Consider the following 72,089-nt stretch of genomic DNA (forward strand, 5'->3'; position numbering starts at 1 on the left):
GGAAGGGGAATTAGGATCGAAAGACCTGACTTAGACATCTTGACCCAAGTGTCACTGTCTCATCTAGTTTTCTACCTCACCCAGGCCAGTCGTTCAATAAATGTGTTTAAGCACCATCTGTGCCTCAGTGTCTTCGCTTCTGGAACTAGACAAGTAACAGTGAGGAACTTAGAGATGGCAGGTCTCCCTTCTCATTCACAGTGGCCTGAGGTCATAGAAGGGATTTGTGACTTGTGAGGTGTTCATAATTTGCATTTATCATCTGTATCTCAGGTAACTTCTGAATCTAGATGCTGACTTCTGTTTCCAGTGCCCTAGAAACACCATACAACCATCTCTCTGTTGCCTGTAAGAGAAGTCATTGCAAATACAGAAGTGCCAAGTATGCTTGACAATATATTACCTGGTATTTGTTTTCATTTTGTATAAATAATGTGTATTAAATGTAAAAACCAGATAATATAGTTGAGAAAAAGGGAAAAATTGAAGTAGAAAAAAACCTCACATCCAGATGTAGCCATTGTTAACATTTTGTGATGAGGCCCAAAAATGTGAGTAATCTGTTCAAGATGATAACATTTTTGTTAGAGCTACAATTGGGATCAAATGGTCCTTATGTAACATGAAACTCCAGGCTTACAGTTATTATTAACATGATAATGATGAAAATAGCAAAATAGTGACTATTTTTTGTACATCTGCTACATATCAGGCGGAGTAGTAAGCTGTTCACCCATCTAAACTCCACAAAGAGCTTTTAAGGTAAATGTTAGTCTCCCCATTTTATAAATATAAAAACTTAGCTTTATTTTCAAATACAGCTTTTGAGAAGAGAGTTTGTTTATACACAAATATACATAATTCTTCTAAATTCATAATGGCTTCCAAAGGTCACAGGATGCTTGGAAAGAAATTCAGAGATAAGTTTAGAGTAAAAACCCAAAAGGAGTGTAAAACAAATAAATAATCTTTGATGACCAGGACAATTTTTCATGTCAGAAAATCCCAGGTTGGGACAAATTACAGCTAGGGTGCTTTGACATTGGAATTGGAAGGGATAGATTGTTGTTCTGTTGTAATGTTTTTATTTAGAGAATGAATTGGATTTCTGGGAATGTACAGTATATACTGCAATTTAAAATTATTGAAGTTTCTTTGTATTTTTAAGAACTGGGCTTTCCTACAAATACCAGGCAAATTGCTCAGCCAGACGTGCTGGTTGATCACGTCTGAATGGAAGTGCTCACAGAAGTGCTGAAGTGTCCTTGTAATTTTACAGGCTTTCTGAATTGTGTTCCTAGAACCCCAATCATTTTCAAATTGAAGCACTCTCAAAATTTTGCAATTTTATGAGCAATGTAAAATGATTTCAGTATTTTATAACTTCATATTTTCATATCATTCTTAAAGAAAACCCATGGTCATTCTGTTTCCTAGTGTGATGGTATGCAATTAAAACTGTGTAAATCACATAGAATTAAATTTGAAAGACAAATAGAGGCATTCTAATTTGTAATAGACCTTACAGAAATATAAAACCTTTGGTTAAAAGACTATCTTGATTTTTGCAAGATAAAATGGACAAAACAAGAAATTAACAGATGATTGTATAAATGATCCTCAGGAAGTAGTGTAACAGTGCCAGATATAACAATGTGACAAAAGAGAGACATAGATCTTTCAGAGCTGGCCCCAAGAGGTTGAAAGGGAGAAAAGCTAGTATATCTACAATTTCCGCAGCTTCTCTCTTAGCCACGGAATTATTCAGAAAAACAATGTTGGGCTCATTTATATCCAGTGACCTTACTGTATGTCTCAGAGATATCATAGTTATCTTGTGCTATTAAGCTTTCTTTAGAAAATGTAGGATTAATATTAGTTTAATTGAAAGATTGAACAGAAACACTGACGTCCATTCAACCAAATCATTAAATTCAACACTCCATATGGACACAAAGAATGTCTAATTTATCCAATTAAAATAATTTCTGTGCCCTTCAGAGGTGTATCACCGTAACAAGCGATGAACTACTTTTTAATAATGTTACACTCTCTCCTCTTATGAAGACTCTAACGAAAAGAAGTATTTTATTTAATGGACTAGGTAACTTGGATCCTAAGCCTTTGCTTAATGAAAAGGAAAATAATAGAGTCTCCTTTAATAATGCTCCTGCTAGAAAATTTGGCAAATAAGTGTATTTACTTTGTTTTTGGTTCCACATGAGTTATTTTATTGGCAGGTTTATTTATTAATTATCCAGAGCAATGGTTTTGAGAAGCTCAAGCAAGCCTACTGAATAATAGATAATGTAGTCTTCCTGGTAAGTCCATCAGGGATATTCAAGTTATTCCTGACAATAATAAAAACTGTTCTGAAACAGAGCATTGTAGGGAAAAATATCTAAAACTTGAATTCAAGTGCATACAAATGTAAAATGATTTCTATTTTTCTAAATGGATTGTAGAAAAAAAAGCCTCAACCTCACAATAAAGATGGAATGGACTTCTGGGGAACTCTAATAAGTTACAAGGCAGAGAGAAGATGGAGAGACTTTCAAGTTCATTCCTCTTTTTTAAAAAAATAACCTGGAGGTAGCATAGTTAGAGAAAATTTAAGCCTAAGAAAATTAAACATATTTTTATAAATAGATAGGATTATTGTAGAAATCAGAAAGGATGGAAGATTAGAGTTCCAATTTTGCTTTTACCATTTTTCAAAGTGAGAGAGACAACTGTATAAACTATAGACCTTGACCTACATTTTTGACCTTAAGGCAATATATACTACATTATTTAAAACAATTAATAAATAGACAAAAAATAAAGTGAACTAGTGTGAGTCAAGTCCTACTAAAATATCATGGTTGTCACAATTTTTTTCTGTGTTCACTAAACTGATCCATCAAAGAAACATAGATAGCGTTAGTGTAACTAAATGAATGCCTAGCAAAGCATTTGAGAATGTCTGATGTTACACTGTTGGACAGTCTGGAGCTATGTAAACTGTGTGATAGCATAGGCAGAGAGGTTAGTAACTCGGTCATTGATCATATCCTAAATATGCTTCTTAATGACTAGATGTCTATAAAAAGGGTGATCCTTGATAGTGTGCTATCAGTTCCATCCTTGGTCATCCCTCGGTCAATATATTCATAAATAATTTGGATTAAAACAGCAAATGACATGCTAATCACTTTCAGAGGTAATTTGAAAGTAAGATGAAAAGTACAGTCCACACAAAAAATTCACCATTGTCTAGCATAGTAAAAAGCACTATGCATTTGTTAAATACATAGGTTATTTCTCCAAAGAGGTCTTAAGTTAAACAATGTGTTGAATCTGTAATAAAAATATTTAATTGGGAACAAAGTGAAAACTTAGAAGGGTCCTAGAAAAGGAGGGTCTATGTGTAACAGAGGTAGCCAATAACAAGGTAATAAGCTCCAGTAAGATAGGACTACCCATGCAGCATCTCTCTTTGCCACAAAAGTTAATCAGAGTTCTGAGCGTGTCGATGTCTGATAAAATACAATTACAGATCAAGGAAGTGATGGGCCCACCATATTCCATGCAGATAAGATTATAACTGGAGTCCTGTTCAGCTTAGGCGCCATTCTTTGTGCTGTATATGGACAAGCTGGAGCACACCGGGGGTGGAAGGCAGTCATGGAAACAACCATGACGTTAAAATGTTTGTGTCACATATTTTCCTCCGACATTTTAAGTTCATAATATTTGATATTAATTTACAAAATATAAGGCAAAACATACTACTTCTTGTCCACTGAAATGTCATGTGGAAGCTGTTTACCACACAGTCACAGTGGCTTATGTTCCAATACATCTAATATTGTAGAAAATTCTCACTTTTGACTTCTCAGATGCATTTGACATTGCTAAAGACACTGTCCTTTTCAAAACGCTCTTTCCTTGGCTTCTAGGACACCACAGTCTCCTAACTTTGTATTTCTGGCCATGACTTCTCATCTTTCTTTAAAGGCTGCTTCTCGGCCCTCCTTTAGACACTGGCACTCCTCACTCCTGTGCCTCGTTTCCTCTCCTTGTGTCACTGTGCCCCTTCTTCCTAGAAACATCTTTGGTGGCTGGCCATGTGCTGTGGGCCCCCTAGTCTGTGTATCAGTCCCAAACCTCCCTCCTGGATTGCAGGCTCGCGTACCAGTGATCTGTTTGACATCTCCACTTAAATGGAAACATATTTTGGTAAAAGGTGTGAGGGAAGGAACTATTTATTCCTCCAGGGGAAAGCTAGTCATTCCTACCTAGTTATTTTGTTAGACGACAGACAAGTGAAGGCAGGCATGTCTTGTCTGAGGCCACACCCACAGCAACAGCCCCTTGCCTGACCAAGTAGGATATTAATCATCCCCAGCTAAATGAATGGCTGAATGAATCAGTGAGGGGACCACCAAGCTCAGACACTTCACCATAAATAAGTTTTCCACAGCAATTACCCCTGTCAAATCCATCATCCTTTCCTACCTGGGTACAGCAGTAGAATCCCAGGTGATCTCCTTGAAAACTCTCTTGCTTTTAGAGAGATTTCATAAACTGATTCAAACCAAAGATAGCTTCCTGAAACACAAATCTGATCAGGCCATGCTCTTGCTTAATATATTTCAATGGGTTTTCATTGTTCCTGGTCCTGTTCTACGGGAACTCTACAATGTGTTTTGTATTTTGCTATTTCTGACGTGTCCCCATCACTTTTTATGTGATCAATATCCTGGACATTTTACTTCTTTAAATGTGCCACGCTCTTCCACATAATCTCTATTTCACCCTGGCTTAAGTCCTCAGGCGTTGGCATAAAGTTACTTCCTCTGGAGACTTTCCTGGATTTTTTTTTTAGCCCAAGTTATCTTTCTTTTGGCTTCCAGGGGTGCCCTGTACTGCCTTAACATAGCATTACTGTTACAGATTCTCGTAATATCATGCTTTATTATAAATCTTTACTAGATTGCACTCTGCATAGGGCAGGGCCCCGATGTGCATGCTTATGGTTAGGTTCCCGGCTCCTAGTACAGTACCTGACACTTCATAAGTGTGTAATAGCTGGATGCATGAGCAGAGCTACGATATCGTGTTCACAGTGTCCTTCCTGTTTCTAGTGGATTGTGCTATCCATCAAAAGTTGATACAATTTAATGCATGACAAAGAAAATCAAACACCACGGAAATCATTCTGTTTTGAAGTGCAGTAATATGTTTGCAGACCAGAGGTTTAATTAAAAATGAATGACTTATGCAAAGAAATATAACAATTGGATTCACAGAAATGTAGTCTATAGTCTATTACCTCTAGTATTTATAATGTAGTGTGGCAAATAACATGTCTAAAGAGTGTTAGGAACAATATTTAAATAGGTTTGGTATTGTTTCAGGATTAGATAGGGAATCAATTAAATAGGTGAGTTGAAAGAAAAAGACCGGTATACTTTATATAAAGTATTCAGAATTTAGTATATAGGACTAAATTTTTGGTTTATAAATGTTTTAACTGAATTATTTTATTTACTCCCATAGGAAACTTGTGAGGTTTGTGGCATATTGATACATGAAAAAAATGATACCCAGAAAAGTTACCTGTGCAGAATAAACAAGTTACTAAGTGTCAGGGTTGGGCCTCAAACCTAAATCTTTTAACTCCTTACCCCATGTTTTATGCACCAGGCTAAATAGAGTATCTTGTAACACTTTACATAATTTTCTGGTCCATTTGCTCACTTGCTTCAGTAAATGGGCTCCTCCATTAGTGCACTTACCACTACATTTTGCCTTCTTTGTATCTCCATTTTAGCCCAGAGCAAACAATTCATTTCAAAAAATGTGGTTTCCATAAAACGTTAGAAAAGTGAGAGAACAGTGACCTCTAAAGACCCCAACCATCTTTCTCCAGAAATGTCAGGGAAATGAGTTGTATAGAAGAATCAGTCTTTTTTTTTTCTTTTTTTTTTTAAATTAAGAGAAGATTGAGAACACCATTAAAAAATAAGATAATATATGATGCTTAACCAAGTTCTAAATGTTCTACATGTATTAGTTTATGTAACCTACAAAACAGCCCTAAATAGTAAGTACCATTGCCACCCCAATTTTACAGGTGCAGAAACTAAGGCACCGAAAGGTTTAGAAACTTGCTTTAGGTAGTAAGTGGTGTGTAGATGAGACTAGGACCCAGAGTCTGCTTTTAACCACTAGGCAACCTGTTTTTCAATAACTATTTTCTCTTGACTTATTTAGATTTATTTTAAATTCATTTATTCAACAAATATTTATCAAATCCCTAACATTGGTTGGGCACTGGAGGGGAAAATCAGATATGGTTCTTGTCCTTTTGGAACTTTATTAGCTTATTTCTGATAATACTGAATATTCTGGGTAATATATTTTTTCTCTTCCTCAACACATGTCTAATGGAGGTCCAACTATATAATAAGATGAAAAATTGAAAAGCTGTTGTAGTATAGCAGGCAAACTCATAGAAAAGTTCCCTTTTCTTGAAAAAAAAAAAGGCTGCGTAGATTTGGATGTGCATTTTCTTTGCAAATATGGGCATGAAAACAGACTGCAGCAGTAGGAGTGATGAGGGGATTGGGGCAAACATGGGAAGTGTGTGAGTATATATGTGTGCACACGTGTGTGTACTTGTGTGGTGCTGGTACAGGACTAACATGGAAGAAAGAAAAAATGAAATGCTTGTTACAAAAATACCAGTATTGTAAGGAAAGGCTGACAATTGGGGAAGAGATAACAGTCCAAAATACATGAAGGGAAACAGAAAAAACACACCAAAAACCCCAACTTTGAATAGCTATGGACAAAGGACCACGTAATACTATTTGCAAGTTATAAAAATCCTGTGAATAAATTTTTATTCAGAGTGCTAGTGATTAGGAAGGAAAAAAAACAACCCAAAACTAGGGAACATTTATTACTAAATTATTCTTTAAATAGCTAAAGCAGTAGTCATGAGTAATTTTTGCTTTCCTTACTTTCTGTTTTTCCATGTCCTGGACACTCTTACTGGTTTCTATCTCCGCTACTCCTTCGCCCCAAACCCCTGACTGCAGTTAGTCCCTTTAGGGGAAGTTGGATCTGCTGGAACAGGGCCGCAGGGTGTACAGCAGGACCTTTGTCCAAGTTACCTTTCCCACCTGACATTTTGTGGGTCTGATTGCCTTTGTGTAAACTCTGCCGCTTGTGGCTGTACCCAGCATGAAAATCACATAAATTTCTGGATAGTTCAGTATTAGAAAGATGTCAGAAAATTGGAGCCAGTTCAGAAAAGAATACCAACTGAGAAGGAACTGGGGGAGGGCAATAACGTATGAGGCCATAAGAGGATAAATATATAGTGTGCATTATCCTAGACACATACAAAATTCTTCCATGAGAATATGTTAAATAATAAACCTCATAATGTCAATGAAATCTTTAAATGCATTCTAGCTTATATAATATTTAACTTACTTAAAATTTCATTGTTGATTAAAAATTGGATATTAATGATTGTTGATCACCTTTTATAACTGATAATAAGTAATACTCATTTAAATTTTCTAGTAATTTCATAGAAATAGTATAGTTTTTAGATGCTAACTATGACTCAGCTTATTGTGTCTTTTGTATTGAGCAAATGTTTATTTTCAGTGTTAATTAACCAAGCTCAACAGTTAATGAAAAATAGCCCAAATTATACAATGTTTGTGAAATTCCTTTATGCAATGTCTGGCTAATATTAGGCTCTTATTAACGTGTTTTTTTAACAAACAAATAAATGCCAGAAAATCATATTGGCAAAACTGCTATATGTTTATAATCTGAAGGTGGTAATAGCATGATGAAAACTAAAAATGTATAATTTCCACATTCATTCATTTCATGGAGCACTCAAAGGATAGATGCAGAGATCCAATGAAATTTTGAGCAACAACCATTGCTCCTTTAATATAAATATTGGAGGAATAATTAAATTAAATGGAAAGGTATCTGATTCTAATGATATCTGTATTGATATTAGAATAACGTGCCATCGAATTCTGTAATTCATTGTCAAATCAGGAATTTCAGAAGTCATAACTGACAATTTCAAATACAGTATATTACCAATTCCTATGGAAGATGTGATAAAACACCTTATCTTAAAAATGTCTTTATAGCATTTGTTACAAGCTAGATTTTGATCAGGAATCTACTTCATACTTTTGGAATTACAGTTTGGCTTCAGAGACCACCAATGTTTGATTAACAAAGATTTTGCAGATGCAAGTTATACTTTATTATAATTAATCAATTGCTAACATGGTTATATTTAAGTACATTTATTAGTTTGTTGTACACAATTGTTGAGCTCATGTTATATGCAAAGCTCAGTATAGAGAGAATCTGTTTCTCTTAAATTGTCACTTTCTCAGCCCTTAATAGGAGACCAAATTTTTAGCAATCGCTGTTTGTTTTTACTCTTAATTCTTCAGTCCATCTGGACTTTGTTTTGATTTATGTTGTAAGATGGTTCTCTTAACATAGTTTTTGTCTAACTCACAATAGTCATTGATTAATCCCGTTTCTATTGCATCTTTTATCATTTGATAGTTTCTTATATATAATAGAGTCTTTTTCTAAGATTGCTTATTTGTCCATTAATTGGTTTGTTGATTTATCACCAGTTTTAATTATTGTAGTTTTATTATATGGTTTAATATTTGATAGAACAACAGCTTTTTAAAAAATGTTTTATTGATTTTTAGAGGGAGAGGGAGGGAGAGGAATAGAGAGATAAAAACAGCGACGAGAGAGAGACATCTATCAGCTGCCTCCTGCATGCCCTCTATGGGGGATCGAGCCCTCAACCCCGGTCTGTGCCCTGACTTGGGATAGAATGGGTGACCTCTCGGTTCCTGGGTTGACACTCAACCACTGAGCCACACCGGCCAGGCAGGACAACAGCTTTTGTTCATTCTTTTTTTCATAAACATTTGTTAGCGTTCAAACATGTTCATTTGTCCAGATACAATTTAAATTCTTTTGTCAGGTAATAAATGGTTGTTTTATAAAAAAACATTTTTTAAAATCTCTGAAATTGTTTTCAGTCTTTATGTGTTCTTAGACAGAATTGCTGTATTGGCGATATTAAGTATTTCAGAATCCAAAGCTTGGTGTATGACTCTATTCATTTTGAAGTTCTAGTTGTAAAGAAACTACACGTCCTTAGTATTTTTCTTAGATAGCCCATGTGTTTATGGCTATTAAAAGGAGATTTTCCCCATTTTCATCTTTTAACTGGTTGAAGGTTAAGTAGAGGAAAGCTATGGTTTTGTTTATGTTAATATTCTACTCAGTGACTGATATCTTACTAACTCTACATTTTTCTTGTCTTCTTTTGTTTTGCTATTTGATGCAAACAATAGTTATGTTCTCCTCTTCAACAGTTATATTCCTTATTTATCTCTCATATATAATTGTTGAACAATATGAAATAATACTCAGATCAATGTTAATAAAAATAATAATGGTGAGGGTCGTGAGGGTCGTGATGGAGTTTAGTACAAATGTTGTCAGTGTTTCACATCTAGGAGGAGTTAAGACCAATCACGCTTGGTTCATATATTTGGGGCACTGCTGGCAGTACAGTGTCTGTGGCAACTTCTCGGCTCTGGTGTCATAGTGTGAAAACAAGCATCGACAGTGCATAAATGAATGTGCGTGGTTGTATTCCAATAAAATTTTATTTATAAAAACAGGGTGCGAGTCAGATTTGGCCCCTAGGCCATAGTTTGTTGATTCTTATTTTAAGTAGTTAATACTGGTCTTCTGCTTAATTTAAAGCCTCATGTTTTCATGCTATTTTTCCTTTATTGACTACATTTACTTCAATTTTTATCTTTTTATATAATTACATTTATATCTACAAATTTTTAGTCATATAAGTAGGAATAAAATTGTCTATTGACTACCCACTGCGTGATTAAGAAAATTTGATTAAGTAATTCACAAAGGAAGAACTGCAAATGTTCAATCCACAGGAACATATGCTTAGACTCACTAGAAGTGAAATAAAGAAACACTTCAAAAGAAGATATATATTTATATTTATATTTAAATGTATGTTTATATGCCTATCAACCTGCCAAAAATGAAAAATCATTACACAGTTTTATATGTGAATGTTTGTGTACCTAGAATGGGAAAGGGAGCTGGGGGGGGGGAATGACTTGCAGATGAAGAACTAAAGGAAGACTGAATGTAGGCTCTTTCTGAAGGGTAAGTTGGTGATACATGTCAAGCCCTTAAAGTTCATACTATTTAAACACAACAATTTATTTGTAGGAATATAAGGAAATACCCAGAAGAATACAAAAGTATATTTAAAGTAATGTTCATGATGCATCATTTGTGATAGTAAAACAACCACCACCACAACCAGGAATAAAATTAATTTCAAAGGAATTGGAATTACTTGTGGGGAGATTTCTGTTTCTTATAATGATGAATTGGTAATGCAGACCATATCACCATAAAACCACAATGGAAAAAAGTCTGGAAGAAATGCAAAACTTCATCTTAAATAGATCACATAGTTAATAAGATAATAAGGCAATATCTGACCAAGGACAGAAAAAGCATTAGAGTTGAAAGCGGTATGTCCTAGTCAATCTTTGGGTATGGTAAGCAAGAATGTTGGTAGAGTGTGAAGCAGAGATTGAAGTTCAATCTCTATTGAACGTCATTCAACAGAAGCAGAGCTCTGGCTCTCCAGATATGAGAAATATAAAACACTTATTTTTTCCATATCAATGGAGGTAAAGTCCAAGCTTAAAATTTTCAATAAAATCTGAAAACTATAAAAAGTGATATAATCATGCAGAAGAGCTAACCTGAAATTATAGCAACTAAAATTTAGTCAACATTAAGAACTCAAGAGGTGGGTTTACAAGTAAATTATTTATGTCTGACATATTCTGAATTGCAGGATAGGTCATTAGGAACTATCCAGAATGAAAAAGAGAACAAGAAAAATATGGAAAACTCAGAAAATACTAAGAGACCCAGAGGATCCAATAGATTAGCATGTTCAAATTGAGTCCCAGAAAAAGAAAAGAAAGAAAACTGTGCAGAGACCATTTGAAGCAACGATGGATGAAAATTTCAAAGAACCACTGAAACACATTGATCTACTGATTTAAGAACTTCACAAAGCCAGCAGCAAGATGGAGTCTTAAAAATCTGCACTTAGATACATAATAGTGAATCTGCACAAAAATTAATATGAAATTGGCTAAACATACTGTAGTCTAACAGTGGGCTCCTGTTCAGCACATGAAGCTGATAATGTAAGTTCACAGTGATTACTCTAGAAAATTATAATATATTAAGTGGAAAATAACCATAATACAAGGCCAATAATACTTTTTAAATGTGTATATGTACCTAGAGGAATATCTTGAATATACAATAAAATGTTCAAAATAGTAATTTCTAGAGGGTGGAAATTTGGGAGCTCCAAACTCATTAATGATTTTAAAATATTTATACTTTTTTATGATTTTTCAATAATTATATCCTCAGTGTAATTTAAAAATCAATGTCAGACACAATACTCATTTTGGTGAGAGGGCAGTAAAATAGATACTTTTATACTTTGCTGGTGGGATTATATCTTGAAATAAATTGTGCTGCGAAATTAGATGTATGCATCAAAAACTGTAAAAGTGGTCATGCCTATTGACCTGGTGATTTAAGTTCTAGCTATTTCTCCTCAGAAATGAGAGATTTGAAGGAAGATTTTAAATAATGCACATCAGTACGAGGTACACAAATCCTTTGCTTAGAACACTCTCCTTTGTTTGGTTCTTTTCAGGTCTCAGTTGAAATATCTCTTCTTTTAATTTTTTGATTAAATTTATTGGATAAAGGAATGAAATGTCTCTTCTTCAGAACAATGTCCTCTCCTGTGATATACACTGCATCACAGTTGTAATTGCGTGGGTTTTTCATCATTATTTCCACAATTGCTGTCTTCAACTACACATATATTATAAGCTTTTGGAGACAGGAACTTTGTTCTTGCCTCTCCCCCTGTGCTGAAGCTATAATGTGTTCATAGCACATTATAAGTAATCACTAAGTTTTTAATTAATAAAAATGTTTCTTTTAGATTTCAGAAAAATAGAAAGCTAATAAAAGTTCAGAACTGGTTAATTTTTAAGTGTATTTATGTTATAGCCATCTACTGAATACCACACATTAAAAAATTAGTATTTTCCAAAAATGTTTAGCAACTTCTAAAGGTTTTTATAATATTGAAAAAGAGCAGGTATGAAAGTGTATTTACCTGATAAACTCACCATTAAAAATATCACAGATTCAAAAGAAATCTACATATCAAATATATTTTCTACTTACCTACATGAAAGTGTATGTATATATACATTATATCTATCTATCTATCTATCTATCTATCTATCTATCTATCTATCTATCTATCTATCATCTATCTATCTATCTATCTATCTATCTATCTATCTATCTATCTATCTATCATCTATATATTATAGATATTAAAATAGGGCAGTCAGGGAAAGCCTTATTGAAAGGTGACATTGAATAAAGACCTATAGTTCTAGGGGGTGAATTATGCAGGTGTCCAAGGAAAGAATATTAGGTAGGAGGAGATAAAGTGTGAATGAGAGTGTTACTGGCATTGTGAGGAAGAGCAGGGAGCCAGTGCGGATAGACTGGGTAAAGAGGAGACAGGAGAGATGAATCCAAAGATCCATCTCTAGAGATTGTACTTTCTTTGCCTGTTTCTCCTTCCTAGTTTTATTTGCACTTTCACTATTTTTCTGGATTATATTTATTAGTGATGTTTCAAAACATACCTTAGATTTTTAAAAACAGTTAAATGGCTTTTAAATTTCTTTATGTATGCTAGATTATTTCCTTATCTCTATTTTGTTTACTTCTTTCTCAGAGCTTTTATCTTGTTCTCTCATTTGGAGCATACTCCTCTGTGTCCTCACTTTGCATAATTCTCTGTGTTTTTTCTATAGAGCAGGTGGATAAGCTTTGTCCTTTAGTCTTGAAGGAATGGGCTTATGTTGGACATGTCCCTTGGTCACTAGAGCCAGGTGTTTCTGGGGGTCTCTGTGTGGGTAGCATGTTGTGGTGAGTTGGCAACTGTTGTGGGCGTGCAGGGTGGGTGTGGCTGGCCCCCGCCCTGGCTCACTGCCTGGCCAAGCTGACCTCCTCTGTGGACATGCCGGGTAGGTGGGCTCTCAGTGGGGCCTTCCCCTGGCTCTAGTAGGCTAGACGAAGGGCTCCAAAGTGGTGTTCACCAGCACTGGCCTTAGCTCAGCCTACATGGGCTCAGAGGATGACTGCTACAGCGTCTCAGTTGCCAGAGTCCCAGCTGCCTCCTGCCTTTCTTGCTGAAACGTGAGGTTTAGTAAGTGGGTCGCCGCCTTCTATGGTCTATGTGCTTCTTCATCAGGTGTTTCTGTGCTGGTTTCTGGATTGGGTTTGTGTGAGCCCTTTAAGAGCAAGTTTTCCTTTTCTTGCAATTCTGTAGTTTCCCTGAATGTATACTCCATTGGTTTTCAAAGCCTGGTATTTTGGGGGCACTTCTCTCCTGTGCAGGACCTAATGGCTGAGGCTCCTGATGTGGAGCTCCTCGGGAAAGGTTTTGTACTTTTGAGATCCCTCCCCTCTCTGCAACACCATGGTTGGGGTGTGATTTTTTTCCCTTAGTGAGGCTGTATCTCTGCCTCTTCTACCCTTCTCAGTGCTGTCCCTTGTTGTGGACACACTGTTCATACAGTTTCCAGGTCCCTTTCAGATAAAATGTTTTATATGTAGTTTTATGTTTGTTGTGTCTGTGGGAGGAAGCAAATTAAGAATTTTCCTCTGCTGCCATCTTAAACTCTCTAAAAGCTTACAGTCTTCTTTATTTTTATTTTTATTTTTAATTTTTTATTGTTCAAAATATTACAGATGAAAAGCTTACAGTCTTTATCTTGGGGTTGTAGATAGTTAAACCTAAGGTATTTAAGCTTATGGCACCTGATAGTACAAAGCACTTTTCTTATAACAAGTTATCCTGATGATTTTTGCTTAAAAATTGCATTGCTACACCTGTCTTGTCAGCCACTGATGCGTCATTTCTGGGAAAGAACATTGAACCCAGCGGCATGCCAAGGTCATTTGCCTGGGGCTTGCCGTGGAACTTGCTGTGGGTGTTGTGCTAAAATGGTTGGGGGAGCATCAGACTCTGATTCATCTTCACAATGAAAGAGTTGGCCTAAAACATCACTAAGCTTAGTTGCAACCATTGCATCCTCTCAAAACCATGTTTACCCAGTAAAACTAAACAAAAGCAAAACTTAAATTCTTTATTAAGATCAACAAGCACACAGGTTAACTGGCCTAATTGATTAGGCCTGACACTTAATACCCATTGGGTTACCAACCCCTGTATGTTTTAAAACAGTTATTCCTATATGTATTAAAGTTCTAAATCCTTTGATTTATCTGTTGTATTTTTATAAGCTTCAGTGTAGTCTGAAAGCTTGCTAAGATTCATGAGCAGGGAGAGGTGATTAGGACAATATGTATGAAAAATTAGAAAATAGGGTGTTATTGGTGCTGTTCTGAGGAAATGTGTATTTTGATGGACTGGGAACTCCTGTCTGGCAGGGAAGCTTTGGCATGTAGGCTGTGCTTATATATGTTTGCTGCTAGGAGACTGCCTCTGCCTCCTGTGATTGGTATGGTGTCAGAGTGGACGGTCACTCAGGTTTCCTTGGGACTGACTGGCTTTACTGAGGGCAGCATAAAACCCTCCTTTTCTCCTCTGCTTCCCTACTGTCCTGCTGCCACCAAACACATGTTAAGAGCACTATAAAATACATCCCTCTGTATTAAATTTCCAAAGAAAGTTACAGAATATAAAGAAATATCAGTGAAGGAGTTACAAACCAGTTATAAAACTAGCAAATTTAATTTTTAACTATGGCTCAGCCTACCTGAATATGTATGTATAATGCACATATATAGAGAGCATGGTATATATATTTTACATGTTTATTATATGTACAAAAAATACCAAGTATTTTGGGAATCTTAATAGCTGCTGGATTAACAAATTTCTCTAATGTTCTAAACCATTTTTACTTGGTTTTATATATAACATATGAAAATATTAAACCAAGTAAATATATATACATGTGTATACACGGCTTTATTGAGGGTAGCATATATTTTGCACTATGATTCTATATTAATATATCATGTATAAATATATATATATATCTATGTATATAATAACAAGTAAAAGTGTTCTAGAACATCAAAGGAATTGGCAACCCAGAGGTTTATAATTCTTAATATGTATATTATATGGAGTCTGGTTCCAGTCATTCACAATGAAAGCACTACAGTCAGGTGACATATTTAATGGATTTATAGAGCAAAAAAATCCTTATATTCTGAAAGCTTGGATATACTTTCTAGTATTTTGTTTGTTTTTGATATGCTACATTTTCAAATTAGTAAGTTGCTTGAGCATTGAAAGGATTGGTAAAATCTGATTTTGTTAACAAAGTTAAGTATAATTGACAGAAATTCTGGCTGTACTCTGCTTTGTATGTGGAACTGATACTACAATGACATGTACTGTGTAGTCCACAGTATTTTTTAAAAAATTTTTTTAGAGAGAGTGGGAGGAAGGAGAGTAGGGAGAGAGAGAAACATTGACATGAGAGAGACATGCCTATTGGTTGGTTGGCGTGGGGCTGGGGATGAAGCCTACAACCAGGTACTTGCTTTTGACTGTGACTGGAACCCGAGACCCTTTGGTCCGCGGACTGAGGCTTTTACCAGTGAGCCAAACTGGCCAGGGCTAGTCCACAGTATTTTCATAGATCTTACTGAGACCCATGATGAGACCTAGAAACCAGTCTTTATTTTTAGCTGAAAGTCCTTTTTAAGGACATTGTACAATCTGTTTTTGCTAACATTTAGTAGTTAAAAAGAAGTGATTCTCATTAATAAGTAAAAGCATTTAGAAAGAAATTATTGCATTTAAAACTAGGCTTCCTATTGCTGGTTTCTCTTTTTTTCTATATAAAGTTTTTGTACAAGGCTTTTTTTCTGTAGATCTTGCATTTTATCTATTTATAACTACCAAAAGTAAACTCTGTAAGTTGTCTAACATTGTCATAGCTTTTTAGTAGTAAAAAAAAATTTATAGAAATGTATAATAAACTAATTAGTAAAAAAATATTTGTAGATTTTAGCAAAGCTAATAATTAATGTGATTTTATTTCACCCTCGTTTCTATATGTGTCAACATGTTCAGCAATATCTTACAATTATTTAATTAGTATTTTTATTTTACTAATTTGTATATATTGCTAGACCTTCAATCATACAAGTTAATAACAATATCTGGCAAAACGAACTTAGTTTGTGGAGGACATGTGTGTCCTGGAACAAAGTTCCAAGGACTGAGTCCCTTTGTGGGCCTACAGTGGGCAACTGATAGTGTATTTCCTTCTCTACAGAATTTAGCAGATACATTAGTCAGAGCTCAAGATTGTGAGAAAAATTTGAGGAAATATTGCCCTGAAGTAAATTTTAATTTATGCTGAAAAAATTTTAATGCATGCTGCTTTGCTTAAAGTGCAAGTGTGAGTTATATATGGTGGTTTCTTCTTGATTAAAGACTCTCTTAAAAGAAGAATATTTTTGTTGCCAACACTTGGTTAGTTACGTTTACTCCTGTTTGCCACAGGTAAACTGGATGGGACATCCTACAGCTCATTATAAAGCAAGTATACTCCATTCCTGAGGTTGGATGACAGAACTAGTCATGGTGCGCATTATAATTTTAGTGCAGCCATACATCTTCACGCTGTCTGGGGTAAAATGCTTACTAAGCACTGTTTGGGCTGTCAGATGCATCATGGAAAGGTAATTAAATAAAGTCAGTTCTATAGTTGTGTGGAGTTAAGCCAATATTTGATGCATTCTAGAAGTCTCTTCTAGAAAGCTTTTACTTTGAACCTTAAGTTTTGGAAGAAGTACATTTTGCTATTTTTTCATTTATTGACTAATCTTTCATTAAAAATGCACTTTCTAGGGTGATCTCTTATCGCTTTTCTTTTCTTGTGATAAGCCGATGTCCAATTCACTTAGCAGAGAAACAGTGCTGTCGTATGAAATGTTAGTTTTCCCTTTCTCAAGTTCTATGGTCACTTTTGTTTTTAAATTTTTTGTTGTTGATAGTATTATAGACATCCTTCATTCCCTGCTCCTCCACTTCCACCCAGCTTCTGCCCCACCCCAGGCCTTCACCACACTATTATCTGTGTCCATGGGCTATGCATATATGCATATAAGTTCTTCGGTTAATCTCTTCCTGTCCCTGCCCCCCAGCCCCTCTGAGATCTGTCAGTCTTTTCCATGCATGCATGCCTCTGGACCTATTTTGTTCTTCAGCTTATTTTGTTCATTAGATACTATTTTTGAAACACAACAAAAAGCTTTGAACAGTAAATAGAAAGACTCAAAACAGAAGTATTAGGAAGAAGTGTGTATAATTCTTGCCATTTTTCACTTTTCCTCTGGAATTTAATGCCCTAGTTTAAGAGTGATTGCACATATACTGCAGTAGGGAATGGATAATGTTTTCTTTTATACTTATTTAGAGATATTCATTTTAATAGTTATAAGCTGTGTCATTGATAAGACATGCTATAGACCAGCACTGAGGGAGAAACCTATGTCCCAAAGGCCAAGTGCCACACCCTGGCTGCACCTATTTTTGGAGATAAACTTTTAATGGAATTGAGGTCATTTGTTTATGTATTGTCTATAGCTGCTTTCTTGCTACTAGGTCATAGTTGAATAGTTGTGACAGAGACTATAAAGGTCCACAAAGTTGAAATTATTTACAATCTGGTCCCTTACAGAAAAAGTTTATTGACTCATGAACTAGCAAATAGATTTGCATATTTTTAAAGGAATACACAAATTTTTATTTTAGTGTTTGTGGTATGTATAAATGAGAAAAGAATAAAAAATATTATTTCAGATGATTTTATTTTCTTTGACAGTGAAGAATATTTGTATTGTTGCTTTAGTTTTTTTAATGTGTCCCAGGCGTGAAACAGCTCTGGTATCAAGCTACAGTGAACTAAGGACTGTACGTTACTTTGCCTTGACTGATATAAGAGCAACACCCATTGCTGGGGGGGGAGGGGGGTTGCTTTAAATTTTTAAAAGTCTTGGTATCCTGTAGAAGGAGCTCATGCTTGGATGGAAGTCTGTATATATTGTCAGGTGGATAGTTAACAAGTTAATGTGTCTTCAAAGAAATATTTTCTAATCTATACTGTAAGATTGGCATAGAAGGGAAACTGGGAATGTAGGGTTCAGGTGAGTCAGTGAAGTGGTTTCTAGCCATGCAGCTATTATATATATGCCTGAAAACTGCACAAATTGAGATTAGTCTGCCAGCTCCTATTGGCTTGTTCTTGGTGAGGCTCCCAAACCTCTAACTGCATCATGGCTATGGCTTCATTCTCTGTATCAGACTATTCCCCATGGCTCTCTCAAAGATATTTTTTAAAAATATGTAACATTTACTTTCCTAAAAAAAGTAAAGAACCAAAAACCAAAACCCCCAAAAAACCCTGTTAGGAAATAAAAAGAATATATGTGCTAAGTTATTTGTAATGTTTTTGTATCTATAGTTGTTAAATAGTTGTGTTTGTATGTGCATATATATACATGTATGATTAAAGAGAGCTATTAGGATTGTGAGGAATGTACTTTCCAAAATATAGCTTTTCTATGAAACATCTGGCAGAAGCATAATAGATAATGATGCAATGGTTAACATTACTATTTTCAAAAATTGAAAAGGAATCATCACTTGAAGCCAGTTTGGCATTTTCCTATATGACATCCTATTAAGGGCTCTGAATCTCAGTTATGCAGTTCTATGAATTTAAATCCAACAGAGATGATGTAGCTTTCACACAATTTTCTTCAGTTATAAGAACCATAATCATTGCAATGGGATGCCTTAAGCCTGGGTCACTTAAATCATTTCTGAATATAGCAGGTGCTCTTCGGGGACATGCAAGACGGGAAGGCACCTGTTGCTCACTGCATCTTAGCGTCACTCCCATAGACTTAGTGCAGTCAGTGTGTTCAAGAATCAGTTACAGAGAAGAATATGAAAATGTTGAACTTCGCAAATACACTCAAATACACATACAGAGAATATATTTTTAAACTGCTAAGCAGTTTAGATTCATAAAATATTTAGATATTCTTGCACTGTTAGTCTTGAGAAAGTAACTGAATCAGATATAAAAATGAAGATGTAAGTATTTACACTGACATGTAAGTGTCTGAGAGAAGTACTCCCTTTATTGCGATTTAAACAAAATGGGGATTTTCCTATTCAGTGCATTATAAAGTTAACTTACGTCAAATCTTGGAAAGAAGTAACCTGTTTTATTCTTACTGTTTGTAGTCTCAAGAGATAGGATTTCTACACTTCTGAATTCCAACGATATGTAGTAAAACTTTAAGACTATAGAACAGAGGTCAAAGTTTGCAACATTGGGAAAAATATAACCTGCTGACATTATAGTAGACATACATAGCTTTTTAAAAACTGGAAATTTTATTTACAAATCCAGATTTAAAAGTTCCATTGAAAATCTGGGAGATTTTGACAATTTTTTTCTTTAAAAATTTTTAACACAACTATTGTACACGCATTTATGGTACAGAGGGTCATAAAGAAATTATCTTGATCCCTGCCCTATTTTTGCATTTTCTTAAGTACCCTTCCATAAATATTTATGCTCATATGAACATATGAGTAAAATAAACAATGAGATCATGATAAACATATTTTTCTATGCATAAGTATTTTTAATTCCTAATTTTTATAATTAATAACTTGTTTTATAATTTATATTAATTTATTGCTTTATGCTTCTTTTATTCTACTTTTATTGGCATTGCTTTAATATTTTTAAATTAAATTATTACATTTGATGAAACTTCCTTTCTTCCTCTTGACTACTGAAATTTTTTATATAATAAGTTTTAAATGCTGTCACTTTGATGCTTGTCAGGAATTGTGGTCATTTCAGTGGTATAGTGAGGAAGGCTTCATAGTGCAAGCAGACAGGCTGGCTGGTGGGATCCCAGTCACCTCTGTGAACACCATGCTGCTTTCTTCTTGGGTGATCTATCAGTCCTTTAAATGGTCATCCAAATGTTTCTGGTATTTTTCTGAAAATTCACAGCTAACAGTCATTCTTGGAGAGATAATGACCCTCTTCTTGACAAAAGACTGGAGATGTTTAGCTAGATTAACATCATTTGAACCCTTCTGATCCCTGAAAGAACCAAAGTGGAGAATCTAGAATCCTGGTCTCCAGACCTCTATTTTGATATCTCATCCAATTCTTTTCACTGGTGTATTGAGTTCAAGGGCTTTGGGGCTAATCAAGGAACCAAATATGACCATGTGGTGGCAGCAGCACACAATGAGTTTTATTTGGTTGGTGCTTTGGCTGGTTTGCAGGAGGGGAAGTCTCACAGCAAGAGACCTTCTAGGGGCAGTGGGGGGGGGGGGCACTACCTAGAGGGTAGGGGAGTAAGAGGGAGGTCATGAGAAAGAGGAGGACTGGAGAGGATGTTATGAATCTAGGTGATGTTGCTCAGCAACAATTGCAGTCTTTGGGTCAGAGAGCCAGTTTATTTTATCTGTGGCTAGCAGATATGGGGTGCTGCATTGTGGGGCATGCAAAGCAGGAGGGCTCTAAGTGACTAAAATTGTGCTTAAAATTGTGTTTTATATTTAAAACAACTGGACATGTAAAAATTTGGGGGGTTTTGGTGCCAGTGGGGTTTGGAGCTAATAGGTCTCACCTGCTGTGAAGAATTAAACAACATAGGGCCATGTCCAGAAGCCATCTTTGCGTCATCGCCCCATCCATAAAGGACTAGGCCGCACTAGTTTTGTTTGTGTATGTGTTTTTTGTCATTATAACATGTTTCAAGTATATATATGCACTAATATTATGTGTAACATATACATACCATCTATATTTGTTACCCTCATCATTGGTTAACCTTAATGGATTTTGTCACAATTGCTCCAGTTTTTTAAAGGAATACATTGCTAGAGTTGAACTCCTCTGGGTATCACTACCTAAAACTATTCCCCTCCTTACCTTCTTTAGAGGGTTCTTCTATATATGTTTAGATTCCTATGCTACATATATATAATTTTAAAATAATTTATAAACTTGTTTTGGGATGATTTGAAACTTTATATAGGTGATAACATAATGCACATAACCTTCTGCCCTCTTCTTACAGTTTATGAGGTTTATCCAAATGGATCCAGTTGATACTTGTAGATCAAGTTTATTGTTTTTACTGCTAAATAGTATTTCATTATGTGAATATAACGATATATTTTTAAAAATTGTATACTGATGGATATTTAAATTGTTTCCAGCTTTTCATTTTTGCAAATACCTTAGAGAATGTTTCTGGACATATCTTCATGTATAAATGTTGCTACATGGCTATTCCATTGGCAAATAATTCCCAAACACCCTATGTGCACAGATTTGGGACTATATTGAAATTAGATATAATTCCTATTTGTAATACATTTGTAATCTTAGTTTCATTATATATATGTATATATATATGTGTGTGTATGAATGAATGACTAATATTTTATAGTTTAATTTCATCTGTCATTTTAATAAATTTAAATTTATTCCTGAGTCAGAGATATTATCAATGGCACTGCTTATTTCTCTCAATCTCTGGTTTTGGTTATCCTCCAAGGTGCTCAGGCAGATGTGTATGACCGAGTTACAGTTGTGTCTTTAGGAGAACATTGTGTTAAAGAGTCTGAATTTCTGGCACTGTCACCTGCTCGATTAATGATTTATTAAATACATCAGAGCAATTAGAAAAATGGGGTTTAAAAAATGTCATCCACTGCAGCTCAAGTAACTCAAATTACTTTTCTAAGAGTTGCATTTTGGGAAAAGTCAAAGCAGCTCATGGCATAGTAAGGATACTGGTCAATGTAAGCCAAAAACTTCTAATGGGAAATAGACACAGAACTTTGGAATTGCATTCCAAATCACTTCTTTTCCAGCATTTATTGTATGCAACACACATAGGAAGTGGTTAGCTAAAACAGGTAGTTTGAAAATATTTTAACATTTTTATCTAAACAAATGTCAGAATTTTTTTTTGAAAATGAAAAATGCTAAGTATAATAAAAGTATATATTTATGCTCTTGGCAGCCAAATGTGCTTTTTAATGGAATTTAAATAAATGGAATTTTTATGACAAAAAAAGCAACAGTAAAAGCAGTGATTATGTTTTTCATAGTTCATTTGCCTTCTGTGCCCTGCAGACCTTGTGTGGAGGAAAATGAGATCCTGAGTGAAGTCTACAATGTCATTGACTCTGAAGAAGGACTCAGAGACCCATTGGTGTTTAATGACCCTTGCTGGCCTATGCAATGGAAACTGGTATGATCTTCAGAAATAGATGGTTTTTTGGCAATGCTAAGAAATATTATTTTCATCATATTTTAATGCAGTAGACGGACACTTTTATGCACTGCCTGCTTTTATCTATTGGTTTTGCAGAGAGGGATTTAGTAAACTTTTGATGAAATATCACTGTCAACTTATTAATGAGCACTAATCCTTTTAATTTGATTGCATCCTTAAGGTTTGATTTAGTCTATAAAAGATACCAGTGGAAAAAACCTAAGGCATTTAAATTTGGTGTGTGTGAACAGACTCATTACATAGGAATGTTGTTGCCATTCAGGCTTGAAGTTCTTGTTTTTGCAGAACCAGAATATATTCTAATTTTATCAATAATGAAAGCACGCCTCTTTGTCTTTACGTATTAAGTGGATGGTAGAACATTGCACAACAAACTTTTTTTCATAATGCTTATAGGACTACATTGCCCTGTCACTTATACAAGATTGTGATAATGGAAAAGTCTGAAAAAAGCGCACATATATATATTTTTTAATCTTTATTGTTGAAAGTATTACAGATGTCCCCCTTTTTCCCCCCATTGGTCCCCTCCACCCTGCATCTGCCCCACCCCCAGGCCTTTCCCACACTATTGTCTGTGTCCATGGGTTATGCATATATGCATATAAGTTCTTTTGAGTGTACAAAAGTTGAAGTAGATACCACTGAAGATTTTAAAAGGAAATATTTACAATGTGAGGATTACTTGGTGATGTATTGGAGAGAAATTGAACACCATGTTAAATCCATTCTTAGGTCTGCAACACTAGAGTCATAAGATGAGGAAAAGGTTATGTGTGTTTCATCATTTTCATGGAGATGATGAAACTGTTGTGGTAAACTGTTGTGGTAGCTCTTTTTTATGTTGATCATTGGCAGTTACCAAACCTACTATATGAAAAGAACAGAAAATCCATGTTGGAAAATGTCCAGTTCACTTTTCTGAGCTTCAATTCATCTTTAAAAAGTGAAACATAGTTTAGAAAACTCTAAGACATGTGTAGGACTATATTTGACATTTCAGACAACATAAAACTCAAGCAGAAAAAAAAACTGTGGATGGCTTCAAGTACCTGGAAGTGAGATAATCAGCAATAAGTGAGTGGACCAGAGCTAATTAGGATCATGAAAGTCAAATAAAAAAAGAGTAAATTAGGAAAAAGGAGTGAGGGAAGGTGACTAGATAAAGAAGGAGGGCATGAAATAAGAGTAAAATTTTTTAACTTTCTGGTGTTTGTTTTTTGACCTGAAGAAGCAACAATAATTAAGATGAATACTTGATGTTTACATATATGACACTTTGTAGTTACTCACCCAGCACAAAATCCTTTTTTGTGTTGGTTAGTAAATGCCAAGATCTTCTATATTGAGATCATGAATTTCAGAATAGGGAAAGGAGATGGAATGAAAATGAGATAGGAAAGGCAACAAGAATTGAGTAGTAGTCAATAAAGTAACAGGGATTAGAAATGAAGACAAGCCTTGGAGACTCTTAAACAACAAGTCTTCTTAAAAGCAGAGAACAGAGATCATGTAAGAAAAAGGCAGAAGTCAGAATTGTAGGATAATTCCATTCCATTTTCTAGGTCATGAGTTGGTAGACTTTTTCTGCAGATGACCAGATAGTAAATATTTCAAACTTCATGGGCTGTATAAATCTCTGTGGAATATTTTTGTTGTTGTTGTCCCAGTCCTTTAAAAATGTAAAAACCTTTCTTAGCTTAGAGCCATATAAAAACACACTGTAGACTGGATTTTATTTGCAGGCCATAGTTTACTGACAACTGTAGAGAGTAAGGGGAAGAGAGGAGTCAAATGTGAAGTAGCCATTCAGATTTAACTGTCTCAAGCATCCAGCTGTTGTGCTGTGCTATACAGTAGCACAACTCAGCAGGGAAAGGCGAAACAAGGTCACATTAATGTCAATAGCATTCTGGATTATTACTATATTTCAGTAGCACCTTTCTACATGCCTGTCCACCAGGGTGGAAGAGATTCCTTGTAGTACCAAGGCAAGCCTTAATACAAAATTGCAAAGAAAGATTTGGCGTTTCCAATTGAATGTCCTGTCTAAAACATACTCATAACAGCAGACTACGCTGTGTAAAAGAATCCACCCACTGATGAAAGTACCAAATTTATTTCAATGAAAGATTGAGTGGCACAGATGGATTGTGCTGCCCTACCAGAGAAATTTGTAACCTTATGCTGATTCCCATACCTTAGGTGGTCTTTCTTTCTCAGTTACCAATTTCTCCACAACTAAGCATCCCCCAAAAATGAGTCTATTCTTATTTTCATTTTTGTGCCCATTTGTTCCTCAATCTACAGCTTTTGGCCACCGGATTTTGTGACGTCCTCACATTTACTCTTGCTATTTTCCCCCACCCCAACACACTTTACTTAATTTCTCAATGTAATAGAGACTTTTCAGTTCTTATCTTACTTGAATCATAAATTATGAGCTTGTAACTATCCAGATAAAAACCTTCAATAGTTAATGTCAAATTCTCTAACATGACATGTGAAGTCATTCATAATTTTCCTTAATTGACTTTTCCAGTTTTATTTCTGGCTGTTTAAAATTTAACAAAATGCCGTTGGAAGAATATAGGCTTTAGGGCCAAACAAATGTGAATTCAAATGCTGGACCTACACTGTGCTTTCTAGACTGTGACTGTCATAAGCATTTTAATCTTTTAGAGAAATCTGTTTCCTTATCTGTTAAGATGAACGTAATAATAACATACTTCACAGGATTATTCTAAAAATTAAATGAGATTATGAACACAAAGAATGTAAAAATTCCTGATGTACCGTGGGCATTCAATGAACAACTTGGCAGCTGGCCAGATTCATTTTGTACCTGCAATGGGTTAAACTTCCATTACATAGGAATATACTATGCTGAATGCTCATTTATCAACAACACTAGATGACTAAGACAGTACTAGTACAGGTTATTAATAGTGTTATAACAATGGGAATGTCTATGGGAGTGGTCACCAAAAAAGTGCTTCCCACACAAAAAGTACAGGAGCATATCATGAGATTCATGGGGGAGAGAAAAAAAAGGACTTCCATTTAATCTTTAAAAATTTTAGGTTTTTCTGAGTGTAGTAAAAGCCACACAATATATTAATATATTATTACATTTTTTGTTTAGAAATAATTAAATATGCAAATAGTACAGTTGTATGCACAAAACTTTTTAAATGAGAAGGCTAATGAACAAAATGTTTGGAATCAGCTGATATACTCAACAAGTACTCATAAAGTGATGTCATCATATTTTTATTAAGTGTGCTATGTAAATAGGACTAGGCATTAAATATTTGAAGATAAATCAGATATAGATTTTTACTTTAAAAAATTCTTAAGCTCTAAAAGAGATGATAGCATACACTAATAAGTAACTCTATTACTATATGAGGGGAAAGCCGTTCTATTAAGAAGGCAAAATTAAAAGAAGTTATTCCTGACCTGAGAAAGGTAAAAATATTCAAACTGGAAATAAACCTGGGAATGCTGTAAACAGAGGCATGAAGACAGAAAAATATTGTGTTTTTTCCAGAGAAAAGTGTCTTGAATACTTGAATGAGAAGTCCAAACTTTGTCCTATACAAGTAGAATTTTATAAAAGACTTTTGAGGTGAAGATTGAGTTATGCTTGAATACTATTAATTTATTATTTCATCCATTCATTTATGAAACATTTGTTTGTCAAATACCATAATCATGTCCAATGCTAAGTATGTAAATATGAATATAAATCGCATGCTGTTTGTGTTCTCAAAAGATTCATAGTTCGGTGAGATAGTCATGTAAATGTACTCAACTGCATTTTATTAATTATAACAAAGGTTTGTGTTGTCACAGTGGTTATAGTACAGAGGGGGAAACAGCTTCTCAGGTCCAAGTATGTTAGAAAGGCTTCACTGATTCAAGGGACAAATAAGCCAACATTATATTCCAAGGTGGGAAGGCTGGGTAGGCTATGGCTTTTTTCATGTGGATGGAACCTGGAAAAACAGTGATGGAAAAAGCCTGCACAGTTAGTTGGGCCCAACCCCAAAGGACCACATATGTCAAAATAAGGTATTTGTTCTTTGTCCTGTTGCTTGTGGAGATTGTAGGCTTATGAGGGGAAAGTTACTCCATCCCCTTTGCCTTGTAAAAATATGATTTAAGTAGCAGGTTGAGTGCAGAATAAAGGAGACCAAGACTGGAGGCAAAGGAGTACAGTTAGGAGACACCTACAGTTCAGTACGATGAAGAAAATTTGACCTAGATAGATGAAGTGAAGATAAAGACATAAATGCAAAATGAAGCCATATTTAGGAGGGTGATATTGATGAAAATGTTTGATAAGTCTGGACTTGAGAGTTAATGGAAAAGGACCTGTCCAGGATCATTTGAGATTGTTTGGTTTGGTGACATGGAGAGTGAATGTATTAGTCTGCTAGGGCTGCTGTAACAAAATAACACAGGAAATAAACAAAAGAAATTTATTTCCTCACAGTTCTGGAGGCTGCAAGTCCAAGATCAGGCTGCCAGCAGGGTTGGTTTCTCCTGAGGCCTCTCTCCTTGGCTTGCAGACAGCTGTGGCTTCTCACTGTGTCTTCACAAGGCCTTTCCTCTGTGCACATGCATCCCTGGGTCTCTTCCTCTTCTTACAAGGACTTCAGTCCTATTGGATAGGTCCCCACCCTTATGTCCTTACTTAACCCTAATTATCTCTTTAAAGGCCCTGTTTCCAAATATGTCACAATGGGGAATTAGGGCTTTAACAAACAAATTTTAGAGGAACACAATTCAGTCCATAACAATGATGCAATTTATAAAAAATGGGTAAAGTTTGGTGGTGTGGTTCAGTTAATTATATGTATGACAGTGACTAAGATCTGTCTGTGAAATATTTTAATTGAGAGGAAAGAAAGGGACTAAAATATTTCATAATTATAACATAGTATCATTACCCATGTTTTAATAATGAGGAAATTGAGACTCATAGGGCTGAAAATAATAGGTAAGCAATTAGAAATATGGAAGATAATGAATTATGTTGTGGGCATTATGTTATAATTACAGATTTGCTTATGTAACAAATGTTGCAAATATAACAAATGCACATTTATCTGACAAATATGAAACTATAACATTGTGCCCACATTTAACTCATCCATATTTCTAAGTAACTTGTCTTTGAACCTCTGAATCTCCAAATATAATAAATATGTAACTATAACATATATCATTTGAAGAAATACACACATACACACACATGCACAAATGTATGTATGTATTTGGAGGTACATTAGTAAATGTATAGGTGGTTATTGAATGAGACTGCATAGGAATATGCGTTTGGTGGAAAAGGGAGGGGGAATAATAATATTTAATACTATTTAAAGTCCAAATAGGCTGCATTAACCTGAAAGCAGTGTGTAGGTTAAGATGTAAGAGAGACAGTAGAGAGATGGACATATATTTGAAAGCTACTGCAGAAATTCAGTAATGAAAGCTAAATAGGGAGACTGCCTTGGTGCATGGAGAGAAGGAGAGACTAGGACAGATTTATACACTTGATAAATATTTACTGAGTGCCTAGTAGAGGCTAGACAATGTGCTGGACTTTTGAGACTCAATAGTGAGCAAGCAACCTTGTTAGAGTTTTTATCCTAGCAGGAAATATAATTAATGGTAAAATATAGCTGCTACAACCATGTGGTTGATAGCAAAAAATGGGAGCTTCTTAAGTAGCTGGAGGTACAGGAAAATTTTTCCAGAGGAAATGGCATTTAAATTGAGAACCAAAATGACTATAATTTAACTTGACAAAGAAGTTGCCAGCATAGGAGGAATATCTGTTTTAGGCAAAGACACCTTAGCACAAAGAGCAAAGAAGATTGTGTGGCATTGAAGAACCAAAATACTTGTCAATATGTCCAAAGTATAGGCTACAAAGGGAAGAAGAGTTTGAAAAATTGAGAAAAAAGGAATATCCAGACAGAGGAGAGGAAAACCAAGAGAGAGCATGCTTGTAGGAAAACCTAGCATAAAGAGAAATGTTACTGATTATGGGCAATGCTTCTGCAGAAACAATAAAATAATATTATTGTATATCATTTGAGTCAGTAACAAAGATACTATTTATGTTAATGGGGAAAATTCCCAAATATTGTTGGGGAAAGAAACCATACATCAGGGGACTGATGAGTGAGTGAATGTTGAGGAAGTCAAGAGACCTTATAGGAGTCTATTTAACCCATTTAGTATGGACTTCCTGAGATAATGAGGATGTCTTCTGGAGCTCCAGGTACCTGGAAATTTGAGCATTGGTGATACTACAGTGTAAACAATGGAGACCAGATGACAATGAAATTACATTTTTCAGATGCTGAAAAAAATTACTGACAGCCTAAAATTGTATTCCAAAGAAAAAATATCCTCAGGAGTGAAGGTGAAATGAAGTTATTTTTAATCAAGCAAAAATGGAGAGCCTTCATCAGCAGCAGATTCCTACTATAAGAAATACCAAAGTATGCCCTTCAGGCAAAAAGAAAATGATCTTAGATAAAAAATTTATAAAGGTATCTGTAGCACAAGATGAGACTATCTTTCTCCAGAGAGGATTTACTTTTGCTTTTGTCAGGCAGTCAGAGAAATTAACAATCTTGGATCACCTCAACCCAGGCTCAAGGATCAAGGTGATTTAAGTTGGGCATCAGTCCCTGAGAGAGCTACTTGTAGTTCATCCTGACTCTTAAAACAAGAGATGCTCATCTCCTTGGACTTTGAGCCAAATTTTTAGGAATTACAGACATCTCTGGGAGAAAAGTGGCCTCAGTTGCCAAGGTTACCTGTCCAGGTTTCAGCTTCTCCAGATCTTGGCCTTCAATTCCTTGTTAGCTTTTTAATACATTCAAATGTATGGATATTCACCCAGGTTTTCTAGTATCTTTAGCAGAAGTGTTAGAAAGAATTATTTAATCCATTATTATCAGAAATAGATGCCTGAAGTTTATGTTATGGAAATAACTAAATAACACATCTTCAAAGATATAAATTGCTTTAACACATTCATGTAAAAGAAGTAGGACCATCACACTAAAGTTGTCCTTGGATGTTCTACTTTTGTCACAATTAAGACAATATACAGCCTGAATGAGGAGCCATTTCTTTCAAGGCTGAAGCAAAATTTTGTCTCGCCTAATGGTCAGAATTCTTTCTCTTAGCATCTCAACTTCATGTAAGGCATTGTTAAGATAACAGAAAAAGAACACATATTGAAGAGAGGATACACATTCACAGCCATGGAACATCAACATTTTTTTATTAGTTACATAATACACTATCATAATAAATGGGAACATTGCTGTTGATTTTTTTCTGATTAAAATTAAATATTTAGTTAATAAAATATATAAAGAGTAAAAAAAAATGGCCCATAATCTTAACACTCATATAATCACTATGTACATATTGTTACTTATTATTTCAGATATTGTTCTCTGAAACGATATACTTTGTCCATATTATACTTTATATCTTCTTAAACATGATTTAAAAAAATTTTTTTAATATATCTTTATTGATTTCAGAGAGAGGAAGGGAGAGGGAAAGAGATGGAAATATCAGTGATTAGAGAGTCATTGATCAGCTACCTCCTGCACACCCCTAACTGGGGATCGAGCCCTCAACCCGGGCATGTGCCCTGACCGGGAAACAAACCACGATCTCTTGGATCCTAGGTCGATGCCCAACCGCTGAGCCATGCCCGGCTGGGCCATGATTAAAATTTTTAAATAAAAATGTACCCATGCTGTAAAGACTCTTCCATACCTATTTTTTCTCTTGATATATCTTGGAAATTTTTTTGCCTTAGTTAATTTCGATCTAACTCATTTCTTTGAACAATTGTTCAGTATTCCTTATTTGAAAAATTATTTATTGATAATCTTCAAGTAGTTTCTATTTTACAAACATTGTTCTGATGTCAGGAGGACTCTGTCCTGGTTTGGTGAGTAGACTTTGATAATGAGTTCACTGTAGAAGACAGCCCAGTAGATGAGATCTATCAATGGGCAGCTCAAGAATCCAATTATGTAACTTTTATTCTGATATCTTGGAAGAATTTCTGGTCCACAGAAGCCTGGGGTGGAAATCTGGGGCTCGCTGTCTTATCAGGGTTCCCAAAGCCTTTTTATTTTTGCCCCACCAGCACACTCTTTTCTCCAATTCCTGCTGGTAGGAATTTAGGATTGTCTAATACAGTTCAAAGTTCCAGTTGCCAGTAGGAAGGGAGGAAAGAGAGCAATAATGGTGGTCAGTGTGTTGGAGTAATTCACAGTTCCACCTAGCCTTTCTCCCACCCCTTCCTTTTGGATCTGTTGAGATGGACTAAATTTAGCTGAGATGTTGCAAACCCCTCCCCCTTTTTACTCACCCAACTGCTTTTGTTCAAGAACACCATGGTAAAAGAGAAACTTCACTTACTATATACTGTCTCCCAGATATAATACAAAAATAAGCAGTGGGCAGCCCTTCTGGGAGATGAACATAGTCTAAGAGTTGTCTTTGCTGTATGTCCCTCTCTACAGAACTTGGGGATTTTCTGAGTCCTGCTGGGGAAAACTAACCACTCAGTTTATAGGCTGAGCTCTTCTTTGGTAATATTGATCAATAAGCTAATCAACACCCATTGGCTTTTTGTTTGATTTCACAACTTCCATAAAAAATTTAATGTTTCCTCACTGTTGACGGCTACTGTATTTTAGCAATGCTAGGTTTTTTAAAAATTGCTTTTCTATGTTTTATCATGTTAGTAGGATTTTATAGGGTACGTGTAGATTCAAATTTTTATTGAAATGGGGCATTGCTCCTCTAAGGTTTAATGGGAAGAAAGATGAAAATATCTAATGTCCTTGTTAGAAATGGACTGGCTTAGAAGGGTATTGCTAATGGAAGTTATTGACCTTTTGCTTATGCTAAAGGAATGCCAGGCTGCTGGGTTAGCGTGAGGAATGGGGATGCTAGGCAGAGAGGCAAACATGCATAAATAAAAGGTCATACTATATCGGAGACACACTTTCTTGACTTCAGTTTTGTGTACAGCAGATTCAGTAGTTGAGTTACCCTGTGAATAGAATTGTGATATTATAAGATGTTTTGCTCTTTTAGATACTGCCAATTTATTGATGGATTCAAAAGAAGATCTTTATCTGTCATCCAAGATGATGTAAATTATGTTATAATTAATTTTTTAAGAGCTGACTTTCTGAATCTGTTACCTTATAAATTCCTTACCTATTTTTTGAATAGAATTTGAGTTGCTAATGCTGGCAGCCACTCCCGAGACAAGAAGGCAGCCAAATGAATTTGTCCTGCATGTCCTCTCCAGCTGGGTGCTGTGTGGTGCCAACTCACCCTCAGTTTGATGTCATGTTATGAGTTTCTTCACACAAGTATTCTAATTCCTCCTTGTGATCTTATGAAACTTCATAAATCATTGATTATGTGGACATTTGTAATTAATTAATTAATAATCTGAGATGATGACTAATTAGAAGTTGTTCCTAATGCCAGGGTCAGTAACTTTTCTAGCTTAGTAGAAGCTGTGGTGCCCTGCCTAGGTCCCCTTTCCCGAGTCATTGCACCCCCACACCAGCTTCTGGCAGTTTTGGCCACAAATGTATCACAGCTCCCACAACCCTCCCACCTCCTAGCCCTTCACAACCTCACCCCTGGCACCCTGAGAAATGCCCATGGCTGACGGGAGCAGTCTAAGCAGAGAGTCTGTGACACATCTTCCTCCACTTCAGGGGTGGCATGTAAATTATGTCTGATACAAGCACAGAAGTCTAGCTTTCGTATCTCAAGAGGGGACTACACTGTGGTGACATTTATAACACTAGACTCCCTGGAATCATCATAGATCAAGCCAAAGCTAAACTTTACCTGACACTAAATTTTTGATCAACTCTTTCTCCTTCCTTACTCTGCTTCACTCCTATCCTTCCTTATAGGTATTCTTGAAGAGATCTTTCTAAAGCATCTGAAATCCTGGAATGAGCTCTGTTTCTAAGATAGCTGTCCTAATATGGTACCAAAAGTGGTCTTAGGAAACAAACTCCAAGAAAGGGGTCCTAGAGTTAGGAATTTGAGGCCGGGTTTGCAGCAAATACCTCATCACTGGTGGAAGGCAGAGTTTGCATAGTTCTGGCAGGCAGCCACAGTGCACTTGCTAAGGCTTTCACTGAGGTCAACTGAAATAGGATATGTGCAGAAGGAGCTGCACTGGCTTGTGCAGTATCTCTGGCACTTGAGAGGTTCAAGAGAAATATAAATTATAAAGATTGTGGAATTGAAAGACTATTTCTGAATGCCACTGTTGCTTTAAAGAGATGAAATAGCAGGCCCAGGGCAATCAACCACCAATTTAAAACCAAGTATGAGAGTCAGAGGGCCTCTTTGGCAGCTGTTAAAGAGACCTTCAGCTCCTGCAGCTGGAGGGCAGATAGAACTGAAGACCAGGCATAAGACTTCATTATAAAAGTCACAGAACTCAGGAGAAAGCTTAATTCTTGGCCTAAGAAAGTTTTATATGCTCAGGCTAGAGCCCTGAAAGGTAAAGAAAGTGACACTGAAACTTGGAATAGGAGTATCTGGGTATATACACCTGTAAACCTTGGACTTCTTTATTCCCCTGAAACTTCTAGGATTATGCAAGTCATCCAGTACCCTTTGTTAAAAGTCTCTCCTACCTCTTGATTGAAGACTATGAGGCTTCAAATGAGGCAGGTGCTTTACAAAATAATGTTAACCCTCCCAAATTTTCCCTGTTCTGGAGCAAGTAATGCCACATGTAGCAAAGAACTATATACTATTCTACAGATCCTGGCATGTTAATTGGCCCTGCTATACATGAAGCATCTGACAATGGGATATCAGGTGATGGTGCAGCCAGAATTTCTCATCATGAGCTGGGTAATGTCAGACTACCAAGTCATAAGATTGGGTAGGATGAGCCTAGCATCAATCCATTATAAAATGGAAGTGAAACATCCAGAATATGTAAGCTCGAGCAGGTCCAAAGGGCTCATGAAAGCTGCACAGATAAGGCAGCTAAGAATTCCCTGTTACTTATCACTTTTGCCCTGGCAGCCTCCCCTCAGCTTATACCAATGGCCTTTTGATGGGCACTGTGATGAACTTCTCAGCTATTTAATGGAGGGCTCAATGCCTCATCTGCTAAAGGTGCTGTGAAAAGATACTCTTTAGCTCTCAGATCTTTCAAGGATTGCCTCAGGTGCAGAGAGCTGCCTCACCAAAGGCCATGTCCCTTACTTGTTCATGCAGGTATAAAGGCCTGGTCACTTGGGGCCAGCCAAGGCCAACTCTAAAGGGACATTTTAGCTATCTATGAGAGATATTTACCTAGAGATCCTTAAGGAATAGGAGGAATCTACATTAGAGCTTGACTTCTCTCTAATCTTGCTTCCTTCTTTTTGCTTACATTGGTGTTGATCCCAAGGGGACTCCCTAATAAATATATTTATTAACTGAGCCTACTCCTACAACCTGTGCAGGCCTCATAGGAGTTTCCTGTGATCAGGTGACCGAGGGAGATAAAGACCAGAACTTCATTCACAGATGAGTTGGCATGTTGGTGCAAACCTAAAATGAATAGTTGATGCACTATCCCTCCACTCGGGTGTAGCTTTTAAAGACAAAGATGAAGGAAGGGAAACCTACCAGTTGGCAGGTTTTTGGGCAGAGCTCCTGGTTATTGTGTAAAGAGAGAAATGATTTAAGATAATAATACTAATAGATTCATAGGCAGTGATAAATAATTTAGATGGTTAGTCAATGAATCTGGAAGGAGCAATTTTGTAAGAGCAAGGTTAAAGATGTTTCAGAAGAGACATGGAGATGGACCTATGGGAGTGTACAGGAAGCATGAAGCTCTTTGCACTGTACACTAGAGTGGTCCCTTTATAGCCAAGCACTGAATGACCAATGTACAGGATGACTTGGCCCATTGTTATCATCCTCTCTCCTTGACCATGACAATGATGGCATTATGAGCATGTGAATGGAGTGGCAATGGTGACAGAAATGGAATCTGTGTATATGCCCAATAATATGTGCTCTATCTCACCAATCGCTGCTTTTGAATGTCCAACCTGTTTTGAATGTCAATAACAAAGATTAATGGTGAGTATCCTATATACCATTCCTCAAAGAGACCTGTCAGTCACTTAGTGTCAATTTGATTTCATGGAACTCATTCTATCTTGAAAAAGGCAGAATTTATCCTGACCAGGATTGAAACATATGGATTCACTTTTGTAGCCCATAGGACTTAGACCAATATCATACGCTAAGAGCTCATGGAATATTTAATTTACTGGCATGAAATTCTGTACAACAACATCTCCTACTAGAGATCCATTTTTTTTTTTTGTAAAGAAGTGAGCACATGGTCATGGGAACCATTGGTCTCATCACCTACTACACCATCCTGAAATTGCTGTCCTGTTAGAATAGTGGAATAGCCTTTAAAAGGTACAGATGAGACCTAGCCAGGTGGCTCAGTTGGTTGGAGCTTTGTCCAACCAAAAGGTTGTGGGTGTGATCCCTGATCAGGGCACATACCAAGGTTGCAGGTTCAACCCTTATTGGGGTGCATATGGGAGGCAACCAACCGATGTTTCTCTCTCACATCCATATTGCTCCCTCTCCCTCTCTCTCTAAATCAATGAAAACATATCCTTTGGTGAGGATTAAAAAACAACCAAAAAGATACAGATGAGGTATCAGTTTGGAGATGACACCTTGAAAGGATTGTGCATTATTTTTTAGAATGTGTTATACTCTTAAACTAACATCCATTATGTGTTACTGTGTGAGAAAAAGGTAGATCTTATAGTGTTATGGATTGAATTGTGTCCCCCAATTTTGTATATTGAAGCCCTAATTTCCAATGTGACTGATTTTAGAGATAAAGCCTTTAAAGAGGTAATGAGGTTAAATGAAGTCATAAGGGTGGAGACCTAATCCAATACAACTGATGTCCTTGTAAGAAAAGGAAGATATTACAGGAATGCACACAACAGAGAAATGGCCATTCAAAGACACAGTGAGAGGATGGCCATCTGCAAGCCTAGGAGAGAGGTCTCAGGAGAAACCAACCCTGCTGGCACCTTGAACTAGGACCTGCCACCTCTAGAACTGTGAGGAAATAAATTTCTGTTGTTTTTTAAGCCACCTAGACTGTGTTATTTGTTATGGCAGCCCTAGCATCTAATACACATGGCTTTGGGAACTAAGGGATAAAAGCAGAAGTGGCCTCACTCAACATCATACCTACTTTGGGAATTTGTGCTTTCTGACCCTGAAACATTAAGCTCTGTGAGTCTAGAGGCCTTGGGCTCCTATAGGGGTTCCTTTCCACCTGAAGACACCTTAAGATTCCTACTAAATAGTAAGGTACAACTGCCACTTGGTTTTGGGGGCAGCTAGTGCCAGTAGAACATCAAATACAAAGCAAGAGGGATTGACCCTTACCTTCTCTGGGAGTCAGGACTGCTGAGAGCAGGGAAGAACATACTTGTCTGTCAGGTGATCTACTAGAGGAAGTGTTTTTTGGAGGGGTCCTCTTCTGCTCATTTGCAACTTTGAATGGGCAAGTATAGCCACCATGACCTTACTAATGATAATATCATAACAGGGGCTCAATCCTCAGGAATTGAGTTCTTTGTTTCTCCACTAGGTAAGCCCCTGGGGCCAGTGGAAGTGCTAGAGAGAGAGAGAAATGTAGAATGGGTGAAGGAGGAGAGAAATAAGTATTAGTTTTGCCATAAGACAAGTTGTAGCAGCTAGTAAATTTTTTCAAGTATTATGACCACAGAATCCTGGAAGAATCTATGCCTGGGTGGAGTAAATTTGACATGAGAAACAAGTGCATCCAAGTGGATGCTGCAGATGCTCAGCCCAGATTCCCTTTACTGGCCCTGTTATTGTCCCCCATCTCCTGGGAGTGTTGGCTACTCACAGCTCACAGCTGCCCCCCTCTAAAAATTTCCCCTTAGCATGGTTGCTGCTTCACCCAGGAGGTCACACACCTCCTACCATCCAAAGGTGGCCAAAAACAGGGGTACAAGAGATTGGCTCTCTTGCTTCAAGGAGTGTCATCTTTGTGGTACAATTTTTGTTTCAGACTCTCACCCCACCCATGTTAAGGAACAGGCCAAAGGTAGACATTACCTGAGACCACATCTTTGCTAAATATTTTCCTCTCCTGCTTTTTTACTCCTTTTCCAGACTCCGTCTAAAGATCATACCCTTAGCACCTCCTGTGCATTCAAATTGCTCTCTTAGGCTCTCTTTGTAGAGAACTGGACCTAAGACAATTCATAATAAAATAAACTCAAGAAGGTATAATAATAATCTTGGCTTGACACAGTAGCTTCTCTGAGCCCAGTACTCTGCTACCATTTTGTGGGTGTACAGTGGCGTGAGGCGTGGCCTGCCCCATCATTGAATGCACCATCTAGTTAGGAGGTAAAACCTAAGCGCATGTACAACTTAAACCTGGAACTCGGTCTCAGATGGTACCAAGTTGACAAGAGGTAAACTTGGCATTCAGAAAAAAATAGTATCTTCCTCAGAGACGCACATATTTGAAAGTAATTATCAAAATGCCTATTATTTAAAAGAAATTTCACTGTCATTTGAGAATTTGGGTAAGGTTGACAATATATATTAGAGTGTTAAAGTTGGTGAGATATTGTTAATTTACTGCATTAATAAGAATTAAAATAAAGCATATAAATATCCAAAATACTAGCATCTGAATTGATGCTCCGATGTTGTAGGCTATTTATTCAGAAGTGAGGTAAAGCTCCAAGCTCGGTTCCCAGATGCTGCTGTCCACTGAGAGGACAGAGCATGCTGCTTCTTTTCCTCGAGAGCTGTCAGATAGCAACCATAGGGGGCAATGCAAGCTCAGCAGTAGCATTCTCAGCTCCCTGTCTGCACCAGCTGAACCAGTCCTTTCAAGGCACTGCTGTTTTATTCTTGTTTAAAACAGGCTGGATCTTTACAGTTGCACAGTGTCTTAAAGTACATAATTACCTTAAGTTTGAGGGAAAGCCATATATAGAAATGTAAAAGCATTCAATGTAAAGATAAATATGTTATAAATATACAAAGAGTAAGTGGGATGGAGAGGGTGTGAGTTTACAGTTGACACAAAAGTAGGACAGAAGTTCTAAGCTAGTCCATTAAAAATTTAATCTGCTCCACTAATTGTTGCCTGTCAAATTCCTGTTTTTGGAAAAGATAGGCCTTGGAAAAGCAAACTGATTCTTATTTAAATTTTGTTATATTTTCTAATGATTTTGGTGTCTGAATATTATCAATGAAGAGACAGTTGTTGAACAAATAAAATAGTTCTTGCAATTTATTTAAGGGGCATATGTGTTTCACATATTTCTGCTCTGATTTTAAAGCTCCAGAGTCAGTGTACCAACATATGAATATGGATGAATATTGATGAGTATGATTTTCCTGCCCATCGTTATAAAAATACCATTCCTAGTTGAACTGTTAATGAAATGATGAGAAAATCTGAGGTGAACATTAGCAGTCTATTTTCATTTTGTTTCATCAAAAAGAATCTATTTTACAATTACTATTTACTTGCAATAACCTGCAGCAAAAAATGATTTAATGTTCAATATGTGCTTTAAAATGTACTTGCTTTTTTTAATATGTAAAAGCTGATGGAAATTTCATTTAAGCACAATTCTGGTATCACAGATTTTAAGCAAAATAAAAGGAAGTTAGGGTACCACTTAAACGTGACTATAAAAATAATTTCTTTCAGTGGCTGGAGGGAAGGAAGGATCGGTCAAAGTAATTTTTATCTTCGATGGGATCCTCCTCTAGCCTGCTTTTTTATTTGGCTTAATGCATGCCACAATAATCATGCAATTTCTTCCTAGCATTTTTCTAGCTCTCAGTAATAAGAATAATTGCATGGTGTTTATATTCTAAAGTGCCTTTTCTCACTAAGCTGGGAAGTCCTTTCTGAGTATTAATTCTCACAAGATTTCTGTGTGGCACACAAGGATGTGTATTATTCTCTTGTTTTCCCCTTCTTACAACAAGGAGGGTAAGGCACATATGCAGTGTGATACACAAGAGAGAGTCAGGATGACAGAAACAGACCAGGGCCTGACTTCCAGTTCCAGAGCCAGGCCGTGCTGTCTAGGAATTATTAATCCACTTGAGGATTGAATCCTGACAATTAGTAGCTACCTTTTAAGCCGTAGTTTTTACTCTTAGAACACTGACATTGATAGGAAGGAAAAGTGTAATAACTTGAAGTAAATGAATTCCATTGCACCCTGTGTAATAAAGAGATTGTAAACAAGCAAGTAAATAACTGCGATAATAGGAAGGTTACTGACAATAATTTGAAATGTAAATGTTTAATGGCATAGATATAAAATTAGCAATTAAAACAAACAAAAATTATTTTAAATAACATTTACCCTAGAAACTGCTAGGGAAAAAACACACACCTAAGTATGTAATTTGAGTATAGAATGAAGCTCTGTGAGTATATTGACTACGGCTCAAAGATGTCCAGATAGACCTGGAACATAATATGTACTCAATATATGTTATTTAGCAAATATGTGAATGATAACTTTTGAAAATCCTACCCAAATTATTTTAATCTGTTTTAGATGGGATAATAGCATTGCAATTACATGTATTTTAAGCTTTCTTTTCTTTTAGATATGTCTAAAAGATATAATCTACTCTTCCACTTGCAAATGGAATTAAGTTTGTGATTTGCTTCCAAATAAATCTGGACATTTGAGGGGTATATGAAACAGGATCAGCCATGAGTTGATTATTGTTGAAGCTGTATGATAGATATGTACATCAAGTGTATTCTTTACTTTTGTTTATGTTTAAAATTTTTTATGATAAAAATGCTTGAAATTTAAAAGACCATACCCATATACATTAGATAAGATATTACTACTAATATGTTATAATAAAATATATCACACCTTTCTGGAACTTAGCTATTTGCAGTCCTCATCTACCCAGAGTGTAGTCAAGAAATAAAATATGCCCCACAAAAACAGGAGCTCTCAGATGTCAGTATACATATCATAAGATGATATTAATAAGATGTCATAAGTCACATACTATTATTTGAAGCATTTTAACGAAAGATGTTGCTTTAACTATATGTTAAAAAATTAATAGCCTGAGTATTCACAGACTTGGGGTCAAATAATTGTGCTAGAATTTACTAATTTGGTAATTTATTTCAATTCTGTAAGTCTCCATCTCCTCGTATATAAATTGTATATGATAATATCTACCTTCAAGGGTTTTAATAAAGTTTGTAAGTGATTAAAATTTTTCCTGGTACTTGGTAAGTGTTATATAAATGGTAGCTCATAATTTTAAGCTTAATTATCTATTTTTGAGATGACATAAAATTAAAGTCAGAAATAGATACATGATGTTCAATGGAGAATGATACCCTTACAGAACACCTAATAGGAAACCATGGTCAGAAAAATCAACAAGAAGAAATAAGCTACTTTATAAGGGCAAAAACTTCAGAATCTCTTTTAGTATAGGGACTCAAAGCCCTATATTCCTTGCCAAAGCTTGTATTTACCTTTATAGTATAATACAGGATGATAAGCGATATAGTGATCATAGAGAATTATTAAGAGAAGTTAACACACAAACCTAACCTTTCAGAAGCCTAACACAACAACAGTTGGTTTCCACTTAGGCCACAGTCCACTGTAAGTCAGAAGGTTCTCCCGGGGAGCTCTTCACCCAAACTCCTTTCTTTTCTCTCCGTCACACCCTAGGGTCTCCTTAGAATTCTCTGATGGATTCACATCATTTGTTCAGTCAGTTGGCAGAGGAAAAGAAGTCTCATTGAAGACTGCATGAGCTATTTTAAGGTAATGCCTGGAAGTGAAATTCATCTTTTCCACCCACAATGCGACGGCCTTGTTCCCAGCAAGCTAGAGGGGCCTAGCAGATGTAGTCTTCCCATGTGTCCACAATGTGTGGACTCCAGACAATTGTCTCTGCTATGATAGACAATAAAGGAAGTGTCTCAATAGTTCTAGGAAGTTTCATACAAAAAGTATAGGGTGAATTTTGTATCTGTAGGTAACCTTTGTTGGACTCTAACCCCTCTGAAAATGAGGACATGACTTGGTTATTTCTGACTGCCAGCCAGTGCTCAGTAAATAGTTTCTGGTAAATAGTAGTTTCATTAATATATTAATTGGGAAAGGCTAGTTTTTTAAAGATTCTGTATAATTTTCTATTTATGGCAATACTGTTAGGAAATAAGCGTGTCTGTTGAGGATTGAAAATAATTTGTGACAGAAATAATTCAGTGTGGCCTTGAATGTCTTATTTGGCACATTAATTGAATAATAGAATCAATAAAATTTACCGTATTTGAAATAGTAGATATTTTTTTGAACATTTTACTGGACCACATAAATTATGGCCTTCCTTGGTCTTGAGTTTTCTTAAAGATAATATAAATTAATATGGATTATATAAAATTTTAAAGAAAGAATCTAAGAGTATTTGCATAAACAGTTTTGTCTCTTCCTTGATGCCAAAAATTATCTGAAAAAGATTTTATTTTTTGAGAATTCCCTTTCCTCCTAAACCTAGAATTTTAGGATTGAAAGAGAAGCTCCACTCTCTTGGTTTTCTTCTGGTAGTCGAGTAAGAAATGAGCAGGATTTGATTCATTTACAAAATAAATAAATATATATTTTAAAATTCATTGGCACATGCAGTGCAGCAGAACAGATGAGTATTATAGGAAGTGAGTATGCTAGCTTGGTGACCGGGTAGCAGAATCACCCAAGACAATGACAGAGACGAGGCAGCAGTTCATTGTGTGACAGTGAGAATTGGGACAATGCCGTAGGATCATGTTCTGTTCATGCCACAGTCATTTATACGTCTCAGGCTTGGGGATGGGTCAGACCACTGATGGGAGTTATAGGCACTGACATAATTTTGAAAGAAAAAGATATTAGAGTTAAAGGAATGAGTAAACGTTTTTGTAAGTTACGGTGACAGTGATAAAACAACAATAAAACCATTAAAATGTAAGAGTTACATTGGAATGTACTATAGATGTTGCTCTAGATATTTTCTCCATCTCTGTCTGTCATTGATTCTGGTGAATATTGTTACAGATTAACACTCCTATCACCAATCTACAACACCAAATTTTTAAGAAAGAAAACTGATGTACAAAATACCAAAACAACTATTGCTGTAAAACAGTTATTTCTACTTATTTGAAATATAATGGTCCTTGAACCTCTGTGGAAATTTGGAAACTCATGGAAAGGTATTGGAGAAAGTAAATAGAGATATTTTTTAAAGGCATAGCTAAAAAAGTAGGTGGCTTTTTAGAAGACTTTATATTCAGTATCATTTTCTTAAAAACTCAAAACTATATTTGTCAGAGTACTGGCATAAAGCATCTGAGAAAGTTATTGCCAAAAGACTTTTGCCCATCTCAAAACAAACAAACAAACAAACAAACAAAAAAGGAAACAATAGACTTGGTAATAGAGATCCTGTTGGGTATGAGAGATTGGTTATATATATTGTCAGTAACAATTAAAACTCTACAATTTATGAACTAAAATACATTTTTTAATTTGTTTTATTCCAAATTGAAATTATTGTTAAGCTTAATGGCAGTTGGCTTCTTTAAAGTAATTAAATTGACAACCAAAAGTGAAAGTCTGTTGTTAAGTTCTTTTTACATCTTCCACCACCTAAAACATATCTATGCATAATGAACTTTAAAATGCATGCTTTTTATATCTTCTCCCATAGTTATCATTTAGAGTTTAACTCAAGAAAGGAACTCTGAGAAATTGCTAAATAGTTTTCACCCTGCCCACATACATGCAACACCCATTTTAAATGTACCCCAGGAAGATGTTTAGGTTTACATCTTAATGTTTATACAGACTAAGTTCTTTAATCTCAAAGATTAGTCATTTTTTTTTCTAATTTTATTGAAGTTAACCAGTATCTTAAAGGTGTCTTTTAGCCAGCTGACACAATCTGAAATATCTTCATTTTCAGCCTATGTGAATTTAAGTGTAAATCTTTGTACTTGTACTGCTTCCTGCTTTATTTCATGAATAGAATTTAGCTGTACTAAGGTAATGGTGCAAATTTACAGTCTCTATAAAAGCACTGTTATTGTATTGCTTTGCCTAATGCATTAGGAAGAGAAGACCACTTGGCAGACACCACATATCTACAAACGAACAAAATGCAGTAAAATCAAAATTGCATTACTTTTGTCAATAATTTGTGTTATAATTTTTATGGCAAATATTAATGGAAAGGACCCCTTAAATAAAAATGAGTCTGACGTTTTCCTTTTGTTGTTGCTGCCCTGATTGTATTTACATCCAGTCATTTATTGCCCATTAAAGAAGTAATGCTATGTTAATGTAAGGGGGGAAAAAAATCAATGCTACTGAGATCAGTAGCTGTGGGGAAACAGTGCAGCAGCTGGTTTGCAAACAGTGAGCCCATATAGATCAATGAAATTACAAGCTAAATCTGCTGATGCTCACAAACTGCTCCAGCCGTGCGCTGTCTAACCTTTTCCAAGTTCAAGAGCTCTAGAAAGCCAGTGGTAACTAAATGTAAAGCAGGGCAAAGGCAACCAGGAGACGGTGACAATGCACCTGTAGTATTTTAGTTTGATACGCAAAGTTCCACTTTTGCAGTTACCAGAATATTTACATATTTTTAACCTATAGAAAGGCCATTTAATCTGTAAATCAGCCACATAGAGAGCCTTCAGATCCCAGAAAAATCTCTGCCTTAGGAGGGTCCCTTGACTTGAAACATTGAAAGGCTACATGATACTTCACAAATCTGCCCGTTAAGTGTAGTTCCAGAAAATATTAATCAACAAGCTAATGCTGGGATTCTAGAATATGTCATGTGTTAGATTTGATGACTTATTGTGGTCTTTAAAATTTTCTTTATTATAAAGGTATTATTATATACACTGAGCCTTATTATTGTTATAATAAATCGTTGATCAGATACATGCACAATTAGTATTTAAAAAAGACAACAAGCTTTCTATCTCAATAAAGTGACTTTAGTGTCAAATTAAACGAAGTTTGTGTTTTTCCCTATAAGTATTGAATTTCCAATTTTTCTTTTAGCTAAGCCTTCCAAGAACATTCAGCAATACTTTAACTACTTTTCCCAAGACACACAAAAACTTTAACATAAGGAGTCCTAATTAATGCAATGAAAGGAAAGTCAGTATTCACAGAAAAGAATCATCAAAACTTGTTGATGGATTAAAAAATACTAGGTTAATTCTGTTTAAAACAAGAAGTGATCTTTGACACTGGCACATGTAACATCATTTTTCTATTACGTGGAGAAGATAAATGACTTTCCCAAGGTCACACATTCTCTTGAATGCTCATATTGGAACTCAGACCCAGCTACTCTAGGCCAAAGCCAGAGCTGTGCCCACCACATGAGCTATCATTGACTTTGATATGAGTGGGAAAAAGGAGGAGAATGTAGAAGGCAGAAGAAAGTAGAATGAAGATTTACATGGGATGCTTTTATTCAAATATATAAGATAGACTAGGGACATATTATATGGAATAAAATTAATCACAAAATATTATTTCTACTAAATTATTCTTAATTAACTTGACAAGAAGAGCAAAATGTGTCCTTTTCTCTCTCTCCCTCCTTTTCTCCCTCTCTCCTTAAATCAATCAAAAAAATTTCAAAACAAAAACAGTGATTACAAGGCCAAGCAAAGTCTGGTCTGTCAACAAGGCTGACCACACTCCATCTGCTCCTCAAATGTGCTCTGAGTAAAATGTCCTGAGAGGCACAAGACATGCTTTCTTTGAATCCTGGTTCAAGAATTATATTGGTTTAAATCATTTTGCCTGTCTCAGTCCTTTAAATAGTGAAACAAGAGTGACATCATCTTCATAAGACTGGCTGACTATATAAATGGTAGGAATTTCAGCCAAATAGCAACTGGAAACTGTCATAGTTCAGTCCCCTCATTTAAATTTACCTTGATTTTTATATTCAAAATCATATTTTGTATGGTTTGTTGAAAAGTAATAATATTTATAGTGGATGAGAAAAACATGAGTTGTTTTCTTTCCTATGTAAACAATAATCGTATTCCAGATGAATTGCTACATTTTGGGAGGTAGATAATTAAAAGACAATGTCAACAATGTTAGAATATAGATAATATCTCCTAAGTAATTTTAGAATAAGCTAAACATGAGCAATACATATACATATACACACACACATATATATTTATATTTAATCCTTACCTGAGGATATGTTTTTATTGATTTGAGAGATAGAGGAAGGGAAAGAGAGAGAGAGAGAGAAACATTGATGTGAGAGAGAAACACTGACCGGTTGCCGCTAGTACATGTCCCAAAAGGGGATCGAACCCGCAACCTCGGTCTGTGCCCTGACCAGGAATCAAACCCAGGACATCACCCCAACCAACTGAGCCACCTGGCGAAGGCGAGCAATACCTATATTTTATCTGCTGATGTTTTAGGTAACGTGAACCCTACCAAATATACCAAGTGTTACAATTTTAAATTTTAGTTTAAAATATCTTATTCTCATATTTTCAGGTTTTCAAAGTATACTCATTTCTACATCCTGATATCCTCATGAATACTGTGAGGAAGGCCAATTGGATATTACTACCTCCAGCTCAGTGGACACAGAGAGGCTAAGTCAAGGAAATGAGATGAGAACTCAACTCCTAGGAACAAATCCCATTATTTCATTGCTGCCTTTCTTTTATGCTTTGAGTTGGGACAAGTGAAGTAAGAGAAAAACTGAAGCATGAGAAGAAAAATTTACTCCTCATACTACATGATTATACTAATGATTATGACTCAGAAAAACACAAGGCATTCAGTATCTTTCAACTTAAAAGAGTAAATTCATATTTCAAAAATAATTTTCCAGGACTTTCTAAAGAGCAATGTTAACAACTGGCAAAGCATCACTGAGTTATTGTAGGGTCTGCACAAAGAAAACAAGAAATAAATATACAACCATGATTTACTGTCACTGTGGAGGATGGCTGATGGAGCGGCATGGAATTCATTATAACTGCACCACAGAGGAGGCGTTTTGGGGTAGCTCTCAACCTGGAGATTGCCCAGATAAAAACCAGAATAATCTCTATGCCTCTTATTTCCTACCACCATCACCAAAGAGCAGAGATGTGCAGGGCAGTAGACAGGGAGCAAAGAGAAAGCAGTCACTGTAGCTGGCAGTTAGTACAGTGGAGAGAATGAGACCTCTGATTTTCACCGCAGCAGCAATCTTGATCTCTCCTGCATACCCTTTCCGAGGCAGCGACACATCTTGCATCATGCATGAGGAGATAGGTCCAATTTTAGGTACCGATCTAGGTTTCTGCTTACATGAATCACTACCTAACTTCATACTCTCTGATCCCATGGCTTTGGGTTGCAGACCCTTTCTGTTTATGGGTCTTTTCTTGCTCTGATGACCCTTTTTCACTCCACTCTTGGTTTTTTGTGCACACCCCTGACTAGGGAGATATCCACAGCTCCTGGTGCTCATTCCTCCCTCTGGTTGAGTCAGACTCACAGAACTGCCAAAGCTGAGCTGACTCTGGCCTCTCTACTAGAGGCAAATCAAACATGTTTAATAGCTGATAAGAATAACAAGAGTGAGAACTAAAAGTTTTATTTGACTAAGATTTAGTTTGAACTTTGAGCAACTGCAAAAAACACACACCTCTGCAATTTATGTAAAATTTGGCTACTCAGAAGAATCTATTCATTGGGGCTACACACAGCAAGGAGTACAAAAAAGGATATGCAAAAACAAGCCAAACCAAGGTATTTAGTCTAGTAAGGCATTTCCCCTGAGCTCTGAGGCCCATAGAATGAGCAGGTGGATCTCTGTAAGAACAGTGACCCACTGATTATTCCCTGAGGGATAGGTGCTAAATTGATTGTGTCCACCCATCTCTCATTTGGTACATAGACCTGTCCACTGTTATCCTTTCTCACTGATGGACTTTTCTCACCCTAGTGACCCCATTTGATACTCTAAGAAAATTCTGATTTTCTACCCTGTCTATGCTGCTTTGAGTCAAGTATTGCTTGTAGCCCTGAGGCTATTTCCCACAAGTGGTTCACCCATTAGGCCATAACTAGTCAAAAAACTAAAGAGAAGAGAGACAGAAAGTGTCTTGAAATACATTAATGACTTTGTAAGTTCTTTTTTCATGATGATTGGTTAACATGAGAGATATATATTGTTTCTGTTAATTGGCATGTTTGCTTGACTCTTGGCAAAATTTGTTTTACAGTATAACTTTTTCCTTTTTCTCAACTCATCTATTTGTTGACCTTATGTGGTTTTGAATTAACATAATCTATTAAGTATGGTTAAAAAAAAGAGCTATCTGAATTGGGCAGAGACTATTACATAATTGTAATCACAATTCTGATGTTGATCAGAAAAAGACAAGGTAAGTTGCTCTCTCTCAGCATGCTGCCTTAATAAGGCCTCATCTTGTCTGATTGTGCCATTCTTCCCAGTTTCAGAATATGAATAGTCAAGATTTTTTTCAATACTTTTCACATTAAAAAATTTATTTGTTGAATGAATAAATTGATCAATGGTATGGATGTAAGGATATGAGGCTCTAACGTGTGTGTGTCAGTAAATATTGGTTAGAAATTTACTTAGATGTCACATTTAAAGACTTAGTTCTTTTTAAAAAATTTGTATCAACTTTATACATAATATACTGCATCCAACTTGATCAATTTGGCAGTCGTTTACACCCATAAAGTTACCGCCACAATTATATACAGAGCATTTCTGTCATCTTCAATAGATTCCTTTTGTCCCATTGCCACATTGCAGACCATTCCTCCTGCTACTGGGACTCTAGGCAAGCACTCATCTGTGTGTTTTTTGTAGTTTTCTTTTTTTCTTTTATCACTATAGATTAGTTAGCACTTTAAATATTTTTTACTAAATGGATTCATGGAATACATACTCCTTAGCTTCTTTTACCCAAGATAAATATTTGGGGTTGAATCATGCTGTTGTCTGTATCAATAATCCCTTTCTTTCAATTGCTTTCAGTAGCCATTGTATGAAAATGTTGCATTTTGCATAACTGCTCAGGTGTTGATTGACATTTCGTTGTTTTTAGTTTTTGAGTATTATGAATAAAGGTGCTATGAATATTTGTGCAGAAAACTTCGTGTGGATATGTTTGTATTTCTTTGTGAAAAGAAAGAGTGGAATGAGTGGAATGACTAGATCATACAATATGTAGATGTTTAAATTTTTATAAAATTGACAGTTTTCCAAAGTGGTTGTACCTTGTTAAATTCCCATTAGGAGTACATGAGAGGTCTAGTTGCTTTGACTTGGGACCCCATACAATCTTAAATATGGAGAACCACAAACAACTATTTTTTTGTTTATGTGGAAAATATCTATCAATATTTACTGTATTTAAAACTGAGAAATTAAAAAAGGTATTTATTAATTTACATAAAATCAATATACTTTTTATAAAAATATCTGTATATTTCAAAATTTAAAAATGAGCAAAAGGCATTGTTTTACATTTTATAATAATCTCTATCATGTTAGTTTTAATGGGAGATGGCTAGATACTCATATCTGCTTTTGCATTAAATCTACTGAAATATTATAGATTATTTGCCTTCTGGAAAATGACACTGTACACCTGTGAGGGCAAGAGAGTGAAATAGGTAGCTGACATTATTATTAGAGAAATAATTTTAATACAATATTAGACCACATTTTGAGAACTGCTACTCTATTCTTTTCCTTTTTAAAATCCATATCTATTCTTTTGCAAATGAAACATGCTGTCTTGATTAGCATAGCTTTATACTAAGCTTTAAAATCAATTAGTGTAAATCCTCCCATTTTATCCTTTTTAAAAAATTTCTTTGGTCATTGGTATTTCCACATAAATTTTAGCATCAGCTAATCAATTTCTACTAAAAAGCCTACTGGAATTTTCACTGGGGATATGCTTAATTATAGATCAAGTCTTGGAGAACTGACATCTTAAAAATATTTAAGATGGCCTGTCTTCTAATCCACAAAAATAATATATCTCTTTATTTAGATGTTCTATAATTTCTCTCAACAATGTTCTATAGTTTTGAGTGAAGACATATTACACATATTTTGTTAAAATTATTCCTACATATGTTATTTTGTATAATTGTAAATGAATTTTTAAAAAATTTCATCTTCTAATTGTTTGTTACTAGTATATAAAATTCAATTGAGTTTTACATATTAATGATATATACTGAGACATTTAAATAAATTTATTTATTTTTATTATTTTTTAAAAATAGATCTTTATTGATTTCAGGGAGAGGAATGGAGAGAGAAAGAGAGAGAGAGAGAGAGAGAGAGAAACATCAGTGATGAGAGATTCATTGATCAGCTGCCTCCTGCATGTGCCCAACTGGGGATCAAGCCTGCAACCTTGGGCATGTGCCCTGACTGGGAATCAAACCGGGATCTCCTGGATCGTAGGTTGATGCTCAACTCTGAGCCACGTCCAGCTGGGCAAATTTATTTATTTTGAGTCTTTGTTACTAATAATAAAAAATTACAGTCACTAACAATACAAACTATGTATATGTCTTTCTAAGTAATTGATCTCTTTATCACTATGAAATGTTCCTCTTTATCACTGGTAATACTCTTTCTTTAAGTCTATTTTATCTTACTTATATTCATATAGCTTTTTCAGCCCACTAGTATTTATTCTTTTCATATGTATTTTTAAAAAATCCATTTATTTTTAACCTATAGATTTCTTTAATTTGAAAGCGTGCCTCTTGTAGATAGCATATAATTACTGTTTTGCCCACTCTGATAATATCTGTGTTTTAATTTGAGTGTTTAATTCACTAGTACTTTTTAAACTTTAACTTCTAAATAATTTTAGACTTATAGAAATTGGCAAAAATGTTCAGAGATTTTTAATCATTCCTGTGTGCTCTTGACCCAGTTTCCTCTGTTAATATTTTATATACACACTATCATAACAAAAACTAAGAAATGAACATTGATGTAATACTGTACTTATTTATAAACTTCATTGAGTATCACAAGTTTGTCCTCTAATGTCTTTCGCTGTTGCAGGATCCACTTAGTGGTCCTGTATCACACTGTTTTTAGTCACTTTGTCTATTACAATTTGTGACGGTTCTTTCCTTGTCTCTCATGACTGATTTACTTTTAAAGAGTACTAGTTAACTCTTTGTAAAAGCCCCTTAATTTGAGTCTTCCTGATGTTTTCTCATTATTAAATTGAGGTTATGCATTTTAGGCAAGAATACTACAGGAGTGATTTGTCCTTTGCAATGTGTCATATCAGCAGGTACATGATACTGATATGTCTTATAATGTTAACTTTGGCAGTTTGATTAAGTTACTGTCTGCTGGATTTCTCCATTGTAAAGTTAATTTCTCATTTTGTAATTGATAAATATTTTGGAGGTTTCAATATTAATGAAATTATTGATATGCCTGTATCTGCCTACTATTTTATTATTTGCTTTGTTTTTATATATATATTTTTTTATTTTGGATTATTTTAGTACTCTTTATTTCATATATTTATCTTTTGGGAAGCTTTTTTTCCCCGTGGTGTGACAACACCAGCATTTGGTATTATCAATGTTCTGGATTTTGGTTATTTTTATAAGCATGTAGTGGTATGTCATTGTTGTTTTCATTTACATTTTTCTAATGATGTGTAATGCAGAGCATCTTGTCATATACTTATTTTCCATATGTGTATCTCCTTTGGTGAGCTGTCTGTTTAGGTCTTTTACCTACTTTTAAAAATCAAATTATTTGCTTCCTTTCTGTTGAGTCAAATATTGTATTTTTTAAATCTAAATGTTATTAGATTTATATTTTGTATTTCTAAGCTAAACTTTTCTATCATCCATTACAAGCATGCTTTTCTTTACCTTAATGAGAACATTTATAACAGCTGCTATAATAGTCTTTGAGAATTTCAACATCTTGTCATCTTGCAACTGACTTCTACTTATTATTATTTTTTTTGCTTGAAACTATATCTCAGTTTTCTAGCTTTCAACATGGAATCATTATGCATAGTGTCCTGGATGTTGGACATGTTATGTTTTGGGTTCTCTGGATTCTGCTGCATTTCTTCAAAGAGTGATATTTTTCTGTTTTTAATAGCAATTACTTTGATTAGACTCAGACTTCAAACTCCGTCCCACTTGTGGTGGACAGCAGCTTTGATCACTGGCTCTTTTCTTTCCTGGATTCCCCCTTACTCTCTGGTGGTCTTGGTTGCCCCATGTTCCTTCATTGGTTTGTCCAGCCAGAAACATGGCAGATTTTCTATTAGAGTTTTAGTGACTCCTGTCACTGACATATAGTTGTGACTGCCCTCAGGGTAAAGCCACAAAAACACTCAATCTCAGCCACTTCCTTCAAGTTTCAAATCCCCTGAGCAATCCAACAGCTTTGTTCACTCTCCAGAGCCCTACAATGTTTATTTTTTGTTTGTTTCCCTCCCCCCACCCCTGAATCTATAGTTATTATCTACAGGATTGTAGGAAGTTTGATATTACAGGCTTATTCCTCTGTAAAAGTAGCAGAGCCTTAGACCATTTAATTCTTGATGACGCACATGTATCTTACTGGAAAAAATAAAAGAATGCTTTGAAGAGCTGAAATGCTCTACTGCCTGACATATGAATATGATTATATTTCTATAAATGGACATTGAATATTTCTAGCAAGTGAATGCAGTTAATAGTTATCTTAATCTGGGAAGATTATTCTACAAAACAAAACTTCAAGGAGAGAAAAAATAGAGCAGTGTGAGAATGAGTACTTTTTGCTTGGCAACATATAATTTGAAGAAACTCAGGTTTATGAAATGAGAGATGATATAGTCAAGTCACTCTGATCTATATGGCCTTCCAGATTTTTATATGTTGTGTCATGCTATTTCTTTTTCCATATCAATGACTATTTGAACCTAAGACGCTTCTATTGGTGACTAAAACTGAGGCAGCAGTACTGTGTAGCAGATAAGAGCAGATTTTTATATACTAATCACAACTTCATTGCTTTCTAGTTTAATGACCCTAGATAAGTTACCTAATTAATAAAAATATATATATATGTTGATTTTTGTTTTTAGAGAGGAAGGGAGAGTGAGAGAGAGAAAAACATTGATGGGAGAGCAGAACATAGATTGGCTTCCTCCTGCACACCCCCTACCCGGGATCAAGCCCACAGCTTAGGCATGTGCCCTGACCAGGAATCAAACCGGCAACCTTTCAGTGCACCTAACAACTCCCAACCAACTGGGCAACACCAGCCAGGCCCTTAGTTAATTTCTTATATAGCAATTTTCTCTTCATTAAAATGGAGACAATAATGCTACTTGTCTCATAAAATCCTTATAAAGAAAATAATGTATATTCTATATTCAGATTTTAGAAATCTCTCAGCACAAAAATAAAATGAAAATTACTTACTATTTTTATTCTTGGAAATATCAGGATTATAACTATGTGTTAAAATTTTCAAATAGGCAAAGCAACTTAAAGGGAAGGACACAGATAGAATGATAATACTCATAATAAACTTCCCACCTTAGATCTTGATGGGAGCAAATGTATTAGTATTTAAGTTTAGTCTTAGAGTCTCTCTTTTCCTATATTATTTTACTTTTCTTTTTAAAATGTTGGTCCTTCTGCCTGGAATTACCTCCTTTCTCTTCTCTGTTTGGAAAAGGCCTTTGAGGTGCATCCTTTTGAAAGTTGCCCAGTCATCCCTTACCACATAGCTCAAATGACCCCTAAAAGGCAGAGTAATGTAGGGAATGAACAAACATTTTGCACTTAGATTTTGTATATCAACTCTTTCACTCACAAAATGTAGACAGGTTACTTAACATGCTGAGCCTTAACCTCATCAGAAAATGAGAGGAAACCCAGCTGGCGTGGCTTGGCAGTTGAGCATCAACCTATGCTCCAGGACATCACGGTTCGATTCCCAGTTGTGGGCACATGCCCAGGTTGTGGGCTCGATCCCCAGGTAGGAGGCATGCAGGGGGCAGCTGATCAGTGACTCTCTCATCATTGATGTTTCTATCTCTCTTCCTCTCCCTTCCTCTCTGAAATCAATTATATATATATATATATATATGTATGTATGTATGTATGTATATACACTCCTTTGTCCACCTCAACAAATTGGAAAAAAAAAATGAGGGGAAGACTGTCCATGTAAAAGGAAAGTGGTGAAGATTAAATAAGATGGCGTTTGTTGAGTGCTTAGTCAGGGTCTGGAACATATTAGTGACCCAGTAACAAAGAATTCTCTGCTCTTTTCTCGTGTTATTTTGCTATGAAGTTTTGAACACTGCCAGAATGATCATGATCACATCTGTCCCTCCACTTGCCTGTCATTCGAACTCTGCATTATACTCCATAAATGCCTAACTTTACTACTGTTTATTCCTCCTTGAGGGCAGAGACCTGCATGCCTTTTATCTGTATCTGTGCAGCTACCATAGCACCTGGGCCACTGTTGACTGTCTAAATGTTTGTTTGCTTAGAGAATGAATGGAAATACTATTAACTTGTATTTCATTTGAATCTCTAATTTTCACTTACCAATTAGAACACTCTAACAGTAGATCAAAGGGCATTTAAATCAAATACAGTATTTTAAGGGAAAACAAATATGAGGACTTTTGTCTTATTCTGACATTTTTTAAGGTAATAAAAACATTCTTATAACCAGAAATCCTCAGGAATAATTCCTCTTGACTGCAGTAAGCACTTACTTTTGAGGAACAGAAAGCTGATGAGCTGCAGGCTTCCCTGCTGCTAAATTCATCTAACAAGGCACTCCTGATGTGCTCTTATTTTAAGGCCAATGGGAACTATATAGATTGGTTTGCTGCTCTCTTTCCTGAAAAAGAAAGGACTTTGAGTTGTGCATGTTTATGTTGGTAAATAAATTCTGCTGTGAAATGGGAATCCAAGAATCAGGCCCAAGGCATCATAAACACTCATAAAGTGAATTTGTAGGCATATTGCCTTTGGTGCTTCTTGGCCAAGGTCTGCATAGCTAACAGAAGGCTGAAAAATCAGAAGTCACAGGTGCCTCTGGACCTTGTAGCTAGGACCTGAAATGACCTTTCCTGTGTTTTGAATAAGATAGTTGAGAAACATTGCGTCCTTTATGTGTATTAATCTCTTTGAACATATTATGTGGCTGAGAATTGAAACTGATATCAGGAATGCCAAAAATAAACTGGGACAAACCTTGGCAAATACTAATCACAACCAAAATGCTCTTTTATTTGTATGGAGAAGAAGTAGCTGAACAAAAAAGAATTAAGTTTACTCCTGAGGAAGCTGGACAAGTGCTGCCAGCTGAGAAAAAACAGCAGGACCTCTCAACTCCAATTGCTACATTCTACATCAAGGAGAGTGGTATGCAAATGGAAAGGACAGACGTGGATCACAGGAAAGAATTAAATTCAAGGCTGGGACAAAGGTGCAAGAGCACATCCAGCTGTAATATGTGAATTAATACCCCTAAATCAGATAGACACATTTCATCCTAGAATACTGAGAGCACAAGCACGTAAAGATAGGATCACAGAAACAGCATCATTACTCTGTTAGGAATCATGAAAAGTTAGAGAGGTAAGTGACCCAGTTAAGAAAGGGTTAGAAAAGAGATAAAGTAAATTGCAGTAACCACAGCTTACAAACTTTGATAATGGTATTTGGCAGAATTCTAATCTTTACTTTAATCAGGTAGTTACTAATCCCTCAGGAAAAAGAAAGTTGCATTACTTAAAAACCATTATGGGTATACTAAAAACATTTTACTAGTAGATCTCAATAATTCTATTGGCGTGGAATATCTTTTCTTCACCAAGTTGTGTGGAAAGTTTCCTCCTTAATGTGCTGATGGACAAATTAGCATGTTGAAGATAAGGGCAGTGAATTTGTAGGCAGCACCACAATATAACATTTAAAAATAGTAACATATTTATCAAGAGCAAGGGATCTAAAATCATATAGAACTGGGTTTGAGTGCTGTATCTGACACTTAATATTGTGTGATTTTGAGGAATGTACTTAAAGTTACTAAGTCTAAAAAATGGAGACAGCAACAGTAGAAAGCTTCTAGAGCTGTTCAGAAGATTAAATGTGGCTGGCACACAGTAAGAGTACAATACATATTAGCTGAGAGGGATCATGTGGTAGACACACAAAGATGACTATGAAGGCACACGGAAGAGCAGCTAATCCTTGGGTGGAGTAGGAGTCAGAACTGGCCAGGGAAGGGGAAGTATGAGAACAGCACCGGGAGCACGTGCACACAGAGCTGATGCATTTCCATGACAAACAGTAGTTACAATTTTAGCTTGGAGAAAGGAACTAGCTGAGGAGACAAGGGGTGGCGGCAGATGAGGCTGGGCAAGAGGCAGGTGGGGGTATCAGCTCAATGAGCATTGCCTGTCATATTCAGGGGTTTAGAAGTTATCCTAAGCACATACTGTGAGAGGAAGTGTGAGGGACAACTTGAAATGTAAATATATTTAAAATGTAAACTTGTTCCAAGTACCTACCCCAATATTTTAGGTTCTTGGAAAGATTAAATATTACATTGAATGTTAAGTGGCTAGTAGATTGAAATGGAATAACTATGTTGATTCTGCACTGAAACCAACATAAAGTATAGTCAAAGGAGCACCTCATCAATATCCTCAGTGGGTCAAGAGATAATTATTTCCCCAAAACTTTAAAATAATTCACTTTTGGTATTATCTTCATTTTCATTTTTGCTTATGAATGTTACTTTTCCAAACATAAATGATGGCATTTGGTGAAGTCCCTGCAAGAAGATTTGCCCATGACAAGGATCTGAATCTTACGCAGCACACAATTATATGCGAGACTGAAAAGGGAATTAGACATTAGTGACTTTTAAGAAAGATCGCTAATGCAGGACAAAAACCAATCTTCCTGAGAGGTTTTTTTTTCCTACTTGAAAGGGAGACTTTGAATCCTAGCACCTTCTTTGAATCTCTTTAAGATGGCATCAAAATTTAAAGCAGTTGGTTTCTATCTTGCAAGTGATTCTGAGTTCTTTAAACTTTGGGAATGAAAGCAAAAAAAGGAAGTGATATTAATCTCACTTTGGGAATTTTTTTTTTTTTTTTTTTTGGCATATTAGATTTTTTTTGGAAAATATCTGAATAAATACATTATTAGAAGAAATTGTTCATGACCTTGACAATGGTATGACTGAACTTTAGCTGAAATAGTAAAGCAAGAAAATGGGGTCAGTTAAATGACTTCTCTGTCTATCCTCAGTATCTGTTCTTTCCCCTTCCTTGATTTGCATAGCCTGTGTTCCTGAAACTGGAAAGCAGTACAGGGGAAGGAATGTATTTGAATTTATTTTAATTCCACATATTTATACCCAGAATCAGCGTACCAATAATGATGTCCATGTACAAAGAATATAGTGAGGTCTTTATCTATTCCTTCAATTGGGATTAAATATTTTAACTGTTTACCTTGTATTTATCATAGCAATTCCCTTTATTTATTTATTTTTTACTATTTATATTTTGGGCTTTAGTCTTAAATTTAAGGGTTTTAAGAGCTAACATTTTTAAATTAAATATTAAGTTCTGGAGCTAAAAATCTTAGGTTTTATTCTTACTCATTCAAGCTTTGACTTTCAATAAAATAATACCCTGTCTGAGCTCTAAGTCTTCCCCCTATAAAATAGGCCCTGGATGGGTCATGGGCTTGGAGGCAGAGAGCCCTGGTTCACATCTCTAAAGGGTAATTGTATCATCCATAACAGTTTAAGAATGATCTTGGGGTTAAATGGCCTAATGTAGTACATTTCATAACACATAGTTAGTGTTCAGTGAAAAGATACAATAAAACAGTAACAGATGCTCATCTTACTTTCCAGGTTAATTGTGCAGATTTGAGAGTTGTGCAAAATATGTAATAGTGAGATGCTTTACACCAGAAAAATGCTCAAAGATAGAAGGTACTAATTAAATATTTGATGAATGAATAAAAATCAAATATACTAAAATTTGGACCAGGATTCACTTTCTTTGCTTAGAATATGTTAAGGGATAATAGAAATTGTCAAAGCATCAAAAATCTTAGTTCAGTACCTGATGTTGTATAACCTGAGGAAGACAAATTACACCTTCTAAGACTCAGTTTCCTTGTCTATAAAATAATTATAATAGTACATTTTATGGGATTATTTTTTGGATACTATAGTATTAAATTATTATTCACATCTTTTCTGGGGAAATTTCTAACAGCAGTTAGATGTGTTTGAACTACTATTTAAAATAGTAAACCTATTTTTAGGGATAGAAATTATTTATGAAGTTTCTCAAGTTTTATAAAGGTTTAACATTTGACTAATCAACTATTTTGTAATAAAAGTGTTTTTGAGGAAAATATAGTTATTGCTGCCTGTTCTGAAGTACAGTCATGTGCCACACAATGACCTCTCAGTCAATGATAGACTGCACATACAACCCTGGTCCCATAAGATTATAATGGACCTGAATTTCTTGTAAGAAATAGAAGGTGATGTGGTTCAGAAGGAATTCTTTTTTTCTGATGAAGTACTATCTGTGGGGCTTGGCAATAGATTCCCTCACCACAATTCTGAGTGCACAGACTACATCCCAATCAGTCAGCCATTGACCTCTTTCAGCACAGAGGAGCTTGTCCCCCAGCACCACATATTTGAGGGTGCTACAGGCCTCCCAGGTCCAGCGTGATGGTCTTCAGAGGACACTGCTGTAAATTCTTTGTTGAGGACCTAAGATGCTATACAAGGGCACAGGCCCACCTTAATTATTAAGCACCTTTGCCATTAATGTATAAACTTTCTGTGGTGTGGAGCCTGTAATTTGGAAATATTTTCAGGTTGTGATGATGTAAAGCACAGATAAATTTTATTTCTTCCAACAGTTCAATGCCAAGGAAAGCCCTTTGTGCCAGAAAGGTCAATGGAACCAAAAATAAATTTCCAAAGTCAAAATATTGAGTTCTCAGTTCTACCCCTCTCCATGGTAAGCACCCCCAGTTTTTCAGTGAATACCACAAAGTTCCTTAGTCTGACCAGTGCTCCAACATGCACTAGCCAAAGCCACATTGCCAGGACAGTGCCCAATACTCCTTTATTTCTCTATCTTATTCCTACTGATCCTCAGGCCACCTTGCGTTGCCTCCTGATAGTCCCTAATAAGGTGAGCTCTGCCTTCCCCAGACAGTCTCTCCTCAGCATTTCCAATCAACTCAGCTCACATCCCTGCTCATGGAGCAGCATCAACAGCTCCAGTGTTCTATTTCTGCCTCTGTCCGAAGGAAGCTGGGGGAAGGCTGTGGGACAGTGTAAATAAAATTTACAATAGTGTGCAGTAATGTCCCAGGCCTTCACATTCACTCACCACTCACTTTCAGTCCTGCAAGCTCCATTCACGGCAAGTGCCCTACACAGGAGTCCATTTAAAAAAATATTTTATACCATATTTTTACTGGACTTTTTCTATGTTTAGATGTGCTTAGATACACAAATACTTACCTCTGTGTTCTGGCTACCGACAGTGTTCGGTACAGTAACACACTGTGCAGGTTTGTAGCCTACGAGCAACAGGCCCTCATCCTTGGCACGCCTGTCTTTTGCTTAATAGCTGCCAGCTGTGGCCTGGCTCATGGCTGCTCTCCAGTGGTCTATGCTGTTTCTCACCCAAAGGATCAAGGATGAATTAGGCTCTCTGGGGTTTGAATGTTTATCAGTAGGCTCAAGTTACAATTGTTGCATTGAGTCCCCCCCATGTGACCCAATACTGAACACATTTAATGTAGTTCATTGAGGATTTTAGTTTGTCTCTGTGCACACACTCAAAATAAAGGACAGCAAATGCTTTACATCCCTCTACATTGTCCTTTGTTCTCCCTGAAATTGGTGGAAATCAACAACCAACCTAATAAATACTTACTGAATGTCTAGTTTGTGCCAGACCTGTGCTAGGTATTTTTCTTACAGATTATTCTGAAGTGATTATATGATTCATCTTAAGTTTGGATTATTCTTTTAATGGCTCAGGTTGGTTGGCTATTTGAGTAGTTTTCATCAATTGGAGTTGTGCATTTAGGTATTGGCAGAGAGCCCTGTTGTTTCACACTCTCAATATGTATACTGAATAGGTCAGCAATCCAGCTGTTTGTTGACTCTTCACTGGGGTTCCCTAGAAAACAGAGTCTATTGGGGAAATGCTCATTTTTTAACCCTCTAAGCGGATGGGGAGGCTGGTATAAAGTCTCAGAGCAGCATGAAGAGAAGAAAAGCTGAGTGGGGCAGGAAAGAAGGAAAGCAAATACTGTAATGTAATTCTGCATTGTCAAGATGGGACAGCTTCACAGATATTGAAAGCTGGTTGCATGGTGCTGGGACTCTCTCACAGTAGGCTGCAGGAAACCACTGTACCTTTGGGAAGAGTCAGTGGGTAGTGTGCAATGGGAAAATAATTTATTTGCCAGGTCCTTCTGTTTCCCTGCCCTTACTGGTCCAAGTTCAGCAAGTAACCCAGCTGGTTAGTGCTAAGCTATTTTGGAGATACTCTGAGGAGCTGTGGATGTTTGACACTCCCTCACTTCTTATGGTGGATTTAAAAATATATATATATATATATATATATATATATATATATATATATATATATTTATTGATTTGAGAGAGAGAGGAAGGGGAAGGGAGAGAGAAACATCTATGTGAGAGAGAAACTCTGATTGGTTGCCTCCTGTATGCACCCTGAGTACCCCGACTGGGAATCAAACCAGAAACTTGGGCATGTGCTCAGACCAGGAAACAAACTGACAACCTGTCCACGCACAGGACGGCACTCAAGCCACTGAGCCGCACTGGCCAGAGCTGATGGTGGATTTTGTTTTGTTTTTATTTTTTAGGCATTGAATTTTATATTTGAAAGTGTTTAAATTTAATACAATGAAAAACAATTTTACTAAAACTCATCCAAAAGACAATAGAGAGGATAAGCTACAAAACCAAAGTGAGGCCCCTCATCTTTGACACAGGGGTTCCACAGCCCCCACAGCCCCCACAGCCCCCACAGCCCCCAGGGTGAGTGGAGGGAGCTGGGAATCCCGAGCCCCCTCCAAGGCCACTCCCTCCTAAGAATCCAGCCCTTCCTGGTAATCGGGGAAGCCTGGCCCCCTGCCTCGGGACACCGTGCTTTACCTGGGACTGGGCTCCAGGCCACTGGAGGGTTTGCATCTCCCATTGAATGTGGAAGGTACCTTGGAAAGCTGTGCCTGAGCCCAGTCCTTACCCTGGAGAAGCTGAAACAGCTGGCTGGGGCTTTCAAACAAACAACACACCCTCCATGAAGCAGGTGGGGCCAAGCAAATCTGGGGAAGTACATAAACTGGGTTGGAAATAATTGAGCTTTATAATGGACCTGATATAAATTAAGAAGCAAATCAGAAATTGACATATACTGAGGATCTTCTGTATGCCAGGCTCTCTGTGGAGTTTTCTTTCCTCCCACAAACACTGTGTAATAAGCATGTTAATTTATATATATTAGTATTATTTAAATAAATACGTGCCCATAAATATTTTTAAAGACAAATTGACACTAAAGATGCTTTCTCATATTTCCACAGTTCTGTTGAACTTAGCCAAGCCTTTCAAATTTATTTAGAGCAAATTATACCTCTGCTGTTAATTGTTTAGGAATTAGACATTTTGTGAGGCCTGGCCTCTCCCCAGTGACCCCATCCAGCTCTGGCAACCTGCAGCTACCACTGTTTATCCACAGTTATATTTCCTGACTTACACCTGCAACAACTCCATCTCAGCTCATAAAAGGTATCTGCACCTGACCTTTACTCCTATGTTCCCCCTCCCCTGCCTAATCTCCTTTCTCAGTGGATTGGGAGCCCTTCACATACAACACCGATCTCTCACCCATGTCCTGGCATCCATCCTTGCTGTACCTCTCCTGTAAGCCAGAGACTTGCAGTCATCCTCTCTCCCTCTTCTAGCTTCTGTTCCTCTTTACTGGATTTTCCCTCCCAGGACAGGATATGGGAGACACCCTTAATTGTCTATCTCAGCTCCTCCCTTCCTTACAATCACTCCTTGCCTGTCTTTTCAGCATAGCAGAGCCCAGGTTTTATCAGGTGCTCATGGTTTGCTATCTTGTGTTCAGAGGCAGTGCACTTCTGATCTGTAGCTTCAAGTAGTAAGTCTTGATATACTGTAGTCCCATCCACCTTGCTAAGGTCTAGAGCTGAACACAGTGATACTATTTTGGCCAATGAGAATGAGAGGAGGTTCCCTTGGGTGATACTGAGATAAGTCTCCTCACCTCAAAAAGAGATAAAAAAACACCCCCCTCCTTTTTGTTGTTTTCTTCTGGGTTGTTTTCTTCTTCTTGTTGATTCAGGGTTTAATGCTCGAAGCTGCTGCAACCATCTTGTATTATGAGGGAACAAGCCTAAGGAGAAAAATCCAGAATAATGAGGATGACAAAATAGAAAGAAGAAAAGACCTGTATCTTGATGTCATTTAACTACCGAATTAAATAATCCTGAATCTGCCCTCTCCTCTCCCCACTGACAGGAGAGATAATAAATAGCTTTATTTCTAAGTCAAACATTTTCTTTTTACTCTCTTACCAAATAAACTTTGTCACCTGCCTCAAATTGTTCTCAGTAAGGTCACAATAACCATTTAATTAACAAAACAATGGACTATTTTAATACTTATCTTGCTTTATCTCTCCTTGTATCTTCCTTGACCACTTCTTTCCTGAAATGCTACCTCTCCTTGGAGTCAATTAAGTAGTTCCCTCCTCCTCTACTTCCCATCTTTCTGGTCACGCCTTAGGATAAAAAAAAAAATTGTTCAGAAATCTTTTAAACAAATTAAAAGTGAAAAATAACACACTTGTGTTCTCACCAACTAGATTTAACAAATGTTAACATCCAGTCATTTTAATTTTTGATCTTTATAGATTCAGCCTTACTTTCCTTCACCTGTCCTTAAAGTGCCTTCTCCAGAGTCCTCAACAAACAACAACAAAAAAGATGCCTTGCCCGGCCGGCCGGGCTTGCCTCCGCGGTTGAGCAATGACCTAGGATCCAGGAGATCGCGGTTCGATTCCGGGTCGGGGCACATGCCCGGGTTTCAGGCTCAATCCCCAGTGGAGGGTGTGCAGGAGGCGGCTAATCGATGACTCTCTCTCATCATTGATGTTTCTATCCCTCTCTCCCTCTTCCTTCCTCTCTCTGAAATCAATGAAGATATATATATAAAAAAAAGAGAGATGCCTTCATGGGCGATTTTTCCACACTCATGGCCTCACAGATTTCTCCACCTGAGATTACCTTCTTGAATTCAAAACCCTTGTATCTTGGGCAACGGTATATACCTCAGTCTAGTGGGTTTTTTTACTAACAACTAGTGACACAACAGGAGCTGCATCTCAGGAGACTGACTCTAAAGGTATTATGTCTTTCATTCAAAACTCCAAAGCCTTCCCCATGGCTGGATCAACTAGAGTTAGTTATCTTGCTCTGAGTAAGCCTCTACTCAAAGTGAGCAGTTTCATGGTCATGAAATAACCCCATGGTGCCTCCGAAAGACTGAGTGTATGAAGACTTTAAATACTCAGAAACCTAAGCATATACGTTCTTTTTTACAGGCAAAAGGAAAGAAACCATTATTTGTACGGTTGATCCTGGAAAATATATGGAGTTTGTATGATGCCGTCTTTTAAATGCTGTCTTTTAAAGGTTAATCTATTAGAAGAATCTTTTTTCAGTCAGCTTTTAACGGAGTGAGCACTCAGGCTTCCGAGGGGCTGTAATAGCAGCACTGTGTTGCTTGATGCATATTATAGTCCTCATAGTCTCATTCAATTAGTGTTTATTGAATGTTTGCCTTATGCTATCATGCACTGCTTTGGGTGAGCAGGATATGTGGTGATCTCCATAAAGTTGAAAGCCTGTTGAGCAAGAGGCATTAAAAAAATTACCACCCAAATAAATTTAAAAATATACCCATGATAAGGCTGTGAATAATGGATCCTAAGAATATGTTAAATAGGTTACCTGGCAAAATTTAGAGATGGTCATAGAAGAATTCAGCATGAGCAAAGGACTTGGTGCTGCATTGGAGTTAACTCAGAAAAACCATATGTGAGTGGGTAGTGCCAGGGGTTGGAGGCATATTCCAAGAGGAAATAATTTATACCCAGGCCCTATGACAAGAGAGTATACATTAGGTCTGGATTCTTGCTTTCATTTTGAATTCACAAAGTAAATTTCTAAGAAATTTAAGTCTGTGAGTACTGTTAAAAAAAGGATTGTGATCAAATAAGTTCAAATACACTTACACCGTAACCACCTTCTTCCTTGGTGGGATTCACAAGGCATTTTAGTCTAGGAAAGTTTGAAAAACAATGAAGTAAAGAAAATTGTTTAGCTTTGCTTAGTCATATATGTCCACGTGGCCCACACTTACTTTACCACAAAACTTTTATTTTTCCCCCACATTAACATTTCTTCTCCTGGAACTAGTGTTCTCCAAATATCACACAACCCCCTAGGCTACATGATTCCGGGGATCAGTGATTACTTGGTTCTTCAGTGTGGGATACCACAGGCCAGTGCTGTGGTTGAATACATTTAGAGAACAGAAAAAGCAGTTAGAGCTGCAGCTGTCTGTCCTAGTTGATGCACAAAGCTAGTGGTCTCCAGTGAGAGCGTCATTAACCAGTCATTTCAGCTCGACCTACTCCAGATCTTCTGGTCCTGAAGCACATCAGCAGTCTGTTTTCTCCTGCTGCAATCAGAAATCTCTTATCTGTACCAAAGATCAGCAACCTTTTTTCTGAAAGGATTAGATAGTAACTATTTTAGGCTTCTGGGCCATAGGTGACTGTTGAAACCACTAAACACTACATATTGTAGTTCAAAAGCACTCATGTACAACAGGTAAATGAATGCGCACAGCTATGTTCCAATTAAAATGTATTTACAAAACAGGTAGCCCACCAGTAGGTGATAGTTGGCCAAGTCCTAGTTGTAGTCCAGGCTAGTCATGAAAGTTACTCTGGGTGACATTTCTTTACTTTCTTTCTTCTTTTCTTTTTTTTTTTTTAATTTATCTTTATTATTGAAAGTATTACAGATGTCCCCTTTTTGTCCCCCATTGATCCCCTCCACCCAGCATCTGCCCCTGCCCCCCAGGCCTTCTCCACACTATTGTCTGGGTTATCCACATATGCATATAAGTTCTTCCATTGATCTCCCCTCTCCCACTCTCCCACCCCCGCATTCCCACTGAGATTCGTCTGTTCCACTCTTCTATGTCTCTGTATCTATTTTGTTCATTAGTTTATTTTGTTCATTAGATTCCACATATGAGTGAGATCATGTGATACTTATCTTTCTCTGACTGGCTTATTTCACTTAGCATAATACTCTCCAGGTCTATCCATGCTGTACCAAAGGGTAAGAGATCCTTTTTTATAGCTGCATAGTATTCCATGGTATAAATGTACTGCTAATGCCAGTTTACATCTCAATCACACCTTCCTTATGGATTACACATCATGGTGTGACATATAGTTTAGATCTTCCTGAAAGATGGTGAATACTCTGTAAAGGATTTCATCAGAGCTTGGTATAGCAGCTTACTCTCACCCAGGTTTTCTCAATATTGTTTGTGTGCATAAGTCTTTCAATATTGTTTGTGTGCATATGTGTCTATGGGAAATTGAACTTTGTGGAAATAAGATGTAGTAGGATATATAGGTTGCTCTAAAATTAGCTCACATATGCGGTTTTAAGAACAGGTCTCATCATGCTGACTGCAAGCCATAACCACATAGTATTTGTATTTTCTTCGGTCTTCTAGTTATAGAATCTAGAAACAGAGTTGTCTCTGTCTCAATAGGAAAATAGGCTCCTGGTAATCTCATGTAATTGAGGCTTATTCTAAGAATGAGGCAACAGCTCCGCTTTCATGCTCAGCCATTCCAGTGGGTCCCTGTTTGATTCTCTCCCTTGGTCTCTTGATCTTGTTATTATCTGTATTACACCTTCAAACTCCATATGCAAGGAGGACATGATCATCCAGGGTGGCCACCATCTGATATGGAGCAATAATTTTCATTAGCATTTGAGCTAGGCATGGATCCTGTGTCCAGTGGAAGTGGTATTCTTGAAAGCAAATGACGTTGCTGGTCATAAAGACTAGCCTGAAGCTGCTTTTCTAAGAAAGAGGTGCCAATTGGTAGTGTAACCAATTGATTCTTGAAGACTTTGAGACCTGACCGATTAAGGTACATTCATATAATAAATGAAGCCAGAGAATGAATGCTTAAAGAAATGGAGAAAAAGTATAAAATTTCAAGGAAAAAATTATAAATGGCCCCAGCAGCAGTCCCCAGTAACATACTATTGAGTTATTAAATCTAATTGAGTTATTTGGACTCTGCAAAACTTGACATTGTTGAAGATGTCTCTTCTTACCTTGATTTTCTTCTTCCTCTTGTATCTTGTCATTCTCATTTTCGGGTTTCTTTTCCTATTAACTCATAAATTCTTGTGCCCCGAAGGATTGCCTTTGACACTCTGTTGGTCTCACATTGTCTCTGGAAATCTCATCTAGTTATTAGCCATATGGTGAGATTTTCTGCATCTATATCTCCAGTTGGAGTATCTCTTGAATTCCAGTTTCATAAATCTAGCTGTTGACTGGCATTACTATCTTGATGCAAAGATCTTTAATTCAATATAAGAAACTAACAAAAACTGAACTTGTTACCTTTTCCATAAACCAGTGGTTCTAAATAGAAGATGACCTGGCCCCAGAGGATATTAGGCAATATCTAGAGACATTGCCATGGCTGGGGCAGGAGCAGGAGCAGGAGGTATGTTATGAGCATCTAATACATAGAAGTCAGGGATGGTGCTAAACATCCTACAGTGCACCAGATAGTCTGCCAGAACAAAGAATTAATAGACCAAAGTGTCAAGAGTGTCAAGGTTAAGAAACCCTGTTATTTCCTATTTCACATATTTCACATAAAACCTGTTTCACAGACTCCCATTGTGTGTGGGAATAGCATGATTATCTGCCATGTCACATAGACTAGATATCTACAAGTCATAAAACAGTTGTTAAAAAGGAGGCCTCAGAAGCAGGCATCCTGTGTTGGAATTCCATCACTGCCACTTCCCAGCTGTGTGACTTTTAACAAGTCACCAAACATAGAGTTTCCTCATCTTTATTTTTTTATTTTAATTTTTTTCCTCATCTTTAAATAAGGATAATAATAATCCTTTCCTCATAGAATTGTAGAGAGAATTAAATGAATTAATTCTGGCCACATGTTTAGAATAGTGCTTGACAACTAATAGTGTTCAATAGATAGACTTTATTTATAGTATAATACTCTTTCTGTCCAACACCTCCTTCCTTGCTTTTTGATCACTTTCATTTTTGGTACCTTATTTCAGATAACCTTTTTTCTTAAGTAATGCAATAATTTCATAAATGATCAGTCTTGCCCTGCTTTTTCTAAAGCAAAGTATTGATTTTGTCTGCATTACTCTCCAATGTAAAATCCTTCAAAAGTTTTCACTGTTTATAGAAGGAAGTCTGAATTCCTTAACATAGTATTAAAAAAGAGAAAATGATTTATCTTCAGACATTATTATTTTTATTCCTTACCTACCCTCCTTCCATAGCTTGAACTCCAAATTTGCTGAAGTACTTGTTATTACCTGAATTCACCATGTTTAAATTTTATTCACAGAAAACCAGAAAAATAAGAAGGATTAAATGAGTGTTTTGCAATTAAAAATTTTATCAAGTTAAATATAAAGATGACTGTTATGATAGTCCTGTGATGGTAAAGACAACATAAAACTGACCTCTTCCTTCAAATAATTTAGTCTCATTTTATTCCTGCTTATAATCATTTAACTTATTTTTCTAATTCTCTTTCTGGCCTTATTTTGTAGGGGAATTCGTTTCTTAGAGGTTTACTCTTGTAACATTAATAACAGGGGAGATGTGAGTTAATCTTTTAAGAAAGAAACACTCCAGGCAAATGGCTGAAGCTCTGCAGGAGAGTTCCCTAAGGGCTCTGGTCTCATGGCTAATTATTAACATCCTGTAATATGTTCATTGATAGAGAAAAGGTTGGGTACAAATTTTTGCCCATTTTATGCCACCTGACATAAGAATTACTGAGACTGCCCAGAGCTACGCATTCAGTTATTTTACTGGCACATCACATCACTTGATTAGTTCTTTTGGTGACTTCTACAATTTTTCAATGAGGCTAAAGTTTATCATCTGTCATTTTTTCCTCTCACAAACAACTCCTAGGTAGGTACACTGTTAATATCCCATGTAGGCACCTGGCCAAAATCCACCAGACTATATCAGTGAACTTGAAAGGTGACCAGGGACCTGATGTTGATGCTATTTCATTGCATGAGAGCAAATAATCAATTTAACATTTCTGAGATTAATGACTATTTTCTTGATGTTAAAAGGCCCTCAGTAAGAGTTTGCATTTTAATTCTGTAGCACTTAATATATTTAGCAATAAAGCTGTAGATTTAAATAAAATATATTTTGAAAACACATTAGATTCTAAAATTTAATCTACTTTAAAATTGTTATAAACTCTTTGAAATGTCTCTTTGATGATGGTACATAAATTGTCAAAAGTGAAAAAAAAGTGATATGGAAAGCAATAATCCATTCTTAAACCAACTCCGTGTATCAACACTATATAAAAATCAGGAGTCTTGGTAATTATCCATTTTCCCTCAGAGTCTGAGTGTTTTAGGAACCGATTATTTTAACTTGAAACTCATCCCCCTCATACCCTATATTTTAAACCCATAAACATGATTCACTTGTGTCTAAGTAAGTACTTAACGATAACAGAACAACCAGATAATGGAGTGTCTTGTATGCTGTCTTTATTTTCCTTATGTAGCCTGCAGTATAAATGAAGTTGATATCATTATTAAATGAGATCTGATCCATAATTAAATGTGTGCCAGTAACAGTAGTCTTACGAATATCTTTGGCATCATTAATTTAGTTTTTCTTCTCTTCTTTCATTAATTTGAAACGACCTCTTTTAGTATCTAGGAGCATTTCAAGAACTGTCAAACTCTTCTTCTGCCAGCCTTCAAAGGTCAAAACTAGCGGTGACACCTAAAATTTAAATGTAATTAGTTTGAGATTTACAGGGATTGCATGCCAATCTTTCAGTAGCTTAGAAGTGACGTGGTATCTAACCTTTGGTGGCCCCAAGAGACATTCAGGTAGATGTGAAGATAAATAGAAAAATATAACCTAACATACCCAGTGCTGGTCTACCTTTTAGCTCTTTTTCCTGTCTTGGTTTTTAAAGTTTGTATTTTTGCACTTTCTCTTATTTTAAGAAAAATGTCTCTTTCATAGCTTCCTAGCACCAACTCGGTATTCTTATTTAAAACTAAGCTCACGTGGTATATACTTGGATCATTAAACCAAGACTTGTACAGTCATGATTTTTAATGAAGCATGTTTGAATAATTATGCTAATTTACAAAGCACTAGAATCAAATCAAGTGATCAAAGTTTTCATGATTGCTATCATGTGTTCCTCACCCCCCTCTGCCACCCTCACAATTTGCTGCATGTGGAAGTCTTTCTTGGGAAAGTGTTTGGCAGTGGGTATTAATCAATGCTGAGCATTAAAAAAATGTTATGCAGAGTGTAAGGTATTTTATGTTTTGCCTCCATAGTGGACTATATGTGACTCTGAAGGTAATATTGTTCTGCCACTCTCTTGCCTAAATACCACCTACAATCAATACTGCATTCTGCCTTGACAGAAAGCTGAATTTTTATCTGTTAAATTTGTGAGCTTGGGGCAGTGATGTGTCTGAAGTGGTTTAAATCTGAAATGTGATGTGCTGCAAAGAGAGTTGATTGACATCTTTGTTTATTGAAAAGTATTACATGAACAACAAAACACAGGCAGAGGCAGAACACTCCATTGCAAAATGCAGCTGTGTTATTTTTCAATTCTATATGCTCTGCCCCTTTGAAGCTTGTCTGATGTAATAAAGCCAGAGGATATAAAATAAACAAGAATCTTCTTTGATTCAACACTCAAAAATTTAGACAACAATGCCTTTTTTTTTTTTTTTTTGGCTTGGGGTAAAATCTCTTCCACAAAACTCCCCTTGCCCTGACACTCTATAAGAATATTTACTTCTGAAAAACTGTTGCATTTTAAAGTTGTGTTCTTATGTTTATGGACTTGAATAAATTCGGAATTATTTAATAAAAAAACAAATTTGAGAGGGTTGAATATTTTTCGGTATCCTCTATAAATGAGAAAAAGGACATTAATGACACTAATCTTAAAGCACTAAACATGCAGAATAAGAAATTAAGTTCTCTTTAAATTTTATGTTAGAATAATTATCCTTCTCAATGTAATTTGCCCATGTTTTATTAAAGCTTTATTATGTCAAGGTAAATAGAGGTTAATGCTGCTGTTACTTCTCCCAATGAAGTATTATCTTTAATCTTGCTTTAATAAAATAGTAGTAAATTGCACAGTAGGGGTAATCACCATGGGCTAATTTAGAGAGTTGTAAAATCCTTTACGAAGTATATACTGTAGTTAAAAATAGAAGTAGTCTTAAAACAAAAATTGCAATGCAATGTGGAGGAAGTTAAGGAACTTGCTATTCACAATTTTAATTACTTAATTAAATAGATGTTTATTGAGTACCTACTATGTGTAAGGCACTGTGCTGACGTACATGTACCCAACATATGGGAGTATACAAACATGAACTCTCTCCATTAGAAACTTATAATTGACTACTAGGGCCAATACCTAAAAAGAAATTACAGTGACTGTGAAGCCTACCATAGTAGAGGTATGGACATCCCTGCCATGGATGTTCAAGGAAGGAAAATTTCACTTCAGGTAGAGAATTAAGGCGGGGTCTTCTGAACTGAATCCAAAAGGATAAGGTAAGATGGGATAGGTGTCAGTAGAGTGGAAGGATAATTTAGACAGGGAAAATTGTAAGAACAAATAACTGGGGTCAAAGAACACCAAATGTCCTATCAAAATTGTCTTACTTCATTCAATTACAGCTGAGACTTGAGTCTGAAAACCATTCAGAGACTATTGCAACAGGACAGGTGAAAAGCAGAGAAAATGTATTCCCTGGTTGAGATACAGCCTAGAATGGATATCCTTAGCAGAAAAATTTTTTTCTCTATATAGATAGATGATAAATAGATATATTTATATATGTACATATATTTATATATACATATACACATAGATATATTTATATAGAAATATTTATATTCAAAAATAGAAAGAAGAGTTTTATTTAAAGTAGAAATCCTTTTGGAATTTTTTTCCACCCTTAATAGTTTATCTTGTGTTCTTTGAAAATCATTGATATAGTTGTTGTAAGAACAGGAAAAAATTAGAAAAGTTCAGAAAGAAAGAATTATAAACTTAAAATGTGAGATTTGTTTGAGAGAGAAGAGTAAAAATAAATTCCAAGGATTTGAGCCTGGGATGCTGGAAGAATAAAAAATTATTAATAGAAAGAGGCAAGATAAGTAGAATTAGGAATAAAAATGTTAAATTTTGTTTAGGAATAAAAATGTTAAATTTTGTTTAGAATTATTGGGTTGGCGCTTCTGATGTTCTATCAGTATGAAAGGTGTCAAGGAACTAGATATTAACCTTCAGAATTCAGGAAATGGTTGCTCTTTTGGTTGTTTAGATACCCCAAACAATAACAAAAGTATTTATTTATTTTTTAAATCAGCTGTTCAAAGACATGCATTAATTAAAATGAAATGAATAGCTCTTCAAAGTTGTTTTCAGCTTATTAAATAAAATGAATCAGATAAGACCTTTTGGGATTATATAGTGTAAGTGGTGGAGAGCTGAAGGTTTCAATAGGCAATTGTCTTCAAGATGAGTGATCACAGTAAGTTAATTTCAAACCACCACTTAGGTGAGAGCCTGGCCCCAAAACATTGAACTTCATTCGTATTCTTTAGAGTGCATTAGAGTGAGCCAACAGCTAAGACTGCAGTTTTGCCTTCTTGTGTTTCCCCCCCACAATTGTAAATGAACCAAGTTGTGGTAAGGGAACAGAGAGTTTATCATCTTTTACAAATCACCATTTTTGAAGATGCAATATGAAGTGGGATGGTACTTGTACATAAGTGATATGAGCAAAACACAAAATGTGCCCATCCTCTGTCCTCTGATAGTTTATTGTCCCTCCTCACCCCTCCACGTCCCCATGGTGTCTTCATACCGATTTTCTCCTGTTCCAATTTTGTATTTATTTTCTTCATGAAAAAAACCCTCATAGGTCTTCAAGGCTGTATCTGAACTTCCAGCTTATTTAAGTTATCCCTCTCCCCCAACTCCAAAATTATTGCCCTAAACTCTTCTTAAGCATGACAGTCTTAAGCTTAAGACTTTCTCATAAGCATGACAGTGGTTATTGATATGATCTAAAATTTCACGAAACATAAATGCTCACTTTTCCTTTTAGACAAGCCTGGAGAACTATTACCGCTGTCATAGAAGTTGTTTTAACCCTACTGCTTTGGTGAAATTGTATTCTTTATCTTTGAGCTGCTGTGTCAGTGAACAGCAAGCTTGATAATAAGACCTCACACCATGAAGGTCTAACCGATATTTGCCTCTATTCTGCCCTTCTGAAGTCCAAGAGAGAGACCTCAGCTCTTTCAGCATGGATCTATAGTCACTCTCAGAAAGGAAAAGATTTAAGCAGTCCTTGTAGGGACTTTGAAAATTCCTCCAGAATTATTCAGAGATGAGCACAAAGGGTAGAGAAAATCAAATGTAAATGATGTTCCCCTTTAATTTTCTTGTGGCTTGTATTCTAAAGCAAACAACTGTACATTGGATGACTTTTGTGGATGACGAGCTGTTTCCTTCTGTCTTTCACAAGCCTCTGTGACAGTAAGGGGTATATAAAGCTCCGAGTGAAGAT

The sequence above is a fragment of the Miniopterus natalensis genome, chromosome 5 (genome assembly GCF_054644295.1).
Source record: "Miniopterus natalensis isolate mMinNat1 chromosome 5, mMinNat1.hap1, whole genome shotgun sequence".
Classification (NCBI taxonomy): Eukaryota; Metazoa; Chordata; class Mammalia; order Chiroptera; family Miniopteridae; genus Miniopterus; species Miniopterus natalensis.